At 38.7% G+C, this 72089-nt stretch overlaps 2 pseudogenes; both read left to right on the forward strand.

Moving 5' to 3' along the window:
• The first annotated feature begins 30895 nt into the window (after positions 1 to 30895).
• LOC148545134 (uncharacterized) lies at positions 30896 to 55630 on the forward strand (annotated as a pseudogene).
• A 2837-nt stretch (positions 55631 to 58467) lies between these two features.
• Positions 58468 to 59133, forward strand: LOC107615577 (carboxylesterase 1 pseudogene; annotated as a pseudogene).
• The last annotated feature ends 12956 nt before the right edge of the window (positions 59134 to 72089 follow it).

Here is a 72089-nt window from a genome sequence, read left to right on the forward strand (position 1 = left end):
TCAAGAATGAAAGTGGGGAGCTCATAGCAACACGGGTGCAAAACTCTTGGCGAGTATGCATAGACTACCGAAGGTTGAACTCGGCCACTAGAAAATATCACTTTTCACTTCCGTTTATCGATCAAATGCTTGATCGATTATCCAGTAAATCCCATTATTGCTTTCTAGATGGCTATTCTAGGTACTTCTAAATACACATTGCTCTAGAGGACCAAGAAAAAATAACATTTACTTGCCCTTTTGGAACTTATGCGTACAAGCGTATGCCATTCGGCTTATGCAATGCCCTGGCAACGGCGCCATTTTGATGAATTGGACTCTTGTGTGGTCTATAATTCACAAATGAAATCTCGTTGCAAGTATAGTTTCTAAACCAACAATAGTCCTTTCATACAAAATTTTTTTTGTCACTAGTACAAACCCCTAAATTTATAAACCAAAGTATTGAACCTTGGGTCGTTCTCCCTAGAAATTGCAACAAAGTCCGTTGTTATTGGTTATGGAACATGTTTTGGGGTTTTTGATAAGAGACATGAAATGTAAATGGTGATGAAAATAAACTAATAACTAAAAAGACCTTGGCAAGGTTTGGTGGTCAAGGATCTCTATCCTAATCACTAACCACAACATGAGAATTGGCAAGGATCAACCCCATTAAGTTATCCTCTAACTAATAGAGGAAAGTCAAATGAGCTATGTGATGAGCGGATAATTTATACGCTTTTTGACATTGTTTTTGGTATGTTTTTAGTAGGATCTAGTTACTTTTAAGGATGTTTTCATTAGTTTTTATGTTAAATTCACATTTCTGGACTTTACTATGAGTTTGTGTGTTTTTCTGTGATTTCAAGTATTTTCTGACTGAAATTGAGAAACTTGAGCAGAAATCAGATTCAGAGGTTGAAGAAGGATTGCTGATGCTGTTGGATTTTGACCTCCCTGCACTCAAAGTGGATTTTCTGGAGCTACAGAACTCGAAATGGTGCGCTTCCAATTGCGTTGGAAAGTAGACATCCAGGGCCTTCCAGAAATATATAATAGTCCATACTTTGGCCAAGAATAGATGACGTAAACTGGCGTTCAACGCCAGCTTTCTGCCCAAATCTGGCGTCCAGCGCCAGAAAAGGATCCAAAACCAGAGTTGAACGCCCAAACTGGCACAAAAACTGGCGTTCAACTCCAAGAAGGACCTCTACACGTGCAACACTCAAGCTCAGCCCAAGCACACACCAAGTGGGCCCCGGAAATGGATTTATACATCAATTACTTACTTCTGTAAACCCTAGTAGCTAGTTTATTATAAATAGGACCTCTTACTATTGTATTAGACATCCTGGATCCTGGATTGTATTCTGATCCTGTGATCACGTTTAGGGGGCTGGCCATCTCGGCCATGCCTGGACCTTTCACTTATGTATTTTCAACGGTAGAGTTTCTACACTCCATAGATTAAGGTGTGGAGCTCTGCTGTTCCTCAAAGATTAATGCAACGTACTACTGTTTTCTATTCAATTCATCTTATTTCGTTCTAAGATATCCATTCGCACCCAAGAACGTGATGAAGGTGATGATTATGTGTGACGCTCATCACCATTCTCCCCTATGAACACGTGCCTGACAAACACTTCCGTTCTACATGAAATAAGCTAGAATGAATATCTCTTAGATCTCCTAATCAGAATCTTCGTGGCGTAAGCTAGAATGATGGCGGCATTCAAGAGAATTCGGAAAGTCTAAACCTTGTCTGTGGTATTCCGAGTAGGATTCAATGAATGAATGACTGTGACGAGCTCCTAACTCGCAATTGCAGGGCGTTAGTGACAGACGCAAAAGGATAGTAAATCCTATTCCAGCATGATCGAGAACCGACAGATGAATAGCCGTACCGTGACAGGGTGCATTGACCATTTTCACTGAGAGGATAAGATGAAGCCATTGACAAGGGTGATGCCTCCAGAAGATTAGCCGTGCCGTGACAGGGCATTGGATCATTTACCCGAGAGATGACCGAAAGTAGCCATTGACAGTGGTGATGTATCACATAAAGCCAACCATGGAAAGGAGTAAGACTGATTGGATGAAGATAGCAGGAAAGCAGAGGTTCAGAGGAACGAAAGCATCTCCATTCGCTTATCTGAAATTCTCACCAATGAATTACATAAGTATTTCTATCCGTTATTTTATTATATTAAATTCGAAAACACCATTATCAATTTATATCCGCCTAACTAAGATTTGCAAGGTAACCATAGCTTGCTTCATACCAACAATCTCCGTGGGATTCGACCCTTACTCACGTAAGGTATTACTTGGACGACCCAGTGCACTTGCTGGTTAGTTACACGGAGTTGTGAACCGTGGTCTTGGCATCATGTTTTTGGCGCCATTACCAGGGAAAGAAAGAGCGATGAATTTTACATACTTAAAGTGTAATCACGATTCCGCGTACCACTATGTCAATCCAAGTCCATACGTCCTAGTTCTCCACTAAATCAATTAGTGAGATCTAGAGTTAATGGCTCCCAATCGTCAATCACTTGGACATTAGTAACTCAAGAGTTCCTAAGTTAGCTTCCCAAGCCAAGAGCACAAAAATCTACTCTAAAATCCAACCAAGCATTTCATCAAACACTTGGAGGGCAGAAAAGAAAAGCATAGTAAATTGCAAGAATTAAAGGAATCTACAACTACAAAAGTAAGAGATTAACAATAGAAAGGCAAAACAATAGAAAAGTAAACTCATAACTAAAAGAAGCATTTAACAAACACATAGAAGGAAATAAAAGTAAACAACATGAATTGCAAGAATTAAAGAGAGATTTAACTAGAATAGCAAGAGATCTACAATAGAAAAGGAAAATAATTATGAAACAACAAGGAACTTACCAATTGCATTGAAGAAGAAATGTAGATCTACAAAAGAAAGTTCATAAACTACAACTAACAATACAAAGAAATTACAAGAGAAGAAGAATTCTACAACTACAAGAGAACAATTAGGAAAGAAAAAGGAAAATTAGAAGAGAGAAGAAGAGCTAGATCTAGATCTAAACCTAATCCTAATTCTATAGAGAAGTGAGAGCTTCTCTCTCTAAAAACTAACTAAAGCATGGTAAAAATAAAATAAAACTAAACTAATGACTAGATGTCTCATCCCTCTTCAATCCTTGGGTTAAATAGCATCAGAAAATGAGTTGGATTGGGCCCACAAGGCTTTAGAATTCGCTGGCCACTAATTTGCTTTTAATGAATCACGTGCAAATCGGTGCGTATGCATACATGCCACGTTTGCACCCTTAAACGTGATGCAACTATGGCAAATCTTATATCATTTCGAAGTCCCGGATGTTAGCTTTCCAACGCAACTAGAACTGCATCATTTGGACCTCTGTAGCTCAAGTTATGATCGATTAAGTGAAAAGAGGTTGGCTTGACAGCTTTTGCGATTCCTTCATTTCTTCATGAGTTCTTCATTTTTACATGCTTTTCCTTCATTCCCTTGATCCAATCTTTGCCTCCTAAATATGAAATCGCTTAACAAACATATCAAGGCATCTAACGAAATCAAGGTGAATTAAATTTAGCTATTCTAAGTCCTAAAAAGTATGTGTTCACTCTTAAGCACAATTAAAGGAGAATTTACAAAACCATGCTATTTCATTGAATAAATGTGGGTAAAAGGTGATAAAATCCTGTAAATGAAGCATAAGATAAACCCTACAAATGGGGATTATCAACCTCCCCACACTTAAACCAAGCATGTCCTCATGCTTAAACCAAGAGAGAGTGATAAACCCCGATTTTGTGGTTTATCTTGTACTTATTTTGGGGGATTTTATCACCTTTTCTCACATTTATTCAATGAAATAGCATAGTTTTGCAATTTTTCCTTGATTTGTGCTTAAATGTGAAAACATGCTTTTTAGGCCTTAAAATAGCTAAATTTAACTCACTTTAATTCCATTTGATGCCTTGATATATTTGTTGAGTGATTTCATATTCATAAGGCAAGTATTGGATGGAAGAAGTGAAGAGAAAAGCATGCAAAGTGGGAGAACTCATGAAGAAATGAAGGAACCGTAAAGCTGTCAAGTCCGACCTCTTTGCACTCAATCGACCATAACGTGAGCTACAGAGGTCCAAATGAGGCGGTTCCAGTTGCATTGGAAAGCTAACATCCGCGGCTTCAAAATGATATAAAATTTGTCATATGTTGCTTCGCGTTCAGGGGCGCGTACGTGCCATGTACCCGTGCACGCCGATGCTGTCCGTGGCCCACTAAAGTGAAATCGTCCCCAGCGATTTTTCAAGCATTTTTGGCCCAATCCAACTCATTTCTGATGCTATTGAACCCAAGGATTGAAGGAGAAATGAACCAAGTAGTCATAGTTTATTTTTCATCATGTTTTAGGATAGAATTCTAGAGAGAGAGGCTCTCTCCTCTCTCTAGATTTTAGGGTAGTTTTAGTTAATTCTTCTTGGATCCAAGTTATAATTCTTGTTTTGATTTAGTTCTTCCTTTTAATTTCTTGCTATTACATCTCCATTCTTCTAGCTTTACTTGTCATTTCCTTTATTTTACCATTTTTATGTTTATGAAAAATTGTTGGATCTTAATTTTCTTTAATGCAATTTTATGTTTCCATGTTCTTTTATGTTGATCTTGCTTACTATTATTGATTTCTTGCTATTGATAGTTATGGGTTTCCTTTAATTCTTGCATTTTATGATGTTTACTTTTATTGTACACTAGGTGTTTGATAGAATGTTTCCTTTAGTTTTTGAGTAGTTCTCTTTACTCTTGGCCTAGGCTAAGAGAATTGAGTGACCTTGAGTCATTGGGTCTCAATGATTTGGTGATTTGAGAACCCATGGTGGTCAACTTGATACTCATTGACACAAACCCACTACTAATCTAATTAGTAGATAGGTTGGGACTTATGGGTTGATGTGATCAAAGCCATTTGACGTACTTCAAGTCTAGGAGTAGATATTACGTACTTAAGACTTTTGGAAGTAGACTTAATGAGCTTGGTTTCTCATAATTATCAATATTTGGTTTGTAGACAAGGATGGTGATCTCAATTTCCCATGTCTTAGCCAAGAGTTATTTTCCCTTATTTTATTAGTTCTTGTTATTTTACCTTCTTGTCATTTACTTTGTGCTTTTACTTTTCTTGCCAATTATAAAATCAACCCCCCCACATCTTCATAGCCAATAATTGAGCATTTTATTGCAATTCCTTGTGAGATGACTCAGAGTTCAAATACTCCGGTTAATTTTTATTTGGGGTTTGTTACATGTGACAACCAATAAATTTTTGATTGGGAGGATTGTTTGTTGGTGTAGAACTATACTTGCAACGAGAATTCAATTATTTGAGGAAATTCTATACCGACACAACAATTTCCTTAAATCAGAGAGCAAAGGGTATCAACATTTATTCAATGTGAACTAATCTAAATGCAACCTAAACTATATGCTTCTATCTATATGAATGCAACTAAATACAAAATGATTCTACCTACTTGGTTAAAAATAAATCAATCTCCAAGACATACATGCACAAGTAGGGCCAAGATCATATGACGATTCATGAATCCTACCAATTCAAGTATAAAAATGAAGTTGAAGTAGACTTGCAAGAAGAACGCTCATGAAAGCCGGGAATCAAGGAATTGAGCATCGAACCATCACCGAAAGTGTTTGCACTCTAGTCGCTCAAGTGTGTAGGGTCGATTCTCTCAATTCTCCCCCAATCATGCTTTCTAAGATTTGTTCTTCTTCTAACAATCAACATTTATTCAATGCATGTATACAAGTATCATGAGATCTTTTCATAGGTTGTAATGGGGCTAGGGTCAAGGTAGGATGCATATATGGTTAAGTGAGCTTGAAATTTGAATCCTTGATAAGCTTAAACTTCCCACCTAACCTGTGACATCCTATACAATTTCAAAGCTAACTTAACTACCCATTTTTCTCACTTTTTCACATACTCATGTATTCCTTTTCATTTCACAACACTTATGCATTGACCCTTATTGAGCTTTGCTTTGGGGCATTTTGTCCCCTTTTTATTTCTTTTTTTTCTTTTTCTTTTTCTTTTCTCTTCTTTTTGCTTCTCTTTTTTTTTCTTTTTGTTTTTCTCATTTTTATTTCTTTCCAACTATATACAAGAACATCAATGCATAAGGTCTATACATTTCATCACTACATGAGCATGTACCCAATTTCCAACAATTTCAATAAAAATACAAAACTACTCTTTTATTCCCCTAATGTCCCAAGATTCCCATATTTGAATGATATATACACTCTTGCCTAAGCTAATCAAAGATCCAAATAAGGATATTTATTGTTTTTCGCTTAAAGGCTTGTAATGTGCTAAATTAAGAACAAGTGGGTTAAGCATAGGCTCAAATTGGCTAACAATAGAAGATAAAAGGTAGGCTATTTGGGTAAGTGAGTTATTTGAAATGATGGCCTCAATCATATAAATGCATGAATACACAAAATAATGGACATAAAGAATCAAACAAATCAAAGATTACAATCTTAGAAAGAGAATAATGCACACAAGAAGAAAAAATAAGTGGTTATAAGATGTAACCACACCATTAGGCTCAATTCTCACAAGCTTGTGTTCTTAGCTCAAAAACTATGTTCCAAAATAAATTCTTTCAAGCAAGTTCAACAAAAAGTTTTCAAATTGATAGGTTGCCCTAAAATAGTTTCTTGCGAAAGAAATCATCACTCTAACCAAGTAGTCCTAATAAGAAAGAAGTGGTGAAAATATGTACAATTTCTAACTAACATGCAACCTATCATGTAATGCAACAACTATCTAACGAAGAAAATAAAAAAAATTGGTGTTGAAAAGGAAATTGTTACCCATGGAGATCAGTCGAACGACCTCCCCACACTTGAAGATTACACCGTCCTCGGTGCATGCAAAGAAGAGCAAGGTAGATGGGTTGCTACAATTGATGAGCTTCTTCGAAAGGTTGTGCACATTCTTCTATAATTTCAACTTCATGTCCAATGGGAAAGGATATAGAAATTCATCCATGATTGAATCCATCTCTTGATAAGCCTCTTTCAAGTCTCCAACTATGATATGCCTTGGAGGTTGCGCACCCTCCTCAACATCAATATCAAGCTTCTTGGAAGGGTGCTCCATGATGCTACATTCCCATGGACTTTCAACATCTCCTAAATCTTCAACCACTTCTTGCTTTTCTTCAATGATCATAGGCTCCTCCAATTGTTCTAACACAAAGTGGCGTCCCTCATTTTCCACCAAAATTTTCAATCTCTCCTTCATGCTATGCTCTTCAATTGATTCTTCACACGTGGCTATGGAAGCACCTTGAGTGTTCAAGCATTGGTAGGCTAAATTATGCACTACCTTAGTCAAATTAGTCACAAACTCTAGGGTGTTCCTTCGCATATTTGTTTGTTCTTGAAGTAGCAAGGTGAGAGAATCATCTATTGGGGCTTGGGATGGATAAGAGGGTTCATTATTTTGGAGAGAGGGTTCATAGTAGGAAGGTGGTTCTTCTTGGTAAGGGTATGGAGATGGTGTGCATTGAGGTGGTTCTTGGTAGTAGTCATGATATGATTGTGGTGGTTCTAAAGGTTCTTGCTCATAATGGTCATAAGAATATGGTATGGGTGATTGGTCATATGATGGACATGGGTCATAGAGAGGTGTTTGGTAATGAGAGGCTTGTGAGAATGGTTGAGATTCATGTTGAGGATAAGAATCATAGACATATGATGGTGGTAATTGATTGTCATAAAAAGATTCACCATAGCCATTGAATTGACATGCATTAGGATGGTGATTATACCTATACGTATCTAGAGGTTGTTGCCCATAGAAGTGATCATTTCCTTGAGGTTCCTCCCATCTTTGGTTCCATCCATAATGAGTGTCATCATTGAAGTTCACATTTCCTATAACACAATTAGAACCAAACTCATAGCCAAAGTGAGAATTCATGATAGCAAGAGAAAATAAGAAACAAAAGCTAATAGGAAATAATGAAACAACATCCTAAAATTAGCAAAAACTAACAAGCAATCCAAAAATCAAGCTATTCACAATATTCACATATATACAATAACCAATAACATAACACCATTGCAATTCCTCATCAAACATTTGGGGGTATGATATGATGCAAGTTATAAAAATTTTCAATCAATTGGGGTGTGCTCTATAAATGGATTCTTTTGAAAATTTCATCATTTTGATTAAGCTTATTAATGCAATGTTATGATTGAGAATTTATGAAAATTCCTTAAATTTGCTAATTTTAATCCTCTCTTATTACCATTCGATGCCGTGATATGTTTGTTAGGTGTTTTCAGGGTTTATAGGGCAGGAATGGCTTAGAGGATGGAAAGGGAGCATGCAAAAGTGGAAGGAGCACAAAAAATTGAAGTTTGAGAAGCTGGCAGCAACGTGCACGCATGGACAACGCGTACGCATGACGAGCGTCACGTGATGCAATCAACAGAAAATGCTGGGGGTGATTTCTGGGCTGCTTTTGACCCAGTTTCAAGCCCAAAAATAAAAATTAGAGGCTGTAGAGTAGAGCTAGGGGGAACGAATCAATCATTCACATTTTTCATTCATTTACACAATTTTAGGTTTAGATGTAGGTTTCTAGAGAGAGAGGCTCTCTCCTCTCTCTAGGTTTTAGGATTTTTAGTTTTATTTCTTCTCCATTTCAGATTTCCAACTTGCTTTAATTTTGTTTCCCTTCTACAGTTTATTATTCTAGCATCTTAGTTTATCTTCTCTTGTTGATTTCTTTATTTCCCTAATTTAGTTTATGAACTCTTCATGTTAGATTCAATTTCCTTTTAGTGCAAATTGAGGTATTTCATCTTTATTGCTTCTTTCTTCATTTGTTGTTATTGATTTCTTGCAATTGTTGGTCTTAGATTTTACATTCTCTTATTACTTTTCTATGATTTTATTTTGTGTCTTCCAAGTGTTTGATAAAATGCTTGGGTGGATTTTAAATTATATTTTTATGTTCTTAACTTAGATTGATTAATTAGAGACTCTTGAATTGTCAAAGTCTCTTATTGAATGGTAATTGAAGATTGCCAGTTAGCTTGAACTTTACTAAATTTAGTCTCTCACTATGAGTTGACTAGGACTTGTGAAGTCAAGTTGATTGTATGCACTTGACCTTCCTTCATTGGTTAGAGTTTAATTAAGTGAAGGCAATTCATATTTATCATCACAATTGGAGATGATAATGTGGATAGGACATCTAATTCTCAATCCTTGCTAAGAGCTTTCTTAGTTATTATTTTATTTTTCTCAGAATCTATATTTTCTTGTTCCTTATTTCAAAAACCCAAAAAATATACTTTCCCATAACCAATAATAAACTACACTTCCCTCCGTCACTACAGACTTATGTTCTTTCCCTTTGCTATTAGAGACAGAGCTGAAATATGGTTGGATTCTCGATCTAAAGAGAGCCTAGAATCTCGGGAAAAGTTGGTCAATGCATTCTTGGCCAAATTCTTTCCTCCTTAAAGGATGAGCAAAATCAAAGTAAAAGGTCAAACCTTCAGACAAAAAGAAGGTGAATCCCTCTATGAAGCTTGGGAAAGATACAAGCAACTGATCAGGAGGTGTCCTCCTGACATGCTCTTAGAATGTTCTATCCTAGGAATTCTCTATGATGGTTGGTGCACAAATTGTGAATCACACTTTTCACAACTCGTACCACTGACCAGCAAGTGCACTGGGTCATCCAAGTAATACCTCACGTGAGTAAGGGTCGAATCCCACGGAGATTGTTGGTTTGACGCAATCTATGGTTATCTTGTAAATCTTAGTCAGGAAGTCAATTATGTTTATCAGTTGAATTGCAATTAAACAAGAGAGCATGGATTAAAGGTTACTTGTTGTGCAGTAATGGAGAATATGTTGGAGTTTTGGAGATGCTTTGTCTTCTGAATCTCTGCTTTCCTCTGTCTTCTTGTTCACGCACGCACGTCCTCCTATGGCAAGCTGTGTGTTGGTGGATTACTGTTGTCAATGGCTACCTTCCATCCTTCCAGTGAAAACTACGCTCACGCGCTCTGTCACAGCACGGCTAATCACCGGTTGGTTCTCGATCCGGTTTGAATAGGATTTACTATCCTTTTGCGTCTGTCACTAACGCCCAGCCTTCAGGAGTTTGAAGCTCATCACAGTCATTCAATCCTTGAATCCTACTCGGAATACCACAGACAAGGTTTAGACTTTCCGGATTCTCATGAATGCCGCCATCAATTCTAGCTTATACCACGAAGATTCTGATTAAGAGATCTAAGAGATACACATTCAATCTGATATAGAATGGAGGTGGTTGTCAGGCACACGTTCATGGGTTGAGAATGGTGATGAGTGTCACGAATCATCACCTTCATCACAGTTAAGCGCGAATGAACATCTTAGATAGGAACAAGCGTGTTTGAATAGAAAACAGAAATACTTGCATTAATCCATCGAGACACAGCAGAGCTCCTCTCCCCCAACAATGGAGTTTAGAGACTCATGCCGTCAAAGAGTACAAAGTTCAGATCTAAAATTGTCATGAGATACAAAATAAGTCTCTAAAAGTTGTTTAAATACTAAACTAGTAGCCTAGGTTTACAACAAATGAGTAAACTATGATGGATGATGCAGAGATCCACTTCTGGGGCCCACTTGGTGTGTGCTGGGCTGAGAATTAAGCAATCCACGTGCAGAGGCCATTTGTGGAGTTGAACGCCAGTTTTTGTGCCAGTTTGGGCGTTCAACTCCAGCTTTTGATCCTTTTCTGGCGCTGGGTGCCAGAATTGGGCAGAGAACTGGCGTTGAACGCCAGTTTACGTCATCTATCCTTGTGCAAAGTATGGACTATTATATAATGCTGGAAAGCCCTGGATGTCTACTTTCCAACGCAATTGGAAGCATGCCATTTCGAGTTCTGTAGCTCCAGAAAATCCACTTTTAGTGCAGGGAGGTCAGAATCCAACAGCATCAGCAGTCCTTTTTCAGCCTGAATCAGATTTTTGCTCAGCTCCTTCAATTTCAGCCAGAAAAATACCTGAAATTTCAAAAAAACACACAACTCATAGTAAAGTCCAGAAATATGAATTTTTCCTAAAAACTAATGAAAATAGACTAAAAACAAACTAAAACATCCTCAAAACTATATGAAATTAACCCCAAAAAGCGTATAAAATATCCGCTCATCACAACACCAAACTTAAACTGTTGCTTGTCCTCAAGCAACTAGACAAATAAAATAGAAGACTAATAGGTTGAGAAGCAATAATATTTCAGAGTTTTTGATTGAAGCTCAGATTCTAATTAGATGAGCGGGACTAGTAGCTTTTTGCTTCTGAACAGTTTTGGCATCTCACTTTATCCATTGAAGCTCAGAGTGATTGGCATCTATAAGAACTTAGAATTCAGATAGTGTTATTGATTCTCCTATTTCAGTGTGATGATTCTTGAACACAGCTATTTTATGAGTCTTGGTCGTGGCCCTAAGCACTTTGTTTTCCAGTATTACCACCGGATACATAAATGCCACAGACACATAATTGGGTGAACCTTTTCAGATTGTGGCTCAGCTTTGCTAAAGCCCCTAATTAGAGGTGTCCAGGGTTCTTAAGCACACTCTTCTTTTTGCTTTGGACCTTGACTTTAACCGCTCAGTCTCAAGTTTTCACTTGACACCTTCACGCCACAAGCACATGGTTAGGGACAGCTTGGTTTAGCCGCTTAGACCAGGATTTTAGTCCTTTAGGCCCTCCTATCCACTGATGCTCAAAGCCTTGGGATCCTTTTTACTTGCCCTTGCCTTTTGGTTTTAAGGGTTATTGGCTTTTTCTGCTTGCTTTTTTTTTTCCTGCAAGCTTTGTTCTTTGCTGCTTTTTCTTGCTTCAAGAATCATTTTTTTATGATTTTTCAGATTATCAATAACATGTCTCATGTTCATCATTCTTTCAAGAGCCAACATATTTAACAGTCTTAAACAACAAATTCAAAAGACATATGCACTGTTCAAGCATTCATTTAGAAGACAAAAAGCATTGCCACCACATTTAACTAATTAGAATTTCTCTTATTAAAACTCGAAATTTTATTGCCTCTTATTCAAAAGATCTACTCCTTTATTCATGTTTGCTGATGATGAGAAAAAATAAACTATAGCTTAATTGGAGATAAAATCAAAATAGCTACTAATTACTATTATATGACTCCTAAGGTAAACTTCTATAAGGACACTGTCACAGAGTTAAGGCAAAAATTGGAAATTAACAACCTTTATTCTGGGGGAACGGGGGTTCCTCTGATCCTTGGGATGCTTGGTCCTGCAAGAGAAGACTTTTGGCGCTTCAATTCCCTTAAGTCACGCCCTTGCTCCTCTTGTTCTTTAAACATATAGGTCAGCATTTGACTGTGTTCCTTCTGTTCTTTTATTATTTGCTCCATAGCTTCCCGTATCTTGGTAACAGACGTCTCAAGATACTCCCAGTATTCAGATTGAGGGATCTCTGGGAGGAATTCCTGTGCTCTCTTCTTGATGGGATCCTCCTGTGCTTGTTGTTTTTCCATTGATGCTTTGGTGATTGGCTTCTCAATTGGGATATACTCAGTTATTCCCATCCTTACTCCAGCGTCCTTGCAGAGCAGAGAAATTACGCTTGGATAAGCCAACCTGGCCTCTTTAGAATTTTTGTTAGCAATTTTGTAGAGTTCAGCTGAAATCAGCTGATGAACCTCCACTTCCTTTCCCATCATGATGCGATGGATCATCACTGCTCTTTTAACTGTGACTTCAGAACGGTTGCTAGTAGGCAACAGAGAATGCCCAATGAAGTCTAGCCATCCTCTGGCGACTGGTTTGAGATCCTCTCTCTTGAGTTGATTTGGGACACCCTTTGTGTTGGTGGTCCACCTGGCTCCAGGGATACATATGTCCTCTAGAATCTTATCCAGGTCAATGTCTGCTCTCATCATCCGCCTGTTGAAGGAGTCTGGATCGTCCTTTAGCTGAGGTAGCTTTAAGATCTCTCTGATCTTGTCAGGGGTGGTATGAACAATCTTTCCTCTGACCATGGTCCAAAATTCATAGAAGGCAGTTCCAGATAGTTTTTTCTTGTCAGTCTGCCACATATTAGCATAGAACTCCTGGACCATGTTCCTTCCTACTTTCGTTTCAGGATTAGCTAGGACTTTCCAGTTCCTAATTCGAATTTGCTCCTGGATCTCCGGATATTCATCTTCTTTCAGATCGAATCTAACTTCCGGGATCACTGATCTCAGACCCATTATTTTAAGATAATGGTCTGAATGTTCTTTAGATAAGAACTTCCCTTGATTCCAAAGTGATTTTGGAACGCTCTCTTTCTTGCCTCTTGGAGTGGGTTGTTTTCCTTTAGGAGCCATGATCTTAGTGATCTCGGATAAACACACCAAACTTAGAGGTTTGCTTGTCCTCAAGCAAAAGAAAAGAAAGGAGAGGGATAGAAGGAGAGCTAGGTGCAATTGTTGATGGAGGAGGAGGGAGGCCGAACCCAAATTTAAAGGGATGGGGGGGTGGGTTTTCGAAAAATTGGAAAAGATAAGATAAAAAGATTGAGTTGAAAAAGATAAGATAGAAGATATAGTTTAATTTTGAAGAGATATGATAGATTTTTGAAAAAGATAATATGGAGATTTGAAAAAGATATGGATTAGTTGAAAAGATTTTAGAGTGAAAAAGATAGATTTATTTTCAGAAAAGATTTGAAAAGAGTTGGATTGAATTTGGAAAGAGGGATTTTTAGAAATTAAGGATTTTAGAAATCAGGGTTCTTAACATGTTCATGTAAAAATCATGCATTGAAACATAAAATTTGAAATTAGAATGGAAATACGTGTGGAAAAATTGAATTTGGCTCCTCCCTGCCCTCCTGGCGTTTGAACGCCCAAACACTGCCTGTTTTGGGCGTTCAGTGCCCAAATGCTGCTCTCCTGGGTGTTCAACGCCCAGCTGCTGCCATTACTGGCGTTCAACGCCCAGTGGGTGCCCATTTCTGGCGTTAAACACCCAGATTGCTACCATTACTGGCGTTTTCTTGCCAGTGAGCTCTTTTTCTCTGTTTTGTGTGCCGAGGTCTTCTGTAAATGATTATTTACCTTGTTATCAATGAACTCTATATAAATAAATAAAAATAAAATAGAAATAGGGCAAATTGCTTAGAGGATTGATGCCCCATGGCTGGGTTGCCTCCCAGCAAGCGCTTCTTTATTGTCTTTAGCTGGACCTTGCTGAGCTTTTAATCTAGCTTCAGCCTTGAGCATTCTTGCTCAATGTTGCTTTCAAGATAATGCTTGATTCTCTGTCCATTGACAATGAATTTCTTATCAGAATCAATATCTTGAAGCTCCACATAACCATATGGTGATACACTTGTAATCACGTATGTTCCCCTCCACCGGGATTTCAGTTTCTTGGGGAATAGCCTGAGTCTAGAGTTAAACAATAGGACCTTCTGTCCTGGTTCAAAGATTCTAGATGACAGCTTTCTGTCATGCCATTTTTTTTATTTTTCTTTATAAAGCTTGGCATTTTCGAAAGCTGTGAATCTGAATTCCTCTAGCTCATTTAGCTGGAGCAATTGTTTTTCTCCTGCTAATTTGGCATCAAAGTTTAGGAATCTGGTTGCCCAGTAGGCCTTATGTTCCAGTTCCACGGGCAGGTGACATGCCTTACCATACAAGAGTTGGTATGGAGATGTTCCTATAGGGGTCTTGAATGCTGTCCTGTAAGCCCACAGAGCATCATCCAAGCTCCGTGCCCAATCCTTTCTACGGGTACTTACTGTCCGTTCCAGGATTCTCTTTAATTCTCTGTTAGAGACTTTAGCTTGCCCATTGGTTTGTGGATGATATGGAGTGGCCACCTTATGGCGAATTCCATACCGAACCATGGCAGAGTAAAGCTGTTTATTGCAGAAGTGAGTGCCCCCATCACTGATTAGTACTCTAGGGACACCAAACCTGCTAAAGATATGTTTCTGGAGGAACTTCAGCACTATTTTAGTATCATTGTTGGGTGTGGCAATAGCCTCAACCCATTTTGATACATAGTCAACTGCCACCAGAATATAAGTGTTTGAGTATGATGGTGGGAAAGGTCCCATGAAGTCAATTCCCCATACGTCGAACAACTCAATTTCCAAGATTCCTTGTTGAGGCATGGCGTAACCATGAGGCAGATTACCAGCTCTTTGGCAACTGTCACAGTTACGCACAAACTCTCGGGAATCTTTATAGAATGTGGGCCAATAGAAGCCACATTGGAGGACCTTGGTGGCTGTTCGCTCACCTCCGAAATGGCCTCCATATTGAGATCCTCTGTGCTTCTTCTCTAGGCACACACCTACGGATAATTCTGTCTGCACATCTCTTAAAGAGATAAGGTTCATCCCACAGGTAGTACTTTGCATCAGTAATTAACTTCTTCTTTTGTATCCTGTTGTACTCCTTGGGTATGAACCTTGCAGCTTTATAGTTTGCAATATCGGCAAACCATGGTGCTTCCTGAATGGCAAATAAATGCTCATCAGGAAACGTCTCAGAGATCTCAAGAAAGGGGAGGGACGTCCCTTCCACTGGCTCTATCCGGGACAGATGATCATCCACTTGGTTCTCTGTCCCTTTTCTGTCTCTTATTTCTATATCAAACTCTTGCAGAAGCAATACCCATCTGATGAGCCTGGGTTTTGAATCCTGCTTTGTGAGTAGATATTTAAGAGCAGCATGGTCAGTATACACAATCACTTTTGATCCTACTAAGTATGATCTGAACTTGTCAATGGCGTAAACCACTGCAAGTAATTCTTTTTCTGTGGTTGTGTAATTTTTCAGGGCATCATTTAGAACGCGACTGGCATAATAAATGACATGCAGAAGCTTGTCATGCCTCTGTCCCAATACTGCACCAATGGCATGATCACTGGCATCACACATTAGCTCAAATGGTAATGTCCAGTCTGGTGCAGAAATGACTGGTGCTGTGACCAGCTTAGCTTTCAGCATTTCAAACGCCTGTAGGCAGTCTGTGTCAAACACAAATGGCGTGTCAGCAGCTAGCAGATTGCTTAGAGGTTTTGCGATTTTTGAAAAATCCTTTATAAACCTCCTATAGAATCCTGCATGCCCCAGAAAGCTTCTGATTGCCTTAACATTGGCAGGTGGTGGTAATTTTTCAATTACCTCTATTTTTGCTTGATCCACCTCTATTCCCTTGTTTGAGATTTTATGCCCAAGAACAGTTCCTTCAGTCACCATGAAGTGACACTTTTCCCAGTTTAAAACTAGGTTGGTCTCTTGGCATCTTTTCAGAACAAGTTTCAGGTGATCAAGACAGGAGCTGAATGAGTCTCCGTATACTGAGAAGTCATCTATGAAGACTTCCAGAAATTTTTCTACCATATCAGAGAAAATAGAGAGCATGCATCTCTGGAAGGTTGCAGGTGCATTACATAGCCCAAATGGCATCCTTCTATAAGCAAACACTCCGGATGGACATGTGAATGCTGTTTTCTCTTGATCCTGGGGATCTACTGCAATCTGGTTATAGCTTGAGTAGCCATCCAAAAAGCAGTAATAATCATGACCTGCTAGTCTTTCTAGCATCTGGTCTATGAATGGTAAAGGAAAATGATCCTTTCTGGTGGCTGTATTGAGCCTTCTATAGTCAATACACATGCGCCACCTTGTAATTGTTCTTGTAGGAACCAGTTCATTTTTTTCATTATGAATCACTGTCATGCCTCCCTTTTTTGGGACGACTTGAACAGGGCTCACCCAGGGGCTATCAGAAATAGGATAAATAATCCCAGCCTCCAGTAATTTGGTGACCTCTTTCTGCACCAGTTCTTTCATGGCTGGATTTAGCCGCCTCTGTGGTTGCACCACGGGTTTGGCATTATCCTCCAATAAGATTTTGTGCATGCATCTAGCTGGGTTTATGCCCTTAAGGTCACCTATGGACCACCCAAGAGCTGTCTTGTGTGTCCTTAGCACTTGAATAAGTGCCTCCTCTTTCTGTGAATTTAAAGTAGAGTTTATGATCACTGGAAAAGTGTCACCTTCTCCCAGAAACGCATATTTCAAGGATGGTGGTAATGGCTTGAGCTCTGGTTTAGGAGGTTTCTCCTCTTCTAGAAGAAATTTCAGAGGCTCTTTCATGTCCTCTGAATCTTCTAAATCAGGCTGAACATCTTTAAAGATGTTTTCCAACTCTGATTCAAGACTCTCAGCCATGTTGATCTCTTCTACCAAAGAGTCAATAAGATCAACTTTTATGCAGTCTTTTGATGTGTCTTGATGCTGCATGGCTTTGATAGCGTTCAGCTTGAACTCATCATCATTAACTCTCAGGGTTATTTCTCCTTGTTGGACGTCAATGAGGGATCGTCCAGTTGCTAGGAAGGGTCTTCCTAGAATGAGAGTAGCACTCTTGTGCTCCTCCATTTCCAGCACAACAAAGTCAGTGGGAAAGGTGAATGGCCCAACTCTGACAATCATGTCTTCAATCACGCCTGATGGGTATTTAGTGGAACCATCAGCAAGTTGGAGACATATCCGGGTTGGTTTAACTTCTTCAGTTAAGCCAAGCTTCCTGATAGTGGATGCAGGTATTAGGTTGATGCTTGCCCCAAGATCGCATAAAGCTGTATTGGTGCAATTATCTTCTAATATGCATGGTATCAGAAAACTCCCAGGGTCTTTAAGCTTTTCAGGAAAGCTCTTCAGAATGACTGCACTGCATTCTTCAGTGAGGAGAACTCTTTCTGTTTCTCTCCAATCCTTTTTATGACTCAAGATCTCTTTCATGAACTTGGCATAAGAAGGTATTTGCTCAAGTGCTTCTGCAAATGGAGTCTTTATTTCAAGAGTCCTGAGATAATCTGCAAAGCGAGCAAATTGCTTATCCTGCTCCTCTTTCCGGAGTTTTTGAGGATAAGGTATCTTGGCTTTATATTCTTCAACCTTAGTTGCTGCAGGTTTATTGCCTACAGAAGTGGTTGAAGAAGCCTTTTTAGAGGGGTTGTCATCAGCACTTGTGTGTGTCTGATCCCTCACTGGCAATTGAGTGCCAGAGTTCGAAGCTGGAGTGACGTGAGAAGCCAACTCCTTGTCTGTTCCTGGCGTTTGAACGCCAGAATTGTGCCCATTTTGGGCGTTCAGCGCCAGATCCTGCCCATTTTGGGCGTTCAACGCCAGATCCTTGCCCATTTCTGGCGTTCAACGCCAGTCTTGCTTTGTTTCTGGCGTTGAACGCCAGTTTTGGCCATGGTCTGGGCGTTCAGCGCCAGCCTTCCACCAATTTTCTGGCGTTTTAGTGCTAGAATTATTTTTCCCTGGGCTCTTACTGTCCTCAGGTGAATTTTGGGTGGTTTGCTCATTTCTTAGCTTTTTGCTGCCTTGAGGTGGGGTATTTAATGTTTTCCCACTTCTTAGTTGAACTGCTTGGCATTCTTCTGCTATTTGCCTTGACAGCTGCTGCTTTGTTTGCTTAAACTGTTCATCTATATGTATATTAGCCATCCTTGTCTCTTGTAACCTGTCTTTAAATTCGGCTAGCTGCTTTGTTAGAAAGTCCAATTGCTGATTGAATTCAGCAGCTTGTTTTACAGAACTGAGTTCAGCAGTTACTGTTTTAACCTCTTCATTCATGGAAGGGTTGCTGCTTAGGTACAGATGCTGATTCCTGGCAACTGTATCAATGAGCTCTTGAGCCTCTTCAATTGTCTTTCTAATGTGGATAGATCCACCAGCTGAGTAATCTAGAGACATCTGGGCTCCTTCTGCAAGCCCATAGTAGAAGATGTCTAACTGAACCCACTCTGAAAACATTTCAGAGGGGCATTTTCGTAGCATCTCTCTGTATCTCTCCCAGGCATCATAAAGAGATTCATTATCTCCTTGTTTAAAGCCTTGGATGTCCAGCCTTAGCTGTGTCATCCTTTTTGGAGGGAAATATTGATTCAGGAATTTTTCTGTCAGCTGTTTCCATATCCTTATGCTGGCCTTAGGTTGGTTATTCAACCATCTCTTAGCTTGATCTTTTATAGCGAATGGAAACAGTAATAGTCTATAGACATCCTGATCTATTTCTTTATCATGTACTGTGTCAGCAATTTGTAAAAACTGTGCCAGAAACTCTGTAGGTTCTTCCTGTGGAAGACCGGAATACTGGCAACTTTGCTGCACCATGATAATGAGCTGAGGATTCAACTCAAAGCTACTGACTCCAATGGATGGTATGCAGATACTACTCCCATATGAAGCAGTAGAGGGGTTAGAATATGACCCCAGAGTCCTCCTGGACTGTTCATTTCCGCTTAGGTCCATGATGGAGAAAGGGAGATGATGTAAAATAGAAAAAAATATTTATATTTATTTATTTATTAATTTATTTCGAAAATAAAATAAATCAAAATAAAATAAATAAAAATGAGTAAAAGATTTTCGAAAAAGTGAGGAGAGAGAAAGTGGTTAGGAGATTTTGAAAAAGATATGATGATTTTTGAAAAAGGTTTTAAATTTTGAAATAAAAATCTGAATTTTTAAAGGAGAGAGAAAAACAATAAGACACACAGGATTTAAAATTTTTAGATCTGAGGTTTCTTATTTTCGAAAATTTTGGGGGGGGGAAAAACACCAAGGAACACCAAACTTAAAAATTTTAAGATCAAGACACAAGGAAAACTTAAGAACACTTTGAAGATTCACAAGAACACGAGAACACAAAGGAAGAACACCAAACTTAAAATTTTTAGAAAACCAAAATAAATTTTCGAAAAACACAGAAAAATCAACAAGAAAACACCAAACTTAAAGTTTGGCACAGGATTTAATAGAAAAATTATTTTTTTGAAAAAGATTTTTAAAAAGAAAATAAGGATTCTAAGATTCTAACACAACAATAAAAAGAGAATCAAAACAAAAAGAGAATTTTTTCCTAATCTAAGCAACAAAATAAACCGTTAGTTGTCCAAACTCGAACAATCCCCGGCAACGGCGCCAAAAACTTGGTGCACAAATTGTGAATCACACTTTTCACAACTCGTACCTCTGACCAGCAAGTGCACTGGGTCGTCCAAGTAATACCTCACGTGAGTAAGGGTCGAATCCCACGGAGATTGTTGGTTTGAAGCAATCTATGGTTATCTTGTAAATCTTAGTCAGGAAGTCAATTATGTTTATCAGTTGAATTGCAATTAAACAAGAGAGCATGGATTAAAGGTTACTTGTTGTGCAGTAATGGAGAATATGTTGAAGTTTTGGAGATGCTTTGTCTTCTGAATCTCTGCTTTCCTCTGTCATCTTGTTCACGCACGCACGTCCTCCTATGGCAAGCTGTGTGTTGGTGGATCACCGTTGTCAATGTCTACCTTCCATCCTTCTAGTGAAAACTACGCTCACGCGCTCTGTCACAGCACGGCTAATCACCGGTTGGTTCTCGATCCGGTTGGAATAGGATTTACTATCCTTTTGCGTCTGTCACTAATGCCCAGCCTTCAGGAGTTTGAAGCTCGTCACAGTCATTCAATCCTTGAATCCTACTCGGAATACCACAGACACGGTTTAGACTTTCTGGATTATCATGAATGCCGCCATCAATTCTAGCTTATACCATGAAGATTCTGATTAAGAGATCTAAGAGATACTCATTCAATCTGATATAGAACGGAGGTGGTTGTCAGGCACACGTTCATGGGTTGAGAATGGTGATGAGTGTCACGAATCATCACCTTCATCACAGTTAAGCGCGAATGAACATCTTAGATAGGAACAAGCGTGTTTGAATAGAAAACAGAAATACTTGCATTAATCCATCGAGACACAGCAGAGCTCCTCTCCCCCAACAATGGAGTTTAGAGACTCATGCCGTCAAAGAGTACAAAGTTCAGATCTAAAATTGTATGAGATACAAAATAAGTCTCTAAAAGTTGTTTAAATACTAAACTAGTAGCCTAGGTTTACAACAAATGAGTAAACTATGATGGATGATGCAGAGATCCACTTCTGGGGCCCACTTGGTATGTGCTGGGCTGAGAATTAAGCAATCCACGTGCAGAGGCCATTTGTGGAGTTGAACGCCAGTTTTTGTGCCAGTTTGGGCGTTCAACTCCAGCTTTTGATCCTTTTCTGGCGCTGGGCGCCAGAATTGGGCAGAGAACTGGCGTTGAACGCCAGTTTACGTTATCTATCCTTGTGCAAAGTATGGACTATTATATATTGTTAGAAAGCCCTGGATGTCCACTTTCCAACGCAATTGGAAGCATGCCATATCGAGTTCTGTAGCTCTAGAAAATCCACTTTTAGTGCAGGGAGGTTAGAATCCAACAGCATCAGCAGTCCTTTTTCAGCCTGAATCAGATTTTTGCTCAGCTCCTTCAATTTCAGCCAGAAAAATACCTGAAATTACAGAAAAACAAACTACTCATAGTAAAGTCCAGAAATATGAATTTTTCCTAAAAACTAATGAAAATAGACTAAAAACTAACAAAAACATCCTCAAAACTATATGAAATTAACCCCAAAAAGTGTATAAAATATCCACTCATTAATGGTCTATCTGAGATGTCCAAAATATCATTCGACAGCTCTGCAGGTGGATCACTCCACTTGAAGAAAACGCCTGCAGAGGCAAGAAAACTCATTGAGATGGTTACAAACAACTAATTCATGTACCCCTCTGAGAGAAATCCTGTGAACAATGGGTCCCACAAAAGAAAGGAGTTCTTAAAGTTGACACTCTGAATGCCATATTGTCTCAGAACAAGATCTTGACCTAGCAGGTCAATATGATCTCTCAATATTTGACTAGAATGCAAGCTGTAGATGGCAGCACTCAAGAAGCTTCTTCTGAAGTAGAAGCTTATGATCCTAATCAACCCACCATGGAGGAGGTCAATTACATGGGAGAACCCTATGGAAACACCTACAATCCCTCATGGAGAAGTCATCCTAACCTTTCATGGAAGGATCAATAGAATCCTCAGCAAGGCTTCAATAATAATCAAGGTGGACGAACCCAGAATAGGTTCAACAACAGGCCACCATTCCCATCTTCTCAAGTGAATATGGAGACTCCTAAGCAGAGCCTTTTTGACTTGGCCATTCTAGTCTCTAGCGTCTCTAAGACCACTCATAGTTTCATAACTAAAACAAGATCCTATATCAGAAATTTGGAGGTACAAATTGGTAAACTGAGCAAGAAAATCCCTGAGACTCCTCCTGATACTCTTCCTAGTAACACTGAAGTAAACCAAAGAGAAGAGTGCAAGGCCATCACCACTGAGGATGAGGCCGAATATGGAGAGAATGGAATGGCATTGAACGCCAGTGACGAAGACCTCATTGAGCGTTCAATGCCCAAACTGGCCAAGAGCCTGGCACTGAACGCCAGTGAGGAAGCCCTCACTAGGCGTTCAATGCCCAAAAGGGTAGGCAGCCTGGCATTGAACGCCAGGACGGAGGTCCCTCCTGGGCGTTCAATGCCCAACTTGTAAAAGGAACTGGCGTTGAACGCTAGTAATGGCACACCTCCAAAATGTTCAATACCTACTGAAGTTATCCATATCCAAGTACTAGAGGAAGCCAAAGCTCATATAGAGACCATAGAGGTTCCCTTGCATGCACTCCTGCAGTGCATGAGTTTTGATGAATACTCATCCTCTGATGAGGATGAGGACACTAGGGAAGAGCAAGTTGCTCGGTACCTAGGAGCTCTCATGAAGGTGAATGCCAAACTATTTGGTACAAAGCATTTGGAGGAAGAACCTCCAGTGCTTACCAAAGAACTCAATGCTTTGGCTCAGCTAAAGCTACCTCAGAAGCTTTCGGATCCCGGACGCTTCCTAATTACTTGCACCAGAGGCACCATGACCTTTTCGAAGGCTCTGTGTGACCTAGGGTCAAGTATAAATCTCATGCCACTCTTTGTAATGAAGAAGTTGGGCATTTTTGAGGTACAAGCTGCAAATATCTCACTAGAGATGGCAAACAAATTAATGAAGACAACATATGGCTTAATAGAGGATGTATTAGTAAAGGTTGAAGACCCTTACATCCTTGCTAAATTCATAATCTTATATACTGAGAAAGATGAGGATGAATCCATCATCCTTAGAAGACCTTTCCTAGCCACTGCCAATGCTATCATTGATGTAGCAAAGGGAGGATCACATCTTGTTCAAGATGCCTTACCCCAACTCTCCCTTTGAAAAAAGAAAGATAACTGTACAACACTTAGTGTTCCAACCATCTCTTTCAGTGCAAAGCTGTAATAAGCCTCCAAACATCAATTCTAAGTTTGGTATTGGGCAGCCATTAACAATCATTGAAAACAAAGGTAATAGGAAGAAAGTATCTAAAGGCTGGAGGGACAAGAAAGTCCCCACTAAAGGCCTCTCACCTGGCATAAGAGTTGTCTTCACCAAGAAGCCAGTCATACCACATACAGTGAGTTGTGTCCTGTCTCTAGAGCATGTGGAGCTCATTCATGAGAAGACAAGAAGAAAGTTCACTGTAAAAGGCAAAATTCTGAGCCCATATCCATCTCTGTAAGGAGCTAACCGTCAAGTTAGTGACGCTAAAGGAGCACTTGTTGGAAGGCAACCCAACCCTAATTAATTATTTCTATTTCTTTTAATTCCTTAATTTTATTTTTCTTTAAGTTATTTCTTTAGGTTCATGATCATGTGCAGCAGTCAAAATGGAGACGAAAATGTTCAGCAATGTAAAAAGAACACTCTGGATGGAGTGTTGCTGGCGTTGAACGCCAGCCAGGGAGCATTGGCTGGGCGTTCAACGCCCCAAATGGCAGCAAAGCTGATGATGAATGCCAGCCAAGAGCATAGTTTCGGGCATTCAACGCCCATGCAGAGGGCAGCAAATTTGAATTCCCTAGCCTCTCAAGACTTGTGGGTCCCACAGTATCTTTACCTACCCCACTTCTTCCCTCTTTCTCTTTCACACTTTCCCATACACTCTTCCCATACACTCTTCCCTATAAACCCTAGCCCAATCACATCCATATCACTTCTAGGGGTGGCAACGGGGTGGGTAGGGGCGGGTTTTTGCTCTACCCGATGATGACATGTCACCATGTCATGTTTTTCTATGCTTTTTCCTTTGTTTTCAATAGGTTTTATGCACTTTCTTAAGCCATAAGCAAGCCAATTGGATAGATTTTCATGCTTCCTTTGATTTAATCAACCATGTATGAATTCATGCTATTTCATGAGGTTTTATGCTATAATTGTCACATATTATGAAAGAATGAATATCTCATGGTTTTGAGCATAGTTTTGATGTGTTTGGTTGATTAATGATAGGTGAAGAAAGCTTGGAGAAAGGTTGAAGCAAGAAGGAATGGCTAGGAGGAAGAGAGGACAAAAAGTTTGAGCAAAAGTTTGCCTCAAAGTTTAGCTCAAACTTTTGGATTAATTGAAAATGAATCAGGGAGCAAAAAGCTGGACCAAAAGTTAGCCTCAAACTTTTGTGCAAACTTTTGGGCAAAAAGCTGGAGCAAAAGTTAGCCTCAAACTTTTTGGCTAACTTTTGGGCAAAAAGCTGGAGCAAAAGTTAGCCTCAAACTTTTTGGCTAACTTTTGGCATCACAAATCAACACCCTGGAGAGCAAAAGTTTGCGCCAACGTTAGCCCCTAACTTTTTGGCTAATGTTGGCGCATGAAAAACACACCCTGGAGAGCAAAAGTTTGCGCCAACGTTAGCCTCTAACTTTTTGGCTAACGTTGGCACCATGAGTATGCAAGGGGAGGCCAACGTTGGAGCAAAAGTTTGACCCCTAACTTTTGCCCCAACGTTGGTATCAGCAAAAGAGGGTGGCTGATGTGAAAAGTTGGAGTAAAAGTTTGCCTCAAACTTTTACTCAAACTTTTACTCAAGCTTTTAAGATTCACAACCCGGTTCACATTGGTTCTCTCTCCAACTCCAAGAGCAATCAACCAAGGCCTCTATCAACCCAATTCCATCAAGAGCAAGGGCCCAATTGTCATCACTCAAAGGCACAAGAGATAGATAAAATAGGAATTTCATTTAATTGTAATTTGTTTTTAATTTCATTTTCATTTTCATTTTCATTTTGTAAAGCCTATATAAGGCATCATTTTCATATTTGTTGAAGGAGAGGAGCTCCACTAGGGAGCATTAGGAATACAGAACTCTCTCTCTTTAGTTTTTCTTTTTGTTTTGAATCTTGGGTTGAGAATTGAAGAAATTCTGTTTCAATCTCACCTTGAGAATTCTCTCTGTTTTCTTCTTCTGCAAACTTTCAAGTGAATTGTGATTTGAATCAAAGTTCGTTTCATCGCTTTCATCTTTAATTTTCCTGCATCTTGTTTGCTAGCGGATCAAGGAAGGAATTGAGATCTAGACTTGTTTTCTAGTCTCATTGATTTCCTGAGATCTTCAACCTCTCATTTAGATTTTGCAATTGAGCTGCATTTCATTTTCTGTTCGGTTCCTCAATTCAATTTACATTAAGCTTGCTGCAAATCTCATTTACCTTTCCTGCACAATTTTAAATTCCTCTGCAATTGCTCTAAGTTCTAATTCACTGCAATTTTGCTTCTCTGTTTACATTGCTCCCAATTTACTTTCCTGCAATTTAAGCTTGCTGCAAGAGTTTTGAATTCTGATATATTGCTCTATTTAATTTCCAGCACCCCAGCCCCTTTACTTTTCATGCAATTTATTTTTCTTGCAATTTAAGTTTCAGCTATTTTACTTTCTTGTTCTTTAAGTTTCAATGCAATTTACTTTCTGCAACTTTAAATTCATTGTCATTTACTTTCTGTTGGCTACAAATTCACACAATTCACTTCAATGTTAGCTTGACTAAACTAATCACCCACTAAAGTTGCTTGATCCATCAATCCCTGTGGGATCGACCTCACTCACGTGAGTTTTACTACTTGATGCGACCCGGTATACTTGCCGGTTAGTTTTGGGTGTTTTGGAGAAATTCGTTTTTCCACAAAAATATCCATCACCCGACTCCGCCCCGCCTGACAAAAAACCCGCATAAAACCCGCCCCGCCCTATCCGCGGATAGTAAAATGTTAAACCCTAACCCGCCCCGGCGGGTACCCGCCCCACCTCTACCCACCCCTATAATTATTAAATCCAACATATAAAATAAAATTTTAAAAATTATATAACCACCATTTACATACATAACATAAATTAAAGTAAAAATTTATATATGCTATAATATTATTAATCATTTTACTAATTATTTTATATATATTACATATATTATATATTAAAAATATATATATTTATATATATATTATATATACCGGGGCAGGTAGGGGCGGGTATAATCTAAACCCGACCCCGCCCCGCCCCGCCCAAGAACCCGCCCCGTTAAAACCCGCCCCGGTGTGGGGGCGAGTAATTACCTGCCCCGAGCGGGTAGGGGCGGGGTGGGTACCCGCGGGTTCGGGTAGTGTTGCCACCACTAATCACTTCCCCAAAACCATCATAACCTCTACCAACCCTCACCCACTTCAAAATCAAAATTCCCTCGCATTTAACCCACCCATGATCGAACCCAACCCTAGCCCACTCCTATAAATACCCCTCACTCTAACCCTTGATACACACACCTCTGATACACATCAAAGCCCCCTTGGCCGAATTGCTTTCTCCTTCCATCTTCTTCTATTTTTTTTTCTTCTACTCCATTCTTCTCTTTTATTTATTTTTGCTCGAGAACGAGCAACGCTTTTAAGTTTGGTGTTGGAAAAGCATTGCTTTTTGTTTTCCATTACCACTTATGGTACCCAAGGCTGGAGAACCTTCTAGAAAGAGCAAAGGAAATGTAGTAGACGCCACCTCCGAATCTTGGGAGATGGAGAGTTTCATCACCAAAACCCATCAAGACCACTTCTATGAAGTAGTGTCAGAGAAGAAGGTGATCCTTGAGGTCCCTTTCAGGCTCAAGAAGAATGAGTATCCGGAAATCCGAAGAGAGATCCAGAGAAGCGGTTGGGAAGTCCTAACCAATCCCATCCAAGTGGTTGGGATCTTAATTGTGCAAGAGTTCTATGCTAATACGTGGGTCACAAAAAATCATGACATTAGTGTAAATCCAAATCCCAAGAATTGGAGCACCATGGTCTGAGGGAGAATCTTAAATTTTAGCTTGGAAAGTGTGAGGTTGGCATTCAACTTGCCCTTGATGCAAGGAGACCCACATCCTTACACTAGGAGAGTCAACTTTGGTCAGAGACTGGATCAAATACTCTCAGATATCTGTATAGAAGGAGCACAGTGGAAAAGGGATTCCAAAGGCAAGCCTACTCAACTAAGAAGGCTTAACCTCAAGCCTGTAGCTAGAGGATGGTTGGAATTTCTCCAACGCTTTATCATCCCTACTAGCAATTGGTCAGAAGTGGCCATTGACAGAGCCATCATGATCCATTGCATCATGATTGGGAGTGGGGTAGAAGTACATGAGGTGATACCTCAAGAATAGTACAAGATAGCTGAAAAGCCTTCCACCAAAGCAATGTTGGCATTCCCTCACCTCATTTGGCACCTATGCAATTCAGCTGGAATTGTCATAGATGGAGACATCTTCATTGAGGAGGACAATCCCAAACTAAGAAAAGGATGGACCAAACTAGAGAGCATGCACATGAGCCTGTGCAGCCGCCTCAACATGAGATCTCTAAGATGCCTCAAGGGATGTATTTTCCTCCTCAAATCTATTGAAATCAATGGCATACCTCTGTGGGAGAATTAAGCTCTAACATGAATCAGTTGGGGATGGAGCATCAAGAGCATTCCACCATTCTCAATGAAATTAAAGAAGATCAAAGGGCTATAAGGGAAGAATAACAAAGACAAAGGAGTGATATTGAAGAGATCAAGCACTACATTAGACCCTCAAGAAGGAGTAGTAGTTGCCCTCACTAAGGTGGATTCGTTCTCTAAGTCCCATTTTCTTATGTTATTTTTCTGTTTTCTGTGTTTTATTGTCTGTTCTCTTATTCTTGTTGCATTATCATCTATGTCTTGAAGTTATAAAATATTCCATATATCTCTCACCTTAATTAAAAGAAGAATTTTATTTGGAAAGAATTGAGAGATACATGAATTTTAAGTTTTGTAATAAGAATAGTCAATTATTTTGATGTGGTGGCATTGCTTTTGTTTTCTGAATGTATGAATAAACAATTCATATTTGAAATTAAATTAATAATGTTGGCTCTTGAAAGAATGATGAAAAAGGAAAAGTATTATTGGTAATCTGAAAAATCCAAAAATTGATTCTTGAAGCAAGAAAAAGCCGCAAAATGAAGAAGAAAAAGCATGTTGCAATAAAAGAAAAAAATTAATGCAAAAAAAAGAAAATGGCAAAAAAAATAAATAGAAAAAGCAAGCAAAAAAATCCAATCGCTATTTAAACCAAAAGGCAAGAGCAAAAAGTGATGAGCGGATAATTCATACGCTTTTTGGCATTGTTTTTAGTATGTTTTTAGTATATTTTAGTTAGTTTTTATTATGTTTTTATTAGTTTTTAAATAAAAATCACTTTTGTGGGCTTTACTATGAGTTTGTGTATTTTTCTGTGATTTCAGGTATTTTCTGGCTGAAATTGAGGGACCTGAGCAAAAATCTGATTCAAAGGCTGAAAAAGGACTGCAGATGTTGTTGGATTCTGACCTTTATGTACTCAAAGTGGATTTTCTGGAGCTACAGAAGCCCAATTGGCGCGCTCTTAATTGCGTTGGATAGTAAACATCCTGGGCTTTCCAGCAATATATAATAGTTCATACTTTGCCCGAGATTTGATGGCCCAAACAGGCGTTCCAAGTTAGCTCAAAAATTCTGGCGTTTAATTCCAGAACTGGCACAAAAGCTGGAGTTAAATGCCCAAACTGGCATAAAAACTGGCGTTTAACTCCAGGAAATGTCTCTACACATGAAAGCTTCAATGCTCAGCCCAAGCACACACCAAGTGTGCCCCGGAAGTGGATTTTTAGAATAAACATCCTAGCTTACTCATTTTCTGTAACCCTTGGTCACTAGTTTACTATAAATACTACTTTCAGTGATTCATCTTGTACCTCATGACACTTTACACGTTTCTTATTGTATTCTCTACGGCATGAGTCTCTAAACCCCATTGTTGGGGGTGAGGAGCTCTGCTATTCTTCATGAATTAATGCAATTACTACTGTTTTCCATTCTATTACGCTTGCTTCCATTCTAAGATATTCATTCGCACTTCAACTTGATGAATGTGATGATCCATGACACTCATCATCATTCTCACCTATGAACGCGTGCCTGATAACCACCACTGTTCTACCTTAGATTGAATGCATATTTCTTAGCTTCATGATTCAAATCAGAGCCTTCGTGGTATAAGCTAGATTCATTGGCGGTCATTCCTGAGATCCGGAACATCTAAACCTTGTCTGTGGTATTCTGAGTAGGATCTGGGAAGGGATGACTGTGACGAGCTTCAAACTCGTGAGTGTTGGGCATAGTGACAGACGCAAAAGGATCAATGGATCCTATTCCGACATGATCGAGAACCGACAGATGATTAGCCGTGCGGTGACAGCGCATTTGGAACATTTTCACTGAGAGGACGAGATGTAGCCATTGATAACGGTGATGCCCAACATAAAGCTTGCCATGGAAGGAGCCTTGCGTGCATGAAGAAGAAGATAGTAGGAAAGCAGAGATTCAGAAGACAAAGCATCTCCAAAGCCTCAACCTATTCTTCATTACTGCATAACAAGTATTTATTTCATCTTCTTTTACTTTTTACAATTAAATCTGAGAATTATTGATATCTTGACTAAGAGTTACAAGATAACCATAGCTTGCTTCAAGCCGACAATCTCCGTGGGATCGACCCTTACTCATGTAAGGTATTACTTGGACGACCCAGTGCACTTGCTGGTTAGTTGTGCGGAGTTGCAAAAGTGTTATTGTAATTTCGTGCACCAAGTTTTTGGCACCGTTGTCGGGGATTGTTCGAGTTTGGATAACTGACGGTTTATCTTGTTGCTTAGATTAGGAATATTTTATTTTCGTTGGTTTAGAGTCTTTTATTTGAGTTTAGTTTCATATTTTAAGTTTGGTGTCAATTGCATGCTTGTATTTTCTTTTAATTTTTTGAAATTGCATGTCTTTATTTCTTTCTTGATTTTTAAAATTTCTAAGTTTGGTGGCTTCTTTGTGTTTTCTTTTAATTTTTTGAAAATTTGTGCTTTATTTTCTAAAAATTTTAAGTTTGGTGTTTTTGTGCTTTTATTTACTTAAAATTTTTTTGAAAATTTGTTCCTGGTGTTCATCTTGATCTTCAAAGTGTTCTTGGTGTTCATCTTGACATTCAGAGTTTTCTTGTTTGTTCTCTGTGTTTTGATCTAAAATTTCTAAGTTTAGTGTCAATTTGTTGTTTTTCTCTTCCCACATTAAAATTCAAAAATAAAAAAAAATATCCTTTCCCTATTTTACTCATAAATTTTGAAATTTTGCATTAATTTAGTCAATGATTTTCAAAATCATATCTTTTTTTTAGTCAAGTCAAAATTCTAATTTCAAAAAATTGATCTTTTCAAATCTTTTTCAAAAATCAAATCTTTTTAATTGCTAATTTCAAAATCTTTTTAATTAATTAATTAATTTAGTTTTCAATTTGCTTTTATTTTATTTTCTTTTTGTTTTCGAAATTTTATTTTATTTTCCATTTATTTTACTTATTATTTTTGGTTACTTTTAAAAAAAAAATAATTCATATCAATTCCCTTTTCTCCATCATGGACATAAATGGAAGTGAACAGTCCAGAAGGACTCTGGGGTCATATGCTAACCCCATTACTGCAGCATATGGGAGTAGCATCTGTATACCTCCCATCAAAGCTAGCAGCTTTGAGTTAAACCCTCAACTTATTATCATGGTGTAGCAGAATTGCCAGTATTCCAGTCTTCCACAGGAAGAACCTACTGAGTTTCTGGCACAGTTCTTACAAATTGCTGACACAGTACGTGATAAAGAAGTAGATCAGGATGTCTACAGATTATTACTGTTTCCGTTTGCTGTAAAAGATCAAGCTAAGAGGTGGTTAAATAACTAACCCACAGCAAGCATAAAAACATGGAGACAGTTAACAGACAAATTCCTGAATCAATTTTACCCTCCAAAAAGGATGACACAGCTAAGGCTGGACATCCAAGGCTTTAAACAAGATGATCATGAATCCCTTTATAATGCCTGGGAGAGGTACAGAGGGATGCTAAGAAAATGTCCCTCTGAAATGTTTTCAGAGTGGGTACAGTTAAACATCTTCTACTATGGGCTTACAGAAAAAGCTCAGATGTCCCTAGACCACTCAGCTGGTGGATCTATACACATGAGAAACACAATTGAAGAGGCTCAAGAACTCATAGATACAGTTGTTAGAAATCAACATCTGTACTCAAACAGTGAGTCCTCCATAAAAGAAGAGGCTATGGCAGTAACTACTGATCCCAATCCTCAATAACAGATTGTTGAACTTAATCATCAATTACTCCTTATGACAAAACAATTAGCAGAATTCAAAGAGATGCTCCAAGACACTAAAAATGCTAACAAGAATATAGAAGCACAATTGAATCAGACAAGACAGCAGCTATCTAAACAGATAACAGAAGAATGCCAAGCTATCCAACAAAGGAGCGGGAAGACATTGAATAACTCAGCTCAAAGTAACAAAAAGTCAAGAAAGGAAAAAATGACAGAGGATGACCAAACCACTGCCCAAAATCCCTCTGAGGACATCAAGAGACCAGAGAGGAATAACTCTGGCGTTCAAACGCCAGAAAAGGGGGAAAAGTTGGCGTTAAACGCCCATTCCTTGTCTAGTTCTGGCGTTCAAACGCCAGAAAAGGGTGGGAAACTGGCGTTAAACGCCCATCCAGCACCCAATCCTGGCGTTCAAACGCCAATGAGGGATCAGACACCTACAAGTGTTGATGATAACCCCTCTAAGAAGGCTTCTCCAATCACCTCTGTAGGAAATAAAGCTGCAGCAACTAAGGTTGAAAAATATAAAGCCAAGATGCCTTATCCTCAGAAACTCTGCCAAGCGGAACAGGATAAATAATTTGCCCACTTTGCAGACTATCTCAGGACTCTTGAAATAAAGATTCCATTTGCAGAGGCACTTGAGCAAATACCCTCTTATGCTAAGTTCATGAAAGAGATCTTAAGTCATAAGAAGGATTGGAGAGAAACTAAAAAAGTGTTTCTCACTGAAGAATGCAGTGCAGTCATTCTGAAAAGCTTACCAGAGAAGCTTCAAGATCCAGGAAGCTTTATGATACCATGCACATTAGAGGGTGCCTGTACCAAGACAGCCCTATGTGACCTTGGAGCAAGTATCAATCTAATACCTGCATCCACTATCAGAAAGCTTGGGTTGACTAAAGAAGTCAAACCAACCCGGATATATCTTCAACTTGCTGATGGCTCCATTAAATATCCATCAGGCATCATTGAAGACATGATTGTCAAGGTTGGGCCATTTGCCTTTCCCACTGACTTTGTAGTGCTAGAAATGGAGGAGCACAAGAGTGCAACTCTCATTCTAGGAAGACCTTTCCTAGCAACTGGACGAACTCTTATTGATGTACAAAAAGGGGATGTGACCCTGAGAGTCAATGAGGATGAGTTCAAGTTAAATGCTGTCAAAGCTATGCAACATCCAAACACATCAAATGACTGCATGAGCACTGATATTATTGACTCTTTAGTTGAAGAGATCAATATGACTGAGAGTCTTGAATCAGAGCTAGAAGACATCTTTAAAGATGTTCAGCCTGATCTGGAGGAATCAGAGGAAATAAAAGTACCTCTGAAAATCCCTCAGGAAGAGGAGAAACTTCCTAAACCTGAGCTCAAACCACTACCACCATCCCTGAAATATGCATTTTTGGGAGAAGGTGACACTTTTCCAGTGATCATAAGCTCTGCGTTAAATCCACAGGAAGAGAAAGCACTAATTCAAGTGCTAAGGACACACAAGACAGCTCTTGGGTGGTCCATAAGTGACCTTAAGGGCATTAGCCCAACAAGATGTATTCACAAGATCCTATTAGAGGATGATGCTAAGCCAGTGGTTTAACCACAGAGGCGGCTAAGTCCAGCCATGAAGGAAGTGGTGCAGAAAGAGGTCACTAAGTTACTAGAGGCTGGGATTATTTATCCTATTTCTAATAGCCCCTGGTTGAGCCCTGTCCAAGTTGTCCCCAAGAAGGGAGGCATGACAGTGGTCCATAATGAAAAGAATGAAATGGTTCCCACAAGAACAGTCACAGGGTGGCGTATGTGTATTGATTACAGAAGGCTCAATACAGCCACCAGAGAGGATCATTTTCCTTTACCATTCATAGACCAAATGCTAGAGAGACTAGCAGGTCATGAATACTACTGCTTTCTGGATGGCTATTCAGGCTACATCCAAATTGCAGTGGATCCTCAAGACCAAGAGAAAACAGCATTCACATGTCCATCTGGAGTATTTGCTTACAGAAGAATGCCTTTTGTTCTCTGCAATGCACCTGCAACCTTTCAGAGGTGCATGCTCTCTATTTTCTCTGATATGATAGAGAAGTTCCTGGAAGTCTTCATAGATGACTTCTCAGTATTTGGAGACTCATTCAGCTCCTGTCTTGATCATCTAGCACTTGTCCTGAAAAGGTGCCAAGAAACTAACCTAGTCTTAAACTGGGAAAAATGTCACTTTATGGTGACTGAAGGAATTGTCCTTGGGCACAAAATTTCAAGCAAGGGAATAGAGGTAGATCAAGCCAAGGTAGAGGTGATTGAAAAATTACCACCACCTGCCAATGTAAAGGCAATCAGAAGCTTTCTGGGGCATGCAAGATTCTATAGGAGGTTCATAAAGGATTTTTCAAAAATTTCAAAACCTCTGAGCAACCTGCTAGCTGCTGACACGCCATTTGTATTTGACACAGAGTGCCTGCAGGCGTTTGAAACCCTGAAAGCCAAGCTGGTCACAGCACCAGTCATCTCTGCACCTGACTGGACATTACCATTCGAATTAATGTGTGATGCCAGTGACCATGCCATTGGTGCAGTGTTGGGACAAAGGCATAGCAAGCTTCTGCACATCATTTACTATGCCAGTCATGTTCTAAATGACGCACAGAAGAATTACACAACCACAGAAATAGAGCTTCTTGCAATGGTTTATGCCATTGACAAGTTTAGATCCTATTTAGTAGGATCAAAAGTGATTGTGTACACTGACCATGCTACTCTTAAATATCTACTCACAAAGCAGGATTCAAAACCCAGGCTCATAAGATGGGTTTTGCTTCTGCAAGAGTTTGATATAGAAATAAGAGACAGAAAAGGAACAGAGAACCAGGTAGCTGATCACCTGTCCCGGTTAGAACCAGTACCTAGGGCGTCCCTCCCTTCCACTGAGATCTCTGAGACCTTTTCGGATGAGCAACTCTTTGCCATTCAGGAGGCACCATAGTTTGCAGACATTGCAAATTATAAAGCTGTGGGGTTCATACCCCAGGAGTACAGCAGGATGCAAAAGAAAAAGCTAATTTCTGATGCAAAGTACTATTGTTTTTGGCATTGTTTTTAGTATATTTTAGTTAGTTTTTATTATGTTTTTATTAGTTTTTAAATAAAAATCACTTTTGTGGGCTTTACTATGAGTTTTTGTGTTTTTCTATGATTTCAGGTATTTTCTGGCTGAAATTGAGGGACCTGAGCAAAAATCTGATTCAGAGGCTGAAAAAGGACTGCAGATGCTGTTGGATTCTGACCTTTCTGCACTCAAAGTGGATTTTCTGGAGCTACAGAAGCCCAATTGGCGCGCTCTTAATTGCGTTGGAAATTAAACATCCTGGGATTTGCAGCAATATATAATAGTCCATACTTTGCCCAAGATTTAATGGCCCAAATAGGCGTTCCAAGTCAGCTCAAGAATTCTGGCGTTTAACTCCAGAACTGGCACAAAAGCTGGAGTTAAACGCCTAAACTGGCATAAAAACTGGCGTTTAACTCCAGGAAATGTCTTTACACATGAAAGCTTCAATGCTCAGCCCAAGCACACACCAAGTGGGCCCCGGAAGTGGATTTTTACAATAAACACCCTAGCTTACTTATTTTCTATAACCTTAGGTCACTAGTTTACTATAAATACTACTTTCAGTGATTCATCTTGTACCTCATGACACTTTACACGTTTCTTATTGTATTCTCTACGGCATGAGTCTCTAAACCCCATTGTTGAGGGTGAGGAGCTCTGCTGTTCTTCATGAATTAATGCAATTACTACTGTTTTCCATTCTATTACGCTTGCTTCCATTCTAAGATATTCATTTGCACTTCAACTTGATGAATGTGATGATCCATGACACTCATCATCATTCTCACCTATGAACGCGTGCCTGACAACCACCTCCGTTCTACCTTAGATTGAATGCATATCTCTTAGTCTCATGATTCAAATCAGAGTCTTCATGGTATAAGCTAGATTCATTGGCGGTCATTCCTGAGATCCGGAATGTCTAAACTTTGTATGTGGTATTCTGAGCAGGATCTGGGAAGGGATGACTGTGACGAGCTTCAAACTCACGAGTGTTGGACGTAGTGACAGACGCAAAAGGATCAATGGATCCTATTCCGACACGATCGAGAACCGACAGATGATTAGCCGTGCGGTGACAGTGCATTTGGAACATTTTCACTGAGAGGACGGGATGTAGCCATTGACAACGGTGATGCCCAACATAAAGCTTGCCATGGAAGGAGCCTTGCGTGCATGAAGAAGAAGATAGTAAGAAAGCAGAGATTCAGAAGACAAAGCATCTCCAAAGCCTCAACCTGTTCTTCATTACTGCATAACAAGTATTTATTTCATGTTCTTTTACTTTTTACAATTAAATCTGAGAATTATTAATATCTTGACTAAGAGTTACAAGGTAACCATAGCTTGCTTCAAGCCGACAATCTCCGTGGGATCGACCCTTACTCACGTAAGGTATTACTTGGACGACCCAGTGCACTTGCTAGTTAGTTGTGCGGAGTTGCAAAAGTGTGATTGTAATTTCGTGCACCAAAAAGCCAGTAGCTCTTTAAACCAAAAAGCAAGAGCAAGGATCTAAAGATCCAAAGAGTGTACTTAAGAACTCTGCGCACCTCTATCTGGGGATTCTAACAAAGCTGAATCACAATCCGAAAGGGTTCACCCAGTTAAGTGTCTGTGACATTTATGTATCCGGTAGAAATACTGGAAAACAAAGTGCTTAGGGGCATGGCCAAGACTCTAAAAGCTGTGTTCAAGAATAAAAAAAAAGTAAACTAGGGGAGTTAATAATATCATCTAGATTCTAATTTCCTAAAGAGACCAACACTTCTGAGTTTCAATAGATAGTGAGATACCAAAACTATTTAGAAGCAAAAAGCTACAAAGTCCCCCCATCTAATTGAAACTGAGCTTCATTGAAAACTCTGAGATTTATTGTATCCTACTCTTCTTTTTATCCTACTTTATTTCAAGTTGCTTGGGGACAAGCAACAATTTAAATTTGGTGTAGTGATGAGCATATATTTTATACGCTTTTTTGCTTCATTTTCATATAGTTTTAGTATGTTTTATATAAGTTTTATGTTTTCATAGGTTTTGGTGTAAAATTAACATTTTTGGATTCTACTTTGAGTTTGTGTGTTTTTATGCAATATCAGGTATTTTCTGGCTAAAATTGAGGTGCTGGAGTAAAAGTCTTATTCAAAGACAGAGAAAGTGCTATAGATGCTCTCTGGATCTGACCTTCTTGCACTCCAATGAGCTATTCTTGAGCTACAGATGTCCAAATGGAGTGTTCCTAACGTCTATGTAAAGCTAACATCCCGAGATTTCCATAAATATATAATAGTCTATACTTTTCTTCAGAATTGAAGGCCCAAAATTGGCGTTCAACACCAGCTTCCAGCCTTATTCTGGCGTCCAACACCCAAGGGAGAAGAGACCAGCATCCAATGTCCAAGAAGGACCCCCTAGCTAGCGTTCAATGCCTTAGAAGCTTCCTAGCACGTGGATCTCAATCAAGCTCAGCCTAAACACTCACCAAGTGGGCTCCAGAAGTGGATTTTAGCACTAAAAGACTGTTTTACCCTTATATAATCCTTAGTCATTAGCTTAGTATTCATTTGAGAACTTTTACAGTTTTAGAGGAGGACCTATCATATTTTGTTTATCATTGTATTTTCTATCATCATGAGTTTCTAAACCTCCTAGCTTGAGGAGAGGAGCTCTGCTGAGTTTTATGGATTAATAAAGTACTACTGTTCTATTTCAATTCGTCTTTGATTCTCTATTCTAAGATGTATCTTCGTTCTTCATCAATATGAATGCGTTGAACCGGCACAAGGTTATCTCATTCTACTTGGGTTTAGAGTGATTCTTTCATCGGACAATGATGAACCACTAGCTTGATTATACATCTCTTAAACGGCTACTCCACGACTTCGTTCGGGACTTCTCGAAACACCAGTTCAGCCGAAGTATGGGGAGATTAGAGTTTTTGTGGTAGAGGCTAGAACAAAAGGCACAGCATCCTCTGATCTGGAAGATTCAACCTTGTTTGTGGAGTTTCGAGTAGGATCACCAAGGAGAATGAACTGCAGGAGCTTCACCTTCAATCAGACTGGATCTTCACTAACCCTAAGGTTCAGATCTGGAGGAGTATTAGCAATTTCTTAAAAAAGACGTTAATCACATACAGACTGCTGATAAACTACTATTTTATGGTTTATCTTGCGCTCATTTGAGTGGTTTTTATCAAGTCCTTACCCACTTATTCATACTATTTGCATGGTTTTACATTTTCCTTCCTGATTTTGTGCTATGATTGAAAACATGCTTTCTATGGTCTTAATTTGCTAATATTAATCCTCTCTTATTACCATTAGATGCCTTGATATGTGTGTTAAGTGATTTCAGAGTTTATAGGGCACGAATGGCTTAGAGGATGGAAAGGAAGCATGCAAAAGTGGAAGGAATACTAGAAGTTGGAAAAACTGCTAAGTTGTCCAGCCTGACCTCTTCGCACTCAAACGGCTATAACTTTAGCTACAGAGGTCCAAACGATGGGGTTCTAGTTGCGTTAGAAAGCTAACGTCCAGGGCTCCAATTTGCTATATAATATGCCATAGTTTCCCTGACGCTAGGCGATGTGACTGCGTGACCCATGCGACCGCATCGCAGTGACGAAAATCAGCGTGTTTGAATTCGCAACCAGCGAATTCTGGGCTGTTTCTGACCCAGTTTGCGGCCCAGAAAACACAGATTAGAGGCTATAAAGTGGGGGAATGCATCCATTCATGATCAAGCTTTCACAATTCACAATTTTAGGAGTAGATGTAGTTTTTAGAGAGAGAGGCTCTCTCCTCTCTCTTAGGATTAGGATTTAGGACTTCTCTTAGTTTTAGGAGTGACTCTCAATCCCAGGTTCAATGTTCTTTTTATTTATTTCTCCAATTTAATTTGTATGTCAGATTTAAGTTCTTTTGTGAATGCAATTTGAGGTATTTTCAGACTTAATTTTGCTTTGCTTTATTTATATGAATGCTTTTAATTTAATTTAGATATTTTCCCTTTTGGTCTTGGTTAAGAAATCAGTAACTCAGGAGTTATCCAACTCAACAGCGTAATTGATAATTGTTATCCTTGCTAATTGAATTGATCTTCAATAATCCCAATCTTTTCTTAGGAATTAACTAGGATTCAAAGATCTAACTAATTAGTCACTTGACCTTCCCTTGTTATAGCAAAGGTTAACTAAGTGGAATTAAGATTCAGTTTTCATCATCATTGATAAGGATAACTAGACTGGACTTCCAATTTCTCATACCTTGCCAAAAGTTTATTTTACAGTTATTTTATTTGTCATTTAAATATATCTGTGCTCATTCCCAAGCTCCAAAACCCCCAATTTACAAAACTCATAACCAATAATAAGAACATACTTCCCTGCAATTCCTTGAGAAGACGACCCGAGGTTTAAATACTCGGTTATCAATTTTAAAGGGCTTTGTTACTCGTGACAACCAAAACGTTTGTATGAAAGGACTTTTGAAGGTTTAGAAACTATACTTGCAACGAGGATTTATCCGCAAATTTCTAGACCACGCAAAAGTTCTCTCATCAAAATGGCGCCGTTGCCGGGGAATTGCAAACGTGTGCCTTATTATTGGTTATTTTAAATATTTGCTTTTTGATTTTTTGATTTTGATTTTTTTATTTTTTTTGCTTTTTCATAAAATTAAGAGGTTATTGGTTTTTATCTTAAATTTTTTTATCTTATCTTATTTCAAAAAAATCAAATTTCAAAAAATTTAAAAAATTTTCAAAATTCAAATTTCAAAAATTTAAAAATTCAAAATTTAAAAATTTAATTTTCAAATTCAAAATTTAAATAACCTTTTAATTTAAATTTGTTTTTATTTTTGTTTTTAATTTTCATTTGCTACTATGAACTCTCACCCCTTTGGCTATGAGTCTGGTAACAATTATGCTGCAGGAAGAAGAAATTACAATGAGAACAGGCATCAAGGTTGGAACAATCAAAGATGGGAGGAGTCACAAGGATTTGATCAACCCTCATGGCAACAACCATCTCCAATGGACTATCAACAACCACCACCATATGCCTATAAACCCTCTCCTCAACATGACTTTGGACCACCATACTCACAAGCCCTTTTTCACCATTCACCTCCATATGACCCTAACCCGTATCCACCATACCAACCACCCTATGAACCAAATGAACCCTCCTATCCACCCCAAAACTCCATGGAGAAAGCACTTGCCGATCTAAACTCTACTAATACAAGCTTTTGCCACCCAAATCGGACCACCAAATACCTTCAACAATCAACCCTCAAGCTCTAGTGCACTTCCTTTTCAATCACAGAATGATCTCCCCATCCCACCACCACCTCAATATTTGCCATCTCCATATCCATCAATCCAAGAGCACTATGATCCTACCTATGATAGTCGAGCACAACAAGAATCAACGGATCGTCTCAATCATGCAACCCTTCATCAATTAAATCAAGCGATAAGTCAATTAGGTTCCCGACGCTCGGACACTCAAAGTGCTCTCATGGCTACATATGAAGAATCAATAAAAGAGCGTAGCATGAAGGAGATACTAGAAACTCCAGTGAACAGTACGGAGCATGACTTTGTACTGGAACAAGTAGAGGAAGCCGGAATTATTGAAGAAGAAGAAGTGGTTGAAGACTTAGGAGATGCTGAACCTTCATGGGAAAGTCCAGTCATAGAACCCCTTTCCAAGGCGTTTGAAATTGATGCTGAGGAGGGTGTACAACCTCCAAAGCATATCACAGTTAAAGACTTGAAAGAGGCTGATCAAGAGATGGAGATTCAAGAAGAAGAAGCACAACCTCCCATGCCCTTGGAAAGCAATGAAGAGGAGATTAAATTGGAAGAAAGCTACCAAGAGGAAGAGGTTGAAATTGAAGAAGCTTGCAAAGAGGTGGTAATTATCAGAGAAGAGCACAAGGGAGTGGAGCTTGCAATTTCATTGAAAATACCTCCCCCTAAGTTGCCATCATCCTTCACAACATTCAAGTGGGTAAATCTCATATCCCTTAGCTTTCTAATCCCACTTGAATATGGGCTACTGGAGACGGATGGTCAACTTAGATCTCTTTGTGGCATTAAGAGTAAAAGGAAGATGGTCAGTGGTAAGAATTGTCCTGCAAGGTTCATCATGGTTGGAAGCTTTAAGTTTAAATGCAAAGGTTGGTGTAAAGCTCAACTGAATGGGTCTAGGAAGTTGTTTGGCCGCTTACGTGAGAATTCAGACTGCTTGCCGCCCAAATGGAACAATATTGCTCAACCAAAAGACGGGTGCAAGGGCAAGGTCTGGGACCCCGGAATCCATTCTATCAATAACCACTCTTGGGGCCTGGTCACTTGCTTTAACTTACTTGAAGGCTTTCTGCGCCTAGTTTGGGACCCCGGAGGTTACTGGAGATACAAACATTGGTGGAGATTCCTGGATGAATACAAACATAAGCCACCATAACAGGAAGCTCATCAAATGTCCAACTTAAGGACTCTAACTAAAAGTGCTAGGTGGGAGACAACCCACCATGGTATGATCGTTCCTTTTTCATTTTTATTTAGTTTTATTTGTTTTCGAATTTTATTTTATTTTATTATATTGAACCTGGAGCTTTGCATCACATTCATATTAACACTGCATTCTGCATTTTTTCAGATTATGAAAAAAAAAAAAGCACGCACGTGACGCGGCAGCGTCGCTGACCCGTCCGCGTCACCAGTGCATTAGGAGGAAAAGAAATTGAACAGAGAGTTATGCAGGAGCAGGGCTGGAGGCGTGCAAAGGGCACAAATCGTCCCACGCGACCGCGTCGCTGATGCGGTCGCGTCATTTGCAAAATGGCTTTCCCACGCGTCCGCGTCACTCACGCGACCGCGTGGCCTTGGATTTCGACGTAACAAGCTGTATGGCCAAAAGTTGAGCTGGAATTGGGCTGGACTCGTGCTGGAAGCCCAAGCCCTACCACGCGACCGCGTGCCCTACGCGGCCGCGTCATTTTAAGAAAAAGGCCACCCGTGCGATTGCGTCGACCACGCGACCGCGTCACCCTGGATTTTGGCAATACTAAGTTTTAAACAGAGAGTTGTGCGACCGCGAGGCTGCACTCGCGCCACTAGCACAAATCAAGTCACGCGATCGCGTGCCCAACGCATCCGCGTCACCCAACCTTATCGCGCACCACGCGACCGCGTCACCCACGCGACTGCGTCGCCAGCGTCGCACAACCTACCCAGATTAGAAACTATACTTGCAACGAGGATTTATCCGCAAATTTCTAGACCACGCAAAAGTTTCTCTCGTCACTATTTCAACCCTAATTCAAGTGGAAACAAGGGAGAAAATTAGTGTTAGCTTTTATGATGTTTTCTCTTAGTTTCTAGAGAGAGAAGCTCCCTCCTCTCTCTAGAATTAGGTTAGGTTTAGTTGATTTCTCCTTAATTTCTATCTTTAATTATTGTTTTTATGTAGTCTCATTTATGTTTCTATCCTTTCTTGTCTTTATCTCCTTCATCTCTTTTGTTATTTTCTCTTTTATGGCATTTTTCATGTTATGAACACTTTTGTTATTTTAATTCTAATTAATGCAAATTTATGTTTACATGTCATTTATTGCTTTCTTTAGTTGTTATTGTCATTTTCTTGCTTTTGGTATTTTGGATTTATTTTATTACAATTTAATATTATTTTATTTTCATGCACACCAAGTTTTTGATAAAATACTTCGCTTAGTTTCTACTTAGTTTTGTACACTCTTGGCTTGAAATTGTTGACTTTGGTGATCGTTGAGTCATTGATGTCCATTCTTGTTTGATATATTAGAGTAGTTAGTTGATTTGGTTTCCCTTGACTCTATGTGACCCCTTAGTGTTGACATAAGACTTAGGGATATGAATTAACTATGCCTATTTGACTTATCTTCGATGTAAGGTTGACTAAGTAGGATTAACTCTTCATAATCATCATATGTTTGTGGTCAATGGCTAGGATAGGTAACCTTAGCCCTCAATTACTTGCCAAGATGTTTTCTTGCATTTGAAGTTTCCTTTCCATGCATTTAATTGCTTTGACTTTTATTACTTTGATGTCTAATTCTTTGCATGATTAGTTTTCACACTCTTGGTTGAGAAATTGGATGTTTGGGAGGAATTGAGTTGTGGATGTCCATTCTGCATTGTGTGAGAATAGTTAATTGGTTTGGTTTTTATTGACGCTAGTCTTTCACTAAGTAATTAGTGAGTTGACTAGGACTTATGGATTAGGATCAATTAAACTCTTTTGACTAATACTCAAGGAGGATTGACTAATTTGGATTGATTTGACATAATTGTCATGTTTGTGGTTGACGAACGGATTTTTTTCTTAGTAAAGAATTTCAAAAATGAAACCTCGTTGCAAGTATAGTTTCTAAACCAACAAAGAATCATTTTGTACAAAAATTTGGTTGTCACTTCAGCAAACCCAATAAAAATAAACTGAAGTATTTAAACCTCGGGTCGTCTCTTAAGAAATTACAGGGAGGTGTATTTATTATCGGTTATGGAAGATTATCTTTTTGCAGTTTTTGAATAATGAACAGGAAAAGTAAATTGCAAGAATTAAACTAATAACTAATAAAGCTCTTAGGAAGGTATGAGAACTGGAAATCCTATCCTAGTTATCTTTATCAATTGTGATGAGAATTGTTCATTACTCCCACTTAGTTAACCCTTACTAAATAAAGGAAAGTCAAGTGGACTAATTAATTTGATTCCTCAAGTCCTAGTCAACTCCTAAGGAAAGACTAGCTTTAGAGGGATCTAAATCAACCAGCAAATTCCAATTACCAATCAACAAGGGAGTTTGATAACTCAAGTGTCACCAATTACTCAACCAAATCCAAAAGGAGAGAAATATAAATATTGAAAGCATTAATCACATAAATTGAAGAAGGCAACCATAAATCTGAAATACCTCAAACTGTATTAAATAAAGAAATCAAATCTAACATGGAGTTCATAAACCAAATTGGGAAAATAAACAAACAAAAGTAATAGAATAAATAAAAGTAGAAGAGAAACTAAATTAAAAGAACATTGAACCTGGAATAGAGAAGAAGTAAACCTAACCTAAGAGAAATCCTAAAACCTAGAGAGAGGAGAGAGCCTCTCTCTCTAGAAACTACATCTAAAACCTAAATTGTGAATAATGAGAAGTTGTGTGAATGTCTCCTTGATTCCCCCACTTTGTAGCCTCTAATCTGTGTTTTCTGGGCCGAGAACTACGTCAAAAGCAGCCCAGAAATCGCTGGGGGTGAATTCTGCTACGCTGCATTTTCTGTAGAATAACGCGTGCCCGTCATTTAGCTGTACGGCTACTATGGCGAATTATATATCATTTCAAATTCCCGGATGTTAGCTTTCTAACTCAACTGGAACCACCTCATTTAGACTTCTATAGCTCAAGTTATGGTTAGTTAAGTACGAAGAGGTCAGGCTGGATAGCTTAGCAATTCCTTCAATTTCTTGTGTTCCTTCCACTTTTGCATGCTTCCTTTCCATCCTCTAAGCCATTCCTGCCCTGTAATCTCTGAAAACACTTAACACACATATCATGGCATCGAATGGTAATAAGAGAGGATTAAAATTAGCTAAATTAAGACCAAAGAAACATGTTTTTAATCATAGCACAAAATCAGGAAGGAAAATGTAAAACATGCAATTTATATGAACAAGTGTGAGAATAGTGGATAAAATCCACTCAATTAAGCACAAGATGTACCATGAAATAGTGGTGCATCTAATCTCTCCACACTTAAACATTAGCATGTCCTCATGCTAAGCTCAAGAGAAGCTATATGAGTGAAGAGGAATGGTAGAAAGTATGAGATGCAACCTATAAATGCAACTATATGCTAAGATGTTTCTATCTACTTGGTTAAAAGTAAATAAGATCTTCAAGAAAAACATAAATCAGATTTCACTAATTCAAATTATACAATAAAAGACAAGTAAACTTGTAAGAAGATAGCTCATGAAAGCAGGGAACATAGAATCAAGCATTGAACCCTCACTGGTAGTGTATGTGCACTCTAATCACATAAGTGTATGGGGTAATTCACTCTAGTCTCCTCTAGTCATGCTTTCTAAACTTTGTTCTTCACCTAACCAATGAACAAATATAATGTACCAATGCAAATATCATGAGGTCTTTTCAAGGTTGTAATGGGGCTAAGGTAAGGGTGAGGATATATGTATGGCCAAGTGAGCTATAAATTGAATCTTTGACTAACCTGGGTTTTCACCTAATACACACACACGCTCTATGTAATTCTAATTCATGCCTAGCTACCAATAATTCCCACTTTTGCATCACATACTCATGTACCAAATTTTTTCTTTAATTTTATCACATATGCAATGATCTTTTATTAAACTTAGCATTGGGGGTAATTTTATCCCCTGTTTATATATATATATATATATATATATATATATATATTCTTTTTCTTCTCTTTTTTTTTTATTAAAAATATAAAAGTAAACATAACATATCAATGCACATGGATTTTTAATTTTTCTAGTCTCACATGAGTAGGTACCCAAATTCCCAATATTTTGTCAATAAACTCAACACTTTCATCAACCCAAGTTCCCACAGTTCCCCACAATTGATACACAATCTCTAAGCTAAGCTAACCAAAGATTCACTTGGGGTAATTAATTGTTTTTCCACCTAAGGCTAGTGATGTGTTAAAATATAGAACAAGGGGATTAAAAGGCTTAAAGTGGCAAACAAGGTTGATTGAGAGGGTAGGCTATTTGGGATAAGTGAGTTAATGACAAATAATGGCCTCAATCATATGCAAGCATGTAAATACACTAAACAGTTGACATATAGAATGGAACAAAGTAAAGTCTGCAATCATAGTGAAGAAACACACAAGAATAAAATATTATGGTTAAATAATATAACCATGTAATTAAGCTCAAATCTCACAGGTTGTGTGTTCTTAGCTATAATTCATGATCCAATTTACAATCTTCAAACCAGTTTAACACAAATTTTTCAATTTAAATTAGTGAAATGCTATGAAAAGGGTCTTGAAAAGAAAATATTACTTCAACCAAGTAGTAGCTAAATGCATAAAATCAAACAAACATGCAATCAAATATGCAATTGCAACAATGTACTAACAAATAAAATAAAACATTGGTGTTGAGAAGGAAGTAACTAACACACGAAAGTCGGTATCGACCTCCCCACACTTAAAGATTACACCGTCCTCGGTGCATGCTAAGACGTGCAAGTGGACGGGTGGTTCCAACTGGCACTTTTCTCCAAAGATTGTGCAGATGGACTTGTCTGTCTCCCCATGTAAACGTCTTCTGGTTCCCTTCCTGGTGGCCATCCTGAAAGAAAAAGGGAAGAAAAGTAACCCAGAAATAAAGATAAGAAAATAAATAAAGTATGGGTGGGTTAATGCCACATAACGACGGTCTCAATTACATGGTAGCTACAACATGCAAGTGAGAAAACAGTAGAAGCAAATGGCATATCAATAGTGCAAAAATTGCAACAATGGGGGAGAAGATAGTAGGTAATGAGGGACAATATAAATTCATGTCAATGCAAAAAGAGCACAGGTATCATAAAAGACTGGCATTGACAGATAAATAATAACACCCGACAGTGTAAACAAGTCACTAAGCACCAAAATAATACCAGAGAAGAGGCAACAGTTGAATAAGAACATGTAACACCAATGGAAAAGTAATAGACTAAGAAAAAGAAAATAAAATCATGAACAAAGTTAAAATGTAATGAATGAAATTGTGAATGAAGTAAAAGAGAATGAAAGAAAATAAGGATGAGAAGTTAAAGAAAGGAAGAAGAAGAAAGTAAGAAAGGAGGAAGAAAGAAAGAGAAAAGAGAGAAGAAAGGAGAAGGAAATTAAAAACGGGACGCGACGCGCGCGCAGGGCACGCGTGCGCGTGAAAACTGCATTAACCATGTGACGCGTACGCGGACACGTGGGTGGTCTAAAAGCGAAAGGACGCGCACGCGTCAGGGACGCGCACGCGTGGGAGATGTTGTGTCTCTAGCACAGTGCCAGCCCCAGACCATCACAACTCTCTGTTCAGCACGCTTTTATACTGATTTTTATGCCCACGCGTATGCGTCACTGACGCTTACGCGTGGGTTGAATTTTCTGCAGGGGACGCGTACGCGTGACGTACGCGTGAGGTACGCGTACACGTGGGGTGGCTTGTGCTTCACGCACCCCTCCCACGCGTCTCTCGCGCAACTCTCTATCCAGGTGCGCATACACGAACGACACGTGCTCATCATAGACGCTTGCGCGTCGATCCCCCTGTTTTTTTATGCAAAATGCAGGTGACTATGCAGAAATTATGAATGAACACGAATAAAAATAAAATAAAATAAAATAAAACTAAGAACAAAAATGAAAGACTATACCATGGTGGGTTATCTCCCACCTAGCACTTTTAGTTAAAGTCCTTAAGTTGGACATTTGGTGAGCTCCTTGTCATGGAGGCTTGTGCTTGAACTCATCCTGAAACTTCCACCAATGCTTGGATTTCCAATAGGCTCTATAAATACCAGGTAAAATTCTCAAGCTTTGATGGAGTTCTTCACAAGCTTTGAGCTCCCTAAATTGATCCTCATATATTCCTGGATCCTAAATCTTGATTCTACAACCGTCTTCAAGTTGATCATTATGATTCCATCCGGGTGGTAAGCAATCTGAATTCTCACTAAGGTATTGATGCATAGAAAACTTGTCTCGTAACAAATTTCCTTCGGCAAGTGTACCGAATTTGTCGTCAAGTAAAAACTCACAATAGAGTGAGGTCGAATCCCACAGGGATTGATTGATCAAGCAACTTTAATTAGAGGAATGTTCTAGTTGAGCTAATCCATAATTTGAGTTGAGAATTGCAGAAAATAAAATGGCGGGAAGGTAAATGACAGAAAAAGTAAAATGCTAGAATTAAAGAACTGAAAATAAATGACTGAAAGTAAATTGCTGAATTGTAAATGGGAATGGGGTAATTGCTCATAAAAGTAAATGACAGATATTAAAAAGAATGGGTAAGATCAGAAATGGGGGGTTCATTGGGCTCAGGAGATGTTGCATTCTCCGGATCAATTTCATTTTCATCTCTTCCTCAATCAATGCACTCATTGATCTCCTTCGCAATCTTAAGTGATTGAATTATAATTTCTTGTAATTCAATCTCTCAAATCTTGATCAATAGCCAATCCCTTGGTCAATTGCTCATGAGAAGAGATGAAGTATGGTCACTGATTATACCACATGCATTTCCCAAATCAAGTGTTGAAAGGATTATAGTCACATATCCATCCAAACCCAATTTGGTCCAGCATGAGAAAGCATTTCTAGCATGATCTCTTCATTCCTCTTTCAAGGTTTAGAAGAGATCCAAGTATGAATAGCTTCTTTTCCAAGATAACTATCCAATTGGATGAAGATCAAAAGCTTTCAAGTAAAATCAAGAGAAAAGATAGAAGAAGAATAATGAAAACTAGTAATGATCCATCAAATTACAACAGAGCTCCCTAACCCAATGAAAGGGGTTTAGTTGTTCATAGCTCTGGAAAATGAAAACAAAGATGGAGAATACATGATGAAACTAGAAGTGCAGAGAAAGTAAATACAGAGAGTAATTCTATGCCTAGAGGCTCCCTATAATTTCCAACTCCTTTTTAATTCAAAACTACTCCTATATATACTACTCTTCTGTTCTTCTAGTTGGCTATTCAAGTCTTGGGTATGAGCCTTTGGATCTTGAGTTTGAAGCAGTTCTCTTCTTCACTGGGCTTGGCTTTACTTGCAGAGAGAAAGTGTGAAGTGGGCAGAGACTTTAGCTCAGGGCGTTAGTGGTGTTAACGTTCAATGAAAATATGGGTTCGAGAACATTAGTGACAATCACCTTTTCCACTAACGTTCCTCACCCAAGTAAGAGCCACGTTAACTTCAACGTTAGTGGCACAAACGTTGCCACTAACATTGCCTCTCGCACACGTTACTGGGACTTACCTTTTCCAGTAACGTTGAGAAGTCTCCCCCCTTCCCTACGTTAGAGTCCACGTTAACTTAGTTAACGTGGCTCTTTTAACGTAGGCTTGCCAATCTTCGAGAACGTTAGTGACACTTACCATTGTCACTAACGTTCTAATGTGCCCCTATATCTCACGTTAGAGTCCACGTTAACTAGGTTAACGTGGCTTCTAACGTGGCCATGCTAGCCATCTCCAACGTTAGTGACAAAGTTGAGTGTCACTAACGTTGGCTCAACATTCCCTTATCCACGTTAACTAAGTTAACGTGGGAGTTAACGTGGCTCATGGTGGCATGTGTGGGCTCCTTCCAACGTTAGTGACAATGTTGGGTGTCACTAACGTTGGCGTCACCTCCCTTCTTCACGTTAACTTCCACGTTAGCTAAGTTAACGTGGGAGTTAACGTGGCTTATTGGGGCTTGTGTGGGTTCCTTCCAATGTTAGTGACAATGTTTGGTGTCACTAACGTTGTCGAACACTTTGTCTTCTCATGTTAGCTTCCACGTTAACTAGGTTAACGTGGGAGTTAACGTGGCTTAATGTGACTTGGCCAACGTTAGTGATAATGTTGAATGTCACTAACGTTGGCTTCCCCCCTTTCTTCTTAACGTTAGAGGCCACGTTAACTAAGTTAACGTGGTGACTAACGTGGCCACTTATGAGCTTGGTCCAACGTTAGTGATAATGTTAAGTGTCACTAACGTTGGCTCCATTTCCTTTCTTCCACGTTAGAGTTCACGTTAACTTAGTTAATGTGACTCTTAACGTGGGCAATGATGGCTTCGAGAGCGTTATTGGCAATTACTTTTCTCATTAACTTTGCAAGTTACTCTCATTCCACGTTAGTGTTAACGTTAGTGTAACTAACGTAGCCACTAATGTGGTTCTTCTTTGCTTCCTTTGTCCTGAAATGAAGCAATAAAGTGCATCAAAGTTCTAGTCCATGTCATGGGAAATGCAACATCCAATTTGTCCTTAAATTCATGCAAAAATCCTCATGAAATTATGTAAAGTGCACAATGTATGCTTGAATCAAGATGTAAGTGAATATCTACCCAAAGCTAGCTTATTTCCTAAGGAAATGCATGAAACTACCCTAAAAACAGTAAAGAAAAGGTCAGTGAAACTGGCCAAAATGCCCTGGCATCAGGTATCCAAACAGCTTCCTAGACCCATTCATTCGAGCTCTACACCAACCCTTGCATTTAGATTTTGGGCTCCCAACCACAATAAGCCTAGGATTGTGTTGCCAACCACTAACCATTTCCCTCTTACTCTTAAATCCACAAAGAGCTCTAAGTTGACCATCTGTCTCAAGTAACCCATATTCAAGCGGGAAGGTAAAGGTTAAGGATAAGTATTTTACCCACTTGAATGTTGTATTGGATGGTAATGGCTTTGGGGGAGAGATCTCCAACATCTTTGGCAAGGTGATTTTAAGCTCCATTCCCTTGTGCTCTTCCTTGATAACTTCCACCTCTTTGCAAGTTTCTTCAATTTCAACCTTTTCCTCTTGGTGGCTTTCTTCCAATTCAATCTCTTCTTCATTGCTTACCAAGGGCATGGAAGGTTGTCCTTCTTCTTCTTTAATCTCCATCTCTTGATCAACCTCTGCAAAGTCTTCAATCATGATATGCCTTAGAGGTTGTACACCCTCCTCAACATCAATATCAAACACCTTGGAAGAAGGCTCTATGACTGGACTTTCCCATGGAGGTTCCGCATCTCCCAAGTCTTCAACCACTTCCTTTTCTTCTATAATTTCGGTTTTCTCCACTTGCTCTAGTACAAAATCAGACTCCTCTTTGATGTCTTCTCCTTCATGACAACGTTTCTCAAGGGTCTCTACTACCTTCACCTTTAGGGCCTCCTCTAGCTTCTTGTGAAGTATGAGATCCATTTCGTCCCTAAGACGATCCCTTCTCCCTAGTTCTGGGTCAGTAGCATCATTGGGATCATGTTGCTCTTGGATTGATGGATGTGAGTGCTCTTCCATAGAGGGTGGTAATGGGATGGAGAGATCATTATGGGGTTGAAAAGGGGGTGCACTAGAGCTAGAAGGTTGATTGTTGGAGGTATTTGCTGATCCAATCTGGGAGACGAGGGCTTGTATAGCGGAGGTCAGATCGGTAAGTGTGCTTTCCATGGTCTTTTGTCCTTGTGCAAAAGATTGAAGCATCTCATCATAGGAAGATGAAGGGGGCAATTATTTTGGAATTAGGGTGGTTCTATGTATGGTTCATATGGTGGTTGGTATGGGGGATAAGGATTAAGATCATATGGAGGTGTTTGGTGGTAAGGGGCTTGTGAGTATGGTGGTTCAAAATTATGTTGAGGAGGTGGTTCATAAGCATATGGTGGGGCTTGTTGGTAACTACAAGGGGGTCCACCATATTCATCATCTTGGTACGCACCCTGGAATGGCTCTTGACCATAGTAATTTGGTGGAGGTTGGTTGTCACGAAGAGGTCCACCATAACTATTGTCTTGGTATGCATCATAGAATGGTTGTTGGTTATGGCGCAGTAGAAGGGGTTGTTGCCAGGATGGTTGATCAAATCCTAGTGGCTCCTCCCATCCTTGATTGTTCCAACCTTGATGCATATTCTCATTACAGCGTCCATTCCCTGCAACATAATTTGAACTAAACTCATAGCCAAAGGGGTGAGAATTCATAGTAGCAAGTAAAAATAAAAACTAATAAAAATTAAAGAAAATAAACTCCTAAACTAGAAACACTAACAAAGAAACGAAAAAGCAAATATTTACAATAACCAATAATAAGGCACACGTTTGCAATTCTCTGGCAACAGCGCCATTTTGACGACAGATTTTTTGCTAGTAAAGAATTTTTCACAAATGAAACCTCGTTGCAAGTATAGTTTCTAAACCAACAAAGAATCCTTTCGTACAAAAATTTGTTTGTCACTTAAGCAAACCCAATAAAAATAAACCGAAGTATTTAAACCTCGGGTCGTCTCTCAAGGAATTGCAGGGAGGTGTATTTATTATTGGTTATGGAAGATTATCTTTTCGGGATTTTTGAATAATGAACAGGAAAAGTAAATTGCAAGAATTAAAGTAATAGCTAATAAAGCTCTTAGCAAGGTATGAGAACTGGAAATCCTATCCTAGTTATCCTTATCAATTGTGATGAGAATTGTTCATTACTCCCACTTAGTTAACCCTTACTAAATAAAGGAAAGTCAAGTGGACTAATCAATTTGATTCCTGAAGTCCTAGTCAACTCCTAAGGAAAGACTAGCTTTAGAGGGATTGAAATCAACCAGCAAATTCCAATTATCAACCAACAAGGGAGTTTGATAACTCAAGTGTAACCAATTACCCAACCAAAGCCAAAAAGAGAGAAATCAAAATATTGAAAGCATTAATCACATAAATTGAAGAAGGCAACCATAAATCTGAAATACCTCAAATTGCATTAAATAAAGAAATCAAATCTAACATGGAGTTCATGAACCAAATTGGGAAAATAAACAAACTAAAGTAAGATAATAAATAAAAGTAGAAGAGAAACTAAATTAAAGGAACATTGAACCTGGAATGCAGAAGAGGTAAACCTAACCTAAGAGAAATCCTAAAACCTAGAGAGAGGAGAGAGCCTCTCTCTCTAGAAACTACATCTAAAACCTAAATTGTGAATAATGAGAATTTTTGTGAATGTCTCCTTGATTTCTCCACTTTGTAGCCTCTAATCTGTGTTTTCTGGGCCGAGAACTGGGTCAAAAATAGCCCAAAAATCGTTGGGGGCGAATTCTGCTACGCTGGATTTTCTGTAGAACGACGCATGCGCGTCATTTAGCTGTATGGCCACTATGGCGAATTACATATCATTTTGAAGCTCCGGATGTTAGCTTTCCAACGCAAGTAGAACCGCCTCATTTGGACCTCTGTAGCTCAAGCTATGGTCAGTTAAGTACGAAGAGGTCAGGCTGGATAGCTTAGCAATTCCTTCAATTTCTTGTGTTCCTTCCACTTTTGCATGCTTCCTTTCCATCCTCTAAGCCATACCTGCCCTGTAATCTCTGAAAACACTTAACACACATGTCATGGCATTGAATGGTAATAAGAGAGGATTAAAATTAGCTAAATTAAGACCAAAGAAACATGTTTTCAATCATAGAACAAAATCAGGAAGGAAAATGTAAAACATGCAATTTATATGAACAAGTGTGAGAATAGTGGATAAAATCCACTCAATTAAGCACAAGATGTACCACGAAATAGTGGTGCATCAGTGGTCCATAACTAGGATAGGAATCCTAAATTCTCCAATTCTCACTAAGAGCCCTCTTTAGTATTTAATTGTCATTTCCATTGCTTTAATTGCTTTTCTTTCAATTCCTTGCATGCTTGTTTCAATTCCGTGCTATTTACATTACTTGCTCTCTTGCTTTCATTCCCAATTCCCCAAGCTCTCTCTCTCATAGCCAATAATTGTACACTTAATTGCAACTTCTAGGGAAGACGACCTGGGAGCTAAATACTCTCGGTTTATATTTTGTATTGGATTTAATATTTAATAGTGAGAATTCATTGTTGGTTTGGACTATGCTACCAACGAGTTGATTCTAGTTTTGATTGATTCCAAACCATACAAAAATTCTCTTATCAAATTTGGCGCCGTTGCCGGGGAGTTGCAATGGTGTATGTTATTGACTATTGTGCATATGTAAATAGTGTGAATAGCTTATTTTTGGTTGATTGTACATATGTTACTTGCTTGTTTTTGGCTTTTATAAATATGCTAGTATGTGAATATCTTGCTTCTTATTTGTTATTGTAAATATGCCTCTCTTGTTTGCTTTTTTTTGTTTTTCTTGTTGGGAGCTAATAGCTTGTTGGACACTCCATCCAAGCTTGGTGCAATCAATTGAGAATTGTGGAGATTCTAGCATTGTTGGGAGCTCTATGATGAATACAAGCACAAGAATAAAGCTCTTCATAAGTCTAACTTAAAGACATTAAATAAAAGTATTTGGTAACACCTTTCTAACCCTCTCTTTGTACATAGTTTCAATTTATTGCATGTTGTCTCTTGTAGATAGTTTAGGTTAGTTTAATTTCAAGCTTAATTTGAGTAGATTTTAGTTTAGATTATGTGTTTTTGATGAATAATATGTTTTGTGGTTGAAAATCTATTTTGGATTTCAAGTTTGGTGCCTTAGAGCACTAAATTTTTTTTTTTTGAGAAAAACAGAGCATGTGCGTGCGCACACACCTGTGGGTACACACACAACCCCGAATTTTCGCGTTCTGTGCGCTCGCACCCCACTGTGCGCGTGCATACCAGCTTATGCACCTTCTGTTGGGAGCATTAGCACACCTTGTGCGTCCGCACCCTCCTCATTTTGCCTCTATGCATCCGCACGGACCTGTGTGCGTACGCACAGAAGGCGTGAAAGTTGGCCATTTTGACGTTTCATTTTTTTAAAAAAAAACCCTACCTGTGCGTGCGCATAGCTTTGTGCACACGCACAACCTTTGGAACCCTCTCTGCCCGCAGCACACGCATCGCTTGTGCGTGGGGACACCCACTCTTTTTCCTTCTGTACGTCCGCACATGCCTTTGTGCGTGCGCACAGACCCTTATGCCCCTTCTGTTCGCAGCGCCAGCACGTCGGTATGCGCACACAACTGAATTTTCCACCTAGTGTGCGTACGCACACATATTTGTGCGTACGCACGCCCCTATTTTCTCACCTCTACACTTTTTTTTCCTCTCTTCTCTCTACTTCTTCTCTTCTTTTCTCTTCTCCTCTCTTCTTTCCCTTCTTCTACCATCATTCACCACCCACCATGCTCACCTTGGGTTAGTTAGTTAGTTTGTTAGTTAGTTAGTTATTTGCTTAGTTAGTTAGTTTAATTCTCAGTTTTTGATGCTAAGTGTTGGATGATTGAGTTGATTTATTGATTGTGTTGAGATATTGCTGCTGAATCATTGATATCGTTATTGCTATCACTGTTGGATATCTTTGTTGAGGTTATAAATTATTGCTTGGTATTGAGTTCTTCATGTTTAATTTTATGCATACCAAGCACTCAAAATATTGCCCTTGGGAACGCTTGTTAGATTTCTAAATTGCATGTTTGATCACCATGTAATTTGATTTCATTATCTAAGTTAGGCAATTTGTTCTTTCTTGATGCATTTTTTGTTAGGTGATGATTGCTATGATTGATTTTTCTTTAAGTCACCTTGTTCATGCATTGGAATTAAGCAAGGGCGAAATTAGATCATAAGCTTGCCTAATGACACTTTTTGAGCTTTTTAAGCTTTATGGACTATGCTTGTCATGTTTTCCACTTCATGTCAATTAGGTGTGCTTCATTATCCATTTCGCAATTCCTTAATTCTTGCTTGAATACTTTCATGCCTCTTTATTGCTTGTTTGTTTATCTTGGCATACAAGTTCCTTTAAAGTATTTCAAGCACACTAGGATGAGTGAAGTGCATCTTATTTTATACTTGTGACCTAGTTATCCATGCTAGTGTGTGTGTGTGTGTTCTAAATCGTGCACAACTTAGAATTCACACACTTGTTTCTTCATGTCACAAACTTATTCACTCACCTCATTCTAGTGAATATCACCTCATTCCAACATTCCATGCTTCCTTGCTTTTCCATTCACTCGTCTTACGGTGTTATTTCTTATTTTTCATGTATGATGTACCGTAAGCAAAAAGAAAAGCGGGAGGAAAAGAGCATGCAGCAGCCGATTGATCCACCAGCTGAAGGTGGCAATCCGTAGTCACCATACCCCCCTTGCTCACCTTTGAGAGCACGGAGGACCATGCAAACCTTTAAGTGTGGGGAGGTCGTCACCGATCGACCATCTTGGGTGACATACTCTAACCCTAACACTTTCATCTTCTTTTTTTTGAATCCTTAGTTATATTTTCTCTTCTTAGGTTGTATATATGTAGTACCTTAATTGCATTTCTCTTGGTTTATTGCATTTATTTGCATACATATAATAAGCTTAGTTAATTTAATGAAATTTTCCAAGAAAAACATTCTTGATAGGTGATGAGCGGATAATTTATACGCTTTTTGGCTTTGTTTTTTAGGTAGTTTTTAGTATGATTTAGTTAGTTTTTACTATGTTTTTATTAGTTTTTATGCAAAATTCATATTTCTGGACTTTACTATGAGTTTGTGTGTTTTTCTGTGATTTCAAGTATTTTCTGGCTGAAATTGAGGGACCTGAGCAAAAATCTGATTCAGAGGCTGAAAAAGGACTGCAGAAGCTGTTGGATTCTGACCTCTGTGCACTTGAAATGGATTTTCTGGAGCTACCAAAACTCCATTGGCATGCTCTCAATTGCGTTGGAAAGTAGACATCCAGGGCTTTCTAGAAATATATAATAGTCCATACTTTGCCCAAGTTTTGACCATACAAACTGGCGTTCAAACGCCAACTTCCTGCCCTATTCTGAAGTTAAACGCCAGAAACAGGTTACAAACCAGAGTTAAACGCCACAAACAGGCTGCAACCTGGTATTTAACTCCAAGAGAAGTCTCTACACATGTAAAGCTCAATGTTCAGCCCAAGCACACACCAAGTGGGCCCCAGAAGTGGATTTCTGCATCACTCACTTTTCTATGTAAACCCTAGTAACTAGTTTAGTATAAATAGGACTTTTTACTATTGTATATCCATCTTTGGATGTTTAGTCCTTAGACCAAGGTCTTGGTCATTCTGGTTCCCTCTCTGGTGGCCGAAGCCAATGAACACCATTATAACTTATGTATTTTCAACGGTAGAGTTTCTACACCCCATAAATTAAGGTGTGGAGCTCTGCTGTTCTCCATGAATTAATGCAAAGTACTATTGTTTTTCTATTCAATTCAAGCTTATTCTTATTCCAAGATATTCACTCGCACTTCAACCTGTTGAATGTGATGATCCGTGACACTCATCATCATTCTCACCTATGAATGCGTGCCTGACAACCACTTCCGTTCTATCTGCAATAGCTTGAGTGTGTATCTCTTAGCCTCTTGGTTCACGATCAGAGTCTTCGTAGTATAGGCTAGAATTATTGGCGGCCATTCCTGAGATCCGAAAAGTCTAAACCTTGTCTGTGGTATTCCGAGTAGGATCTGGGAAGGGATGACTGTGATGAGCTTCAAACTCACGAGTGTTGGGCGTAGTGACAGACGCAAAAGGATCAATGGATCCTATTCCAACATGATCAAGAATCGACAGATGATTAGCCGTGCGGTGACAGCGCATTTGGACCATTTTCACTGAGAGGACAGACGGTAGCTATTGACAACGGTGATACCCCAACATAAAGCTTTCCATGGAAAGGAGTATGAATGATTGAATGGAGGCTGTAGGAAAGCAGAGATTCAGAAGGAACAAAGCATCTCCATATGCTTATCTGAAATTCTCACCAATGAATTACATAAGTATCTCTATCTTATTTTATGTTTTATTTATCTTTTAATTCTTAAAACCTCATAACCATTTGAATCTGCCTGACTGAGATTTACAACATGACCATAGCTTGCTTCAAGCCGACAATCTCCGTGGGATCGACCCTTACTCACTTAAGGTTTATTACTTGGACGACCCAGTGCACTTGCTGGTTAGTTGTGCAAAGTTGTGAAAAAGAGTTGAGATTACGATCGTGCGTACCAAGTTTTTGGCACCGTTTTAGAGATCACAATTTCATGCACCAAGTTTTTGGCGCCGTTGCCGGGGATTGTTCGAGTTTGGACAACTGATGGTTCATCTTGTTGCTCAGATTAGGTAATTTTATTTTATTTTTAATTTTCAAAAAATACAAAAAAAAAATTTAAAATCATAAGACCAAAATATAATTTTGTTTTTCTTGTTTGAGTCTAGTGTCAATTTGTAAGTTTGGTGTCAATTGCATTTTTTTTAATTTTCATTAAAATTTTCGAAAACTCATTCATTATGTTCTTCATGATCTTCAAAGTTGTTCTTGATGATCTTCTTTGTTTGATCGTTAAATTTTTATGTTTTGTGCCTTTTCCTATTTTTCATATGCATTTTCAATTTGTTAGAGTCTAAAGTTTGAAAATTTCTAAGTTTGGTGTCTTGCATGTTTTTCTTTTCTGAATAATTTTTCAAAAATAAGTTCTTGGTGCTCATCTTGACATTCAAAGTGTTCTTGCATGCATTAGTTGTTTTGATTCATAATTTCTATGTTTTGATTCAATTTGGTATTTTTCTCTCTCTTTACTAAAAATCCAAAAATAAAAAATATATCTTTCCTTGTTTTACTCCTAAATTTCAATTTCAAAATTCTATCTTTTCAAATCCTTTTCAAAAATCAAATCTTTTTCATTTATTTTAACATATTTTCGAATTTTTTTATTGATTTTCAAAATTTTTTTCTTATTCTTACTTCATATTTTCGAAAATCTCACTAACATTTAATATTTTAATTAAAAAAAGAGTAAACTACCATTTGTACCCACGAAAGTTGAAAATGCTGACATATCTACCCATAGAAAAAGAAAATTACCATTTGTACCCATAAAAAATAATTTTTACAAGCAAAATTATCCAAACCCTAAAAAATTACCTAAAATCCCTAAATTACCCTTATCTTCACCACCACACCACCTCCTTCACCCAATCACCTTTCTAACCCCAACCCAGACGGCACCTTCACCCGCCTCCAAAACTATATAGAGACCCCTCCCTCACCAGATCCCACTCTACCCATACCCGTTCTCTCCAAGGACCTTACCATCGACCAATCCAAGCACACCTGGGCGCGGATCTACCTACCCCGCCAAGCACTCAATACTCCCTCTAACCACCCCAACCTTCCCCTCATCGTCTTCTACTATGGCAGCGGTTTCATATTCTACCATGCCAACTCCACCTACTTCCACGACTTCTGTGTCCGCATGGCCAACGCCACCCAATCCGTCGTCGTTTCTATCGATTATCGCCTTGCTCCAGAGCATCGCTTCCTGGCGGCGTACGAGGACTCGGTGCAGGTGCTGCACTGGATCAGAGCCTCCAATGACTTGTGGCTGGCTCATGCTGATTTTTCCCGATGCTATCTCATGGGAGAGAGTGCTGGAGGAAACATAGCGTACAACGCGGGTCTACGTGCAGCCGTGGAGGCAGACCAGATCAGGCCACTGAAGATCAAAGGGATGATATTGATTCAGCCATTTTTCGAAGGGAAGAAGAGAACTCCGTCAGAGCTGAGGCTAGCGAAGGACTTGAAGAGGGTTAGGGTTAGAAAGGTGATTGGGTGAAGGAGGTGATTGGGCCTCTAAAGGTGAGAGCTTTGCTGAGAAGTCGTGAAAGACAATGTCGTAAGTGTGAAGAACGATGGCAGAGGCAGCGGTGGTGGTGGTTTCAGCTGCAGTGGCATGGTTGATAATAGAAGCGAGAGAGAATTCGTACCAGTGCTTGTGGGTTGGGAAGATGGAGGGCTTGGATTCATGGTGTACTTGCACCATGAAGGTGCTCTTCTTCTCTAGGGAAGCGGCAGCAAGTGTTGCTGTGACTGTGAGGATGAAAGAGAGGAGGGTGTGGCAAAGAGCCGTTGGAGCAGTGGTGGGGACGGAGTGGGAAGTAATGGTGAGAGTGTGTTAGAAAGGGAAAGAGGGGTGGTGGCTGGGTGAAGAGGGTTAGGGTTAGAAAGGCGATTGGGTGAAGGAGGTGGTGTGGTGGTGAAGATAAGGGTAATTTAGGGATTTTAGGTAATTTTTTAGGGTTTGGATAATTTTGCTTATAAAAATCATTTTTTTATGGGTACAAATGGTAATTTCCTTTTTCTATGGGTAGATATGTCAGCGTTTTCAACTTTCGTGGGTACAAATGGTAGTTTACTCTTAAAAAAATTTTCAAGTTGTTACTTGCCTATAAAGAAAGGTTCAATCTTTAAATTTTAAAAATCATATCTTTTAGTTTCTTGTTAGTCAAGTAATCAACTTTAATTTTCAAAATCAAATCTTTTTAATTTCCAATTCAAATCTTTTTCAAAATGATTTTAAATCATATCTTTTTCTATTTCAATCATATCTTTTTCAAAACTTAATTTCAAAATCTTTTCTAACTTCTTATCTTTTTAAAATTGATTTTCAAATCTTTTACAATTAACCACTTGACTTTTTGTTTGTTTTGCTATTTCTTATCTTTTTTAAAACCACCTAACTACTTTTCTCTCTCTAATTTTCGAAAACTCCTCACCACTAATTCAAAACTTCTTTTAATTAACTACTTGTTTTAAATTTTAATTTAATTTTATTTCCTCTCTTAATTTTCGAATTCTAACTACATTTTTAAATAAAAACAAAAATATTTTTCTTTTCTTTTTAATTAAAATTCGAATTCTCTAACCCTCTCCCTCTCACTGTGTTCGAATTCTTCTCTTCTCCTTCTTATATTCTTCTCTTTTTCTACTAACATAAAGGAATCTCTATACTGTGACGTAGAGGATTCCTCTTCTTTTCTGTTATCTTCTTTTTCATATGAGCAGGAACAGGGATAAAGACAGTCTTATTGAAGCTGATCCTAAACCTGAAAGGACTCTTAAGAGGAAACTAAGAGAAGCTAAAGCACAACCCTCTGGAGAGGACCTGACAGAAATTTTCGAAAAAGAAGGAGACATGGCTGAACCCAACAACAATGATGGAGATGCAAAGAAGATGCTTGGTGACTTTATTGCACCCTCTTCTGACTTCTGTGGAAGGAGCATCTCTATTCCTGCAATTGGAGCAAACAACTTTGAGCTTAAGCCTCAATTAGTTTCTCTAATGCAGCAGAATTGCAAGTATCATGGACTTCCTTTGGAAGATCCTCATCAGTTTTTAGTTGAGTTCTTGCAAATCTGTGACACTGTTAAAACTCATGGGGTTGATCCTGAGATCTACAAACTTATGCTTTTCCCTTTTGCTGTAAGAGACAGAGCTAGGACATGGTTGGACTCACAACCTAAGGACAGCCTGAACTCTTGGGAAAAGCTGGTTAATGCCTTCTTGGCAAAGTTCTTTCCACCTCAAAAATTGAGTAAGCTTAGAGTGGTAGTTCAAACCTTCAGACAGAAGGAAGGCGAATCCCTCTATGAAGCTTGGGAAAGATACAAGTAATTGATCAGAAGATATCCTTCTGGTATGCTTTCAGAATGGAGCATCATATGCATATTCTATGATGGTCTGTCTGAACTGTCCAAGATGTCATTGGACAACTCTGCAGGTGGATCTCTTCATCTAAAGAAAACCCCTGCAGAAGCTCAGGAACTCATTGAAATGGTTACAAATAACCAGTTCATGTACACCTCTGAAAGGAATCCTGTGAACAATGGGATAACTCAGAAGAAAGGAGTTCTTAAGATAGATACTTTGAATGCCATATTGGCTCAGAACAAAATATTAACTCAGCAAGTCAATATGATTTCTCAGAGTCTGAATGGATTGCAAGCTGCATCCAACAGTACTAAAGAAGCATCTTCTGAAGAAGAAGCTTATGATCCTGAGAACCCTGCAATGGCAGAGGTAAATTACATGGGAGAACCCTATGGGAACACCTATAATCCTTCATGGAGAAATAATCCAAATTTCACATGGAAGGACCAACAGAAGCCTCAACAAGGCTTCAACAATAATGGTAGAAGAAATAGGTTTAGCAATAGCAAGCCTTTTCCATCATCTTCTCAGCAACAGACAGAGAATTTTGAACAGAGCCATTCTGGCCTGGCAACCATAGTCTCTGATCTATCCAAGACCACACTAAGTTTCATGAATGAAACAAGGTCCTCCATTAGAAATTTGGAGGCACAGGTGGGTCAGCTGAGTAAGAAGATTACTGAAACTCCTCCCAGTACTCTCCTAAGCAATACAGAAGAAAATCCCAAGAGAGAGTGCAAGGCTATAACCATGATCAACATGGCCGAACCTGGAGAGAGTGAGGAGGACGTGAGTCTCAGTGAGGAAAGCCTCATGGGACGTCCTCTGGACAGAAAAGAGTTTTCCTTTGAGGAACCAAAGGAATCTGAGGCTCATACTGAGACCATAGAGATTACACTGAACTTCCTTCTGCCATTCATGAGCTCTGATGAATATTCATCCTCTGAAAAGGATGAAGACATCACTGAAGAGCAAGTTGCTAAATATTTAGGAGCAATCATGAAGCTGAATGCCAAGTTATTTGGTACTGAGACTTGGGAGGATGAACCCCCCTTGTTCACCAATAAACTTAATGCATTAATGAGGCAGACATTACCTCAGAAGAAACCGGATCCCGGAAAATTCTTCATACCTTGTACCATATGCACCATGACCTTTGAGAAGGCTCTGTGTGACTTGGGATCAGGGATAAACCTCATGCCACTCTCTGTAATGGAGAAACTGGGAATCTTTAAGGTACAAGCTGCAAGAATCTCACTAGAGATGGCAGACAAATCCATAAAACAGGCTTATGGACTAGTAGAGGACGTGCTAGTAAAGGTTGAAAGCCTTTACATCCCTGCTGATTTCATAATCCTAGACACTGGGAAGGATGAGGATGAATCCATCATCCTTGGCAGACCCTTCCTAGCCATAGCAAAAGCTGTGATTGATGTTGATAGAGGAGAGATGGTCCTTCAGTTGAATGAGGACTACCTTGTATTCAAGACTCAAGGTTTTCCTTCTGTAACCATGGAGAGGAAGCATGAAAAGCTTCTCTCAATACATAGTCAAATAAAACCCCCACATTCAAACTCTAAGTTTGGTGTTGAGAGGCCCCAACCCTGCTCTGATTATCTGTGAGGCTCCATGAAAGCTCACTGTCAAGCTATTGACATTAAAGAAGCGCTTATTGGGAGGCAACCTAATGTTATTTAATTATATCTATTTATTTTCCATTGTTATTTTATGTTTTCTTTAGGTTGATGATCATGTGAAGTCACAAAAATAACTGAAAAATCAAAAATAGAATGAAAAACAGCATTCAAAACAGCACACCCACGAGGATAAGCTTACTGCCGTTTAAACGCCAGTAAGAAGCATCAAGCTGGCGTTAAACGCCAGAAATAGGCTACAGTCTGGTGTTTAACGCCAGAAACAAGCACCAACTTGGCGTTACACGCCAAGAAAGTGAGAAAAGCTGGTGTTTAATGCTAGAAACAAGTAGCAGTCTGGCATTAAACGCCAGGATTGCACTCTAAGGGAATTTTTGCACGCCTCAATGGAGCAGGGATGATAAGTCCTTGACCCCTCAGGATCTGTGGACCCCACAAGATCCCCACCTATCCCACCTCTTCTTATCTCCTCTTCACACCTTTCCGTAACACCCACCTCACAATTCAAAATTCAAATTCTTTCCCCCCATCATACACACCTTATACCCCCTTGGCCGAATTCACCATAACCCTCCATCTCCTCTATTTTCTTCTTCTCCTTCATTCTTTCTTCCTTTGCTCGAGGACGAGCAAACCTTTTAAGTTTACTGTGGTAAAAGCATTACTTTTTGTTTTTCCATAACCATTTATGGCACCTAAGGCCGGAGAAACCTCTAGAAAGAGGAAAGGGAAGGCAAAAGCTTCCACCTCCGAGTCATGGGAGATGGAGAGATTCATCTCAAAGGTCCATCAAGGACACTTCTATGAAGTTGTGGCCAAGTTGTAACGACACAATTTTCAGTACGCCTAGGACATACCAGAAACTGAGTGCCACCAATTTGTCATCCTAATTATTATCTATTATTTATTATATGTGCCTGATTCGTTGTTAGAAGCGTAGTTAGTTAGCGAGGTACTTTTTTTTTTTGAAAATATTTGAATTAATAAACAGAATCATTTATAATGAATTCACAAATAATAACAGATAAAACAGTTATAAACAACCACACATAAATACATCACAAGTAGTTGACAACATTCGGTGATTCAGCCTTTATTAGAATATAGAATGTTAGTTAGAACACCCCTAGATATAGCTAAATAATATCTATATACATATATATACATACAACATCCCAGGTCCTGATCTATTCAAGAGGTCCCTAAGCTGGCAGCTAGGCTAGCCTAGACTCTATACTCACCTAGTCCCTCTAAACTACTAAAGCGAGGGAAAGTACGTTCTAGGTCTTTAAAACTCAAATCAGGTGGAACATCACCAAAAGGTAGAACATCATCTGCTACTCCTCTGCACGATCAGACATTGCCATAGGACGTCTCTCTGGTACCTCATCAAGTAGCCACACAACAGGAGTCTCGTACACATTATTTAAGTTAAAGTTCGCATACAAACGGGGTGTAGACATTGGCTAGTCTCACAGTATATACATATAAACAGAGAACAGGATTCACCCTAGACTCAGAAGACTACCTAGAGCAGAATCTTTTTTACAAACGGTCGTCAGCGAACTACAGAAAGGAACTCTTGCTTCCATCTGAAGGGGGAAGGAAGAGAGAAGGGGTAAGAACTGGGGAGTTCTTAGTAGGGTCGGGGTTATTAGTTAAGTTCATTAATTATATGTTGTTTTGAAAACGAATGGCAAAATACAGAAAGCAGTAAATAGAAGATGAAGATAAATAGAGGAAATAGAGAAATAGAAAATAGAACACAAACAGAAGGATACAAGAAAATACAAAACAGACACAGAGAATAGAATACAACAAGGAAAGCATACATTCATACCACAATCATAACAAAGGAAATGCACAACCAAGTATGATGCATGTCTAGCCCTAGCGCAGGTAATGAGCTCATTTGTCGGTTACATACCCGCTCCCGACGTTACCCGGAGTCCTCTGACCAGGTAAGGCTTCCCTGTTGGCAATGGCCCTCGCAAGAGTCCTTTGACTTGTGAGGCAAACCATTGCAAGAGTCCTTTGACTTGCATGGCAGAGCTAGTTAACTTATATCTGCCCAACACACTCTCTGTAAGAGTCCTTTGACTTACAGGAGCATACACACACTCTCACTGTAAGAGTCCTTTGACTTACAGGAGTATATGCTAGTCGTGTGTTCTCGATACCTCTGTAAGAGTCCTCTGACTTACAGAATAGCATTATAGCTAAGTATCCCAGGAAAGCACTCTTAGTGGTCGTACCACCATCTATCTGACTGCCTTCACGCAGCAGATCATCACATAATCATTCTCATTATCATCATTACTTTCACATTCTTATGTAGTACCTTTTTCTTTCTCTGTTCAATCATGCTATACAAACTTTACATCTTTCACTTTTACAATATCCTAGCTCAAACCATTTCTCTTTATCATATTACTCTTTGTATATCTTTACTTTACTCTGGTTACTCTGTGCTCTATGTTACTTTATTCTGCTCTGATTACACTTTTCTCTGGTTACTCTGTTCTCTGTGTTTCTTTACTCTGCTTTGATTTCTCTTCATAACATATGTATTTAAAGCTTATGTAAATTTCGATATGAATAGTTAGCCTGTCCCAAGTATAGGTTCATTAAGTCTATACTGAAACAGTTTAACTTTTCATATTATACTTAACCCTGGGTGCAACTCAAGAACTAACTATGTTGCTCCTAGTTCGTTTACTAATCTCTGTCTGTTTTCCTTTCATTAAAACTTTACAGACTTTTCTTTGGTGTTTATCTTTTCTTTAACTTTTTATCTTTTATTTATCTTTGCCTCACTAACATGTTATTACCACTCCCTAAGTGTTTTATGAAGGTAATTATGAGATTCTGCGCTGAAAGTTGTCTTTCTAAAGCTTTTACAGAAAACTGCCTTTTCCGCATTATTTTATTATTTTTATTAAAATATTATTTTTAATTAAATATTATTATTTAATATTTTATTATTATTTATTATTTTATTAATATATTTTCGAAAATTAACTTTACTTTAACCTTTAACCTTTAAAATTCACTTTTTACCACCCGTAACTTTTAATATTTCTACTTTAACCACCCTAACTTTCAGAAATTACAAAATAACCCCTCAAACACCAAAATAATTACATCCTTGCCCTTTTTAAGATCTAAAAGGTGTTCTTCATTGTTCTTCACCACACTAAAAGTGTTCTTCATGTTCTTCATAAATTCTTCAGATTCTTTCTATATTTTTACCCATTTTTCAGTCTTTTCAGCAACCAATTTTTACCATAATTCATAATAAATTAGCAGCCACTAAAACCCCATCTTTTCTATATGATTTCAACACAAATTGAACCTCAATTTAAGCTTAGGGTTTCGTTTTTCCAGCTGCACTCAAGAACAACATTCATAGCTTAAATATCATCAAATTTCATCAAAATTTCAACAAACTTTCACCAAGAATAACTCATATAAGCAATCAATTTCAAGCATAACCAAACCATATCATAATCACACATCTCAAACACAATCAATCAAGATTAAATTCGTCACACCCTACCTGGTTTTGCTGCTCCTAATTCATTTAGGCTTTCAGGTGGTCCTTTAGCACTTTTTCCTCCTAAATCACATCAAGAACAACTTTAAATCCAAAAACCCTCAACTAACCAAATCTTCCTCAGCACGTTAGGAGGTGATTTCTAACCTTAGACTTGCTGGAAATTCACGTTTCTTGGCCCTCAAGTCAAGTTAAGCATGATTCCTAAGGAAGAACATCAAGAAAACACATGTTTAAGCATGTTTCCTTGAAAACCGAATTGAAAGGGGAAAGGAACAGCCATCTCACCTTATTTCCAGCCTTGATAAGTTACATGGCTATGTAGAGGAAGAAGAGAGGATCATTTTGGTGAAATCGGAGTTTTGATTTGAGTTTTGGTTCAGAAGAAATCAAGCTTTGAAGATTAAGTGTTCATGAAGTTTTCTCTCTTTTCTCTCCTTTCAATTTCGGCCAAAGGGAGTAAATGACCAGGCTTGGAGTGTCTTGGGGGTGTAAGGTGAGTTGTGATTGGTTGGCTTGGAGGTGGGTTAAAATAATATTAAAATATCTCAGGTGTATAACTACTAAAACTAGATGTATCGGAATACTTGTAAAAATATCTCTAAAAATTATTTTCTGAGCTACTAGCATAAATGACACTAGTAACATATTTATTATGAGAATAAAACATGTATAATGAGGCCTTAGCATTGCTAAAGTCATCAGAGAGTGCTGGTGCTAAGCTGCACCAGTTAACCGTAAACCTGGTTAAACCGATTTCCTGTTTTTAACTAAAACAGACCAGGTAACCTTATAATATCATTCAAGCATCTTCTAATAATAATATAATGATAATATTATACTATTATCTCTCTTCTCTCATGAGTCGAGTCTGGTTCGTCAAACTAAGACTATTTACGAAAACTACAATCAAAACTCCTAACCGATACGGTTCAAAAACTAGGTTGTTCGCGATTGCGTTGTCGGGCTTGTCTCAAATAAGGTCCTGAGTTAAAGATAATATAATGACAATAAGGATTGAGATGCTTGATGATACAGAAGAGGTATTCCCTTTACTGATCTTTCGGAGAAATCCGTGTCTTCAGAAATGATCTCGCGTACTCAAAAATTACGGTTGTTACACAAGTCATCTGTACCCTATGCAATTCAGCTGGAATTGACATAGAGGGAGACATCCTCATTGAAGAGGACAAGCCCATTGATGAGCGGATAATTTATACGCTTTTTGGCATTGTTTTTACATAGTTTTTAGTATAATTTAGTATGTTTTTACTATATTTTTATTAGTTTTTATTCAAAATTCACATTTCTGGACTTTACTATGAGTTTTTGTGTTTTTCTGTGATTTCAGGTAATTTCTGGCTGAAATTGAGGGACTTGAGCAAAAATTTGATTCAGAGGCTGAAGAAGGACTTGAGCAAAGTGAATTTTCTGGAGCTACAGGAACCCAATTGGCGCGATCTTAATTGCTTTAAAAATTAGACATCCAGGGCTTTCCATCAATATATAATAGTCCATACTTTGCTCGAGTTTAGACGATGAAAACTGGCATTTAACGCCAGCTTTCTGCCCTATTAACACCAGAAACAAGTTGCAAAGCAGAGTTAAACGCCAGAAACAAGTTACAAACTAGCGTTAACTTCAAGGAATATCTCTACACGTGAAAGCTCAATGCTCAGCCCAAGCACACACCAAGTGGGCCCGAAAGTGGACTTCTGCATCATTTACTTAATTCTGTAACCCTAGTAACTAGTTTAGTATAAATAGAACTTTCTACTATTGTACTATGAGTCTTTTTCCCTATTTTTGAATTCATATGCCATTTGGGGAGGCTGGTCATTCGGCCAGGCCTAGACCTTGTTCTTATGTATTTTCAACGGTAGAGTTTCTACACACCATAGATTAAGGTGTGGAGCTCTACTGTTCCTTGATGAGATATTTTGATGAGAAACGAATCTCTCCCAAAACACCACAAATCTAACCGGCAAGTGCACCGGGTCGCATCAAGTAATAAAAACTCACGGGAGTGAGGTCGATCCCACAGGGATTGAAGGATTGAGCAATTTTAGTTTAGTGGTTGATTTAGTCAAGCGAATCAAGATTTGGTTGATGGTTTTGTGACTTGCAGAATTTAATTGCATTGAATTAAAGAGAACAAGAATTAAAGGGCTGAAACTTAAAGAACAAGAAATTAAATGGCAGAAACTTAGAGTGCAAGAAATGTAAATTGCGGAATCTTAAAGTGCAAGAAATGTAAATTGCTTGAAATGTAAAGGGGATTGGGATGTGGATTTGCAGAAATTAAACAAGGAAAAATTAAATTGCATCAAACAGAAGGGAAAAAGGGAATTGGGATTGAACCGGATATGTAGCAGAAAAGTAAATGAACATAAGAAAGCACGAAACAGAATGTAAATTGGAGATTTGGATCTCAGGACCCAGAGACTAGAAAACCAAGTCTAGATCTCAATGCCTTCCTAGATCCAACAAGAACAATAGCAAGGAAATTGTAAATTGCAAAGAAAAGAGATGAAGAACAATGAACCGGAAATGGAATTCAATTAACTGTAAAGAAACAGAGAGATCCAAGATTGAGATTGAAATAGAATTTCTTCAATTCTCCAATCCAAGATCCAAGACAAATGTAAAATGAAATTGAAAGTAATGAAAGCAAGAAATTAAAGTTCACTCAAGTTCAAAAGCTCTCCGAAAACTATTATGAAAACTCTAAAAGGAAAGCTCTAAAAGAAAACTCTCCCCAAAAAGCTCTCTAAACAAATTGAATTCTATCCTATTTATACACTTTCCAAAATGATCTTCAAGCCTTGAGTTGGGCCTTTGTTCTTGGTGGAATTGGGTTGAAAGAGGCCTTGGTTGATTGCTCTTGAAGATTGAAGAAGAACCGAAGTGAACCAATTGAACCGGAAATGGAGTTAGCCAACGTTGGTCTTCAACGTTAGGGTCAAAGTTAGGGGTCTAACTTTGACCCTAACTTTTCATATCAGCAAACCACATTCTTCTGGTTTAGACGTTGGCGCCAACGTTAGGGGTCTAACTTTGACCCTAACGTTGGCCTTGCTTGGTGTGATTGGTGCCAACGTTAGCCTCCACGTTAGGGGGCTAACGTTGGCGCAAACGTTGCCTACTCCCCCATTGTGATTTAAGTGCCAACGTTAGTAGCCCAGGGAGAAACTCTCAAGTTCCAACGTTAGCCTCCAAGTTAGGGGGCTAACGTTGGAGCTAACGTTGGCTACTTCCAAAGAGTGATTCATATGCCCAACGTTAGCCTCCAAGTTAGGGGGCTAACGTTGGGGCTAACTTCATGCAACCCGGTTCAATTTTCACTTATTCCATTGTCCTCTCTTCACTCCTAGCCATTCCTCTTTGCTTCAACCTTTCTCCAAGCCTTCTTCACCTATCATTGATCAACCAAACTAATCAAAGTTTTGCTCAAAATCATGAGGTATTCAATCTTCCACAATATGCAACAAATATAGTTCAAAACCTCATGAAATGGCATGAATTCACATATGGTTGGTTCAATCAAGGGAAACATGAAAATCTACTCAATTAGCTTGCTTGTAGCTTAAGAAAGTGCATAATTCTAATGAAAACAAAAGAAAAAGACTAGCTAAAATGGGCTAGGATGACTTGTCATCACAACACCAAACTTAAAGCTTGCTTGTCCCCAAGCAAGAAATAGATTTATGCTCCAAGGTTCTTTCAATTAAGATGGATTGAGGAACACTTGTAAAGTGCAGTGAGTGAAGTGATCAAGTATCAGTGGGATAAATTCTAAATCATATGCTCATGCAAGGGCTTCAGTGCTCACTAGTCCTTACATATTGGGAGTCGTAGGTCTTAGGATTTTCATCCAAATGGTGTCATGGAGATCTCTTTATATGTAGTCACCTTGAAGCAGCTTATAGTTTATGTGCTTTGGCCTCGACTCTAAGTATCATGTCTCAAGGCGGCTCTTTAGATAAGCTTTCAATCAATACTCCTAAACCAGTTGGTTTTAAGGTATTAGGTGTTGAAGCACCCCTGAGGATTTACTTGCTCAAGCCTCTTTCCTTGACACACTTCAACCACAAGCATTTACTAGGATAACAACTCTTTGAGTTTTTGTTTCTTTCTTTCTTTTTCTGCCTAGTAATTGATGCTCAGAGCCTTGGGCCATATTTCTTTTGTTTTTGTATTTTCTTTTCTTTCTTTTTTTTTTTTTTTTGTTTGCTGCTTCTTGGATCAATAAATTTTTGAGAATCTCCACAAAACTTCTTTGAACTTCATGTCCCGCCTATGAGCTCCCATGCAAGTTTTCACAAGCATGCAACCTCAATACAAAATCATATAACCAGAACCACCACTTTTCCTAATCTTTTGCTTGCCTCAAAATTGTTTAATTCCTCAATCTTTCTTTTCAAAGAACTTTCATGTGATGCATTTCTTGAAACTGGAGTGCAAACAAGTTTTGACGATAAGAATGTTGTGAATGATCAGACACCTTGCTTATTGAATTATAAAGAAAGACTATGCTATGCAGGCAGGGGAAAATAAAAAAAAAGAGAAACTATGCTATGCAGATAGGCAGGGCAGATCAGAATACAATTCAACTTTCAATTACAGCAATATTTGATGCAAAACAATGACTTAACAATACAACCTGTTGAAGTTTACTTGCTTTCCTTCTTCTCATCATCATCATTGCTGTCTTCTAGATTCATCTTTTGTTTCTTTGGTTGATGATGCTTTAATCCTTCCAACAGCTTGTATGGACCTCTGCAATGATATTGAAAGTTGCTTGTTCCCCAAGCACTTGGAAATAATGGTTAATCTGCATGATTTATTTGTGGGCTTTTTGAACTTACTTTGGTGTGGGAACACCAAACTTAGTACCTTGCCAATGCATCGGATTAACCATGTGTGATAATTTCTTTTTTTTTTTTTTCTTTTTCAAAAGTAAAAGAACTGGAAACTAAGAAAAACAGTAAAATGGCTAACTAGTTCATCCAGTATGCTTGAAGCCTACATTATGCAAGAAGTGAGAATGTGTTTTATAATGGGATTTTGGTGAAACACCAAACTTAAAATCCTGCATTCTCCTTTAGATTGTTTTGGTGTGCAACACCAAAATTAGCTTCTTGCATTATAGATAAAACTAATTAACCTTTTTATTAAAATAGTTATGAACAGAAAACTACCTCGGGTTGGGTTGCCTCCCAACAAGCGCTCTTTTATTGTCACTAGCTTGACATCCTTCATCCTCTGATCATGGAAGTTGAGGTCTCTGTTGCCTTTGGTTTCCTCCTCTTATCGTAGGCTTTTCCTTGTTTTCCATAACTGCTTTCCCTTTCAACTCAGCAGCTTTTTCATTGTTCTTTGAGTCATCTTCATTGGCTCTTAGGGATATATTTCCCTCTCTCTCACCCAGTTTAGCAGGGTTTTGAACCATTTGTTCCATGTACCTTTCAATTCTCTTGAGATATGCCTCCTGGTTTTTCCTTATGTCCTCCTGTTCTATTAATGTCATTTCTTGAATTTTCATAAGCCTTTCCATCATCATTTCTAGAACATAGAGTTTTTGGAAGTTTAGGACTGGTTGTGACTGTGTTAATTGTGGTGATTGATGTAAGTCATTTTGGGCAGGTGGTGAGGTAGGATAGGGTTGGAGATGTGTATATTGGGGTAGTGTGTAGTGATTTTTGTTGGCATGGTGGTGTTTTTGCAGGTTTGGAAAGTTGGGGTTATTATAGTTGAGGTCCCTTTGTTCATGATTCTGAGGTTCCCTCATTCTTAGATAAGAATGTGGTTTCCATGGTGGAAATTGTGCATTCACTGTGGCAGAATGTAGAAAATCAATTTGTCTAGCT

This window comes from Arachis ipaensis, chromosome B9 (assembly GCF_059453495.1).
Source record: "Arachis ipaensis isolate K30076 ecotype BB chromosome B9, ASM5945349v1, whole genome shotgun sequence".
In the NCBI taxonomy this organism is placed as follows: domain Eukaryota; kingdom Viridiplantae; phylum Streptophyta; class Magnoliopsida; order Fabales; family Fabaceae; genus Arachis; species Arachis ipaensis.